At 41.3% G+C, this 71,652-nt stretch overlaps 1 protein-coding gene across 9 annotated transcripts; it reads right to left on the bottom strand.

Annotated features, from left to right (window-relative positions):
• Positions 1-32,400: 32,400 nt before the first annotated feature.
• LOC126963106 (zinc finger protein 717-like) lies at positions 32,401-70,655 on the bottom strand. Of its 9 annotated transcripts, none has more exons than XM_050805079.1 (6): positions 70,372-70,655; positions 68,125-68,183; positions 62,752-63,384; positions 46,257-46,383; positions 45,845-45,981; positions 32,401-43,908 (listed from the first exon to the last, which is right to left on the bottom strand). In XM_050805079.1, exon 6 carries the CDS (start codon positions 34,505-34,507, stop codon positions 33,221-33,223), a length of 1,287 nt encoding a protein of 428 aa, XP_050661036.1. In that variant the 5' UTR covers positions 34,508-43,908; positions 45,845-45,981; positions 46,257-46,383; positions 62,752-63,384; positions 68,125-68,183; positions 70,372-70,655; the 3' UTR covers positions 32,401-33,220. The 9 variants fall into 9 exon arrangements, with proteins under 9 accessions (XP_050661036.1, XP_050661035.1, XP_050661034.1 ...); XM_050805078.1 differs by lacking the exon at positions 62,752-63,384 and having other exon boundaries at positions 32,401-35,393; positions 42,422-43,908; positions 70,372-70,654; XM_050805077.1 differs by lacking the exon at positions 62,752-63,384 and having other exon boundaries at positions 32,401-35,393; positions 43,691-43,908; positions 70,372-70,649.
• Positions 70,656-71,652: the final 997 nt, after the last annotated feature.

Here is a 71,652-nt window from a genome sequence, read left to right as displayed (position 1 = left end):
GCAGAGACATAAATGAAAATCAGCCTTCAAATCACATGGAAGATTGTTGTAACCAAGTGAGTTGTAGAGAAACACCACGCTCTGAGACTAGTTGGGGGGTCCTTTATTGCCAGTGACTAAGAGACGGCTAGCGCTCAAAATTCTCTTGGCCCTGAAGAAGGGACTAGATTTCTTTTTATACCTTGGTCTAAATAGGGGAGGGAGAGTTTAACTGAAGCAATTTTTACAGAAGCAGAATAGACATAAAGTTAAAATATTAATGGTTACAGAGATAGTTGCGGAAAAATAAACAGTTCCAGGTGCAGGGGCTTAAACTATCACAAAGAGATAATGCAGGAGCTTTGGGTACCATCCACGGAGTACATCTCCAGGAGCTGCTGGTACAGCTTGCCTCAATATCTTATCAGCAAGTGCATTCCTGGATGTGCTTGGAGTCAGCTTGCACTCATTATGACTTTAAGGGAGGGGGGCTGTGAGTGAAGGAACTAAAATGGACTCTGTCGGGCTCTCTCAGCTAAGAGAAACAATCAGGTTAAAATAAGGTAGGGTATCACATTCCCCACTCATGTTTTGGGGAATCAAATCATTGATTCCTCAGCTATAACAAGGCGGTCATACTGAGTTCTAAGATACGTAAGTTTGGCAGAAGCTATGCACTGCTTTATAAAGTTAAGAAACCAATTTAATATACAAGGCCCAAAGACTAAACCAAACAAGAAGAGGAGAAGCGGTCCCGCCAATCCAGTAATTAGAGTAGTTAGCCATGGATTCCAGTTAAACATATTTTGGTACCAAGGGGTGTTATTTTCCCATTTCTGTTGGCGTCTATCTAGATTTTTTTCGAACTCTTTGGAGAGTATCTTTTATGACCCCAGATTGATTGGCATAGAAACAACTTTCTCCTAGAGCTGTGCATAACCCTCTTTGGGAGAGAAACAGCAGATCTAAGCCTTGGCAGTTTTGAAGTACTACTTCAGCTAGAGACTCTACCTGAGTATGCAGCTGCTGAGTATGCAGCCATATTTATGGCTGACTAGAGATTGCTTAAATCAATATCTACTTGCTGAGACAGGGACATCAGTCCAGTTTCTCCCTGAAACAGGGAAGCTGTGCCAGTGGCTACTGATCCAGCTATGCTAAGGCTGGCCAGAAGGGGTACGAGGAGTGGGGTGGCTTGGCGAAACCTGGAATGTAATTCAGGGGGAGCAATGAAAAGTCACCCTTCTGGCCCACTGTACACGTAGACCTGGGGCAGTACATGAACCAACATGCACAGCAGAGGTCCAGGTTCAGTTCCATTGATGCAGAGAGTGAGGCCTGAAGTGCAGGCCAGCCAGGTATTGTTGGGTGCCTGGTAGGAGACTGAGGCACTTGAGGAAGTAGAGACGGATTACAGGTAGCCTGAAAGGGAGAAGCAGATAAGTTATACCCTGCACTAACTATACAGGAGGCATTTCCTGACACATCTCCTAGTGTAAGGGCATGGGACCGTGTATGACAAGAAAGAGAGTTAATTTTGAACATGGCTTCTACTCCCAACCCAACATAATATGGGAGTTTGGCCTTTAGGCACAACCAGCAACCTTGGGCTAGTTTAGGCTGGGTGAGATTAAGGAGGTGATGTATCCCATCCAGAATGGACATCAGGCTGGGTTGGAGATGTTGTCATTGTAACTGACATCTGGGAACAAGGAGTGGTGGCGGGATAGTTAAACCGACCCTGTCTGAGTGTCTTTGGAACATAGGGTCACCTAAATCAGTTAAAGGTCTGATTGGCTTAGGAGGCCTCCATGGTACCAGGACCTTTTTCTGGATGATGAACATAGTCCCAACATCAAATCCTGAGATATAAAGCCTTAATCCCCATGACATGCTGTAATACCATTGAGCTGAGTTAGTGTTACAGACAGTTATAGTAAGAGGGTTGCAATTTTTTATAGTACACAGGCTAGGACAGGAGGTGCAAGTTATGGAAAGGGTTGAGGACCAGGTTGATCCTCCAGGGTAAGTGGCCAGGGTTACACACGACCATTGAGGACAGAAAAACTGATAAGAATCTCAACAACTAGAGTCAGGGTGATTTCCAGGACAGAGGTAAAAGTCAACACTCTGGAGTCCTTTTTCTGCGCCTTTAGAGTTTCCACATCTAGTTCGGCTTCCTGTGTGTCCGAACCCTGCAGCAAGGTCGATGTTTCCCGCTCCCATGATTGGCAGGTTGTATTGTTTTTCATGGGTTCGGGCAGGCTCTGGGAACAAAGCACATGAATCGACTGCAAAAGAGACTTCCTTAGAGGTTCCTGCCTTCCAGGTGGTGTTTGCAAACACACGTCCTGTCGTGAAGGAAGTGAGGAGAAAAGAGTAGAGAGGGGCAGACGGCATAATAGGTGGAAACAAACAAAAGGGTTAAATAAAAAGAATTAATCTGATGGCTTCACTTGACTTAGGCGCAGTTTTAAGGGGCCTGGCCCAGGCTTGGGGACCCATGTTTCTTGCTGGGCTTTCTTGGCCTTTCTGATGTGAGAGTGATGAATCCAAGCAGGAATGCCATCCACTTTCAGAGTTGTCGGCGTAGTGAGGATAACAGTATGAGGTCCTTTCCAGGTAGGAGTGAGTCCTTCCTTCTGGAACTTTTTAACCTGTACCAAGTCACCTGGCTGTAAAGAGTGGCAGTGCCTAGTCTGTTCAGGAATTGGATTGGAGTGTGTACCCCGGACAAGCGGCTGGATGTCTTGTACCTGTTGGAGAGATTGCAGGTACTGTAACAAATTAGCTTGTGAGATTTCTGCTAAATGGGTATCCCTTAGCTTAGGCAAGATAGGCGGAGCCCTTCCAAACATGATTTCAAAAGGTGAAAGTCCAGCCTGGTAAGGGGTGCATCCTACTATAAGAAGGGCTAAAGGAAGGAGATTTACCCAATTCTCATCAGTCTCTAGGATTAACTTAGTAAGAGTACTTTTTAGTGTGTGGTTCATGTGTTCTATCTGTCCAGAGCTCTGGGGTCAATAGGCGCAATGGAGTTTCCATTGAATGTTTAATGCCTTGCTGACCGAGTGAGCTATGGACAAGGTGAAGGCTGGTCCATTATCAGACCCTATGGCAACAGGCAGCCCATGTCACGAAGAGATGATTTTATTGAGTAAAAGCCTACCTACTATGGTGGTAGTTTCGTTTTTGGTAGCAAATGCCTCAGTCCATCCAGGAAAGGTGTCTATTAGCACTAGGAGGTATTTATACCTTGCCCAGTGCAGTTTTTTTTTTGTAATGTCAACTTTCCACCTTTCTCCTGGTGAGCCTCCCCGGAGGTGGTGGCCTCAGCTGGGCTTAGGACTTTGTTTGGCATTTACCTCAGCACAAGCCGTACACTGGAGAGCTGCTTGGTTAGTTAAGTCCTGAAGGTGGAGGATCTTGAAAGGGCTTCTTAGAAGCTGGGCCAGTTTTATTCCTCCCAAATGGGTGGTAGAATACGGAAGATTGATTAAAGTTTCCCTGAGGGCTTGGGGCATAAAGATTCTGGAATCAGGAAGAATCCACCAACCTTCCTGATATTTACTGGCCTGAAGATCTGAAGCTTGTTTTACTTCCTCTGGGGAGTATTGTGGGTTGTCTGGTAGGCCAGGTTGCGGAAAGGACACAGCAGGCAGCAGGGTCAAAGGCATGACTGGGAGCCGAGCTGCCTCTCGAGCTACCAAGTTTGCTCTTTGGTTACCATGGACAATGGCCGTGCCTTCTCTTTGATGATATTTGCAGTGAATTACAGCCACCTGCTGAGGAAGCCAAACAGCTTCAAGCAGAGCCAAAATTTCTTCTTTGTTTTTAATAGTCTTTCCTGCTGAGGTGAGTAGCCCTCGTTCTTGATAGATGGCTCCATGTACATGTACAGTAGGAAAAGCATACCTACTGTCAGTGTAGATGTTAATACGTTTGTCCTTACCCCATCAGACAGCCTGAGTGAGGGCGACCAATACAGCCAGCAGTGCCTGGGCCCACAGTACATCTGTCTCCATAGTAACGGCTGCACCAGCCTTTCATACTCCCTGCTCAAGGAGGCTGCTACCATCTGTAAACACGGTGGAGTCCACCTCCTTTCAAGGCACATCTTGGAGATTGGGTCGGCCAGTTTCCACAGTTTCCAACAGTTCTTAGCAGTCATGGACAGGTGTGGTAAGGTCTGGATGAGGGAGCAAGGTAGCTGGATTTAAACACCTTGTGGGACAGAAAGTTAAACGAGGCTGATCTAACAGTAAACTCTGATACTGCAGGATGCGAGCATTCAACATCTGTTTGCCAGAGGCCCTTCATAGCAAAGTCTCTATGGCATGAGGAGCCATAAGGGTTAAATTCTCGCTCAGAGTCAGTTTATCAGCCTCGTGAATGAGGCTTGCTTTTGCCGCTAAGGCTCGCAGACAACTTGGCCACCCAGAGGCCGCGGGGTCCAGTCTCTTAGACAAATAGGCCACTGTGCGTCACCAAGTTCCTAAACTTTGAGTGAGTACCCCTTTAGTGACTCCCTGGCTTTCATGAACAAAAAAGTGAAATAGTTTTGAGACATTTGGGAGGGCAAGACCAGGGGCCTCAGTTAACGCCTTCTTTAGATTTTGAAAATCCTGTTCTTCTTTGTCAGTCCAAACTAATGGGCCATTCCCTCCAGTAGCAGTGTACAGGGTCTTGGCAATTTCTGTGAACTCCAATATCCACAAATGACAGTATCCCATGACCCCCAGGAATTCCTGTGCCTGTCTCTTGGTGGTGGGAGTGGGGATTTGCAGGATAGCTTCCTTTCGAGCACTGGTGAGGGCCCTTTTTCCCTTGTTTATCTCGTATCCTAAGAAGAAAACTCTGGGAAGACAAAGCTGGGCCTTCTTGGCTAAGACCTGGTACCTGAGTTCCTGAAGGAGGTAAAAGTAGGTCACTAGTATGTTGCAGGCAGTTGTCAGTGGTTTCAGTAGCCAATAACAGGTCATCTACGTACTGGAGAAGAGTGCAGTTAGGATGACTGGCTCGGAACGGTATAAGATCTTGTTGGAGGGCTTCCTCAAAAAGGGTGTGGGAATTTTTAAAACCCTGGGGTAACAGAGTCCAGGTTAATTGGGTGGTGTCTCCTGAGCCAGGATCCATCCATTCAAGAGCAAAGATAGGTTGGTTTTTGGGGGCCAGAGGAATAGCAAGGAAAGCATCCTTTAAGTCAAAAATAATGTATACTGTATGTTCTGGTGGAAGCAGGCTGAGTAAAGTATAAAGGTTAGGGACAGTTGGATGGACAGTGACTGTCCACTTGTTAACTTCCTACGAGTCCTGTACAGGCTGGTAATCATTTGTCCCAGGTTTCTGGACTGGCGAAAATGGAGTATTCCAGGTGGTCTGACATGGTGTGAGTATACCAGCTTGTAATAGTCGCTGAATATGGGGATTGATTCCCTCTCTAGCCCACTGACTCAAGGACATTGTTTTACCTGGACTGGCAGGGCAGTGGCCAGGAGTTCTACAACTACTGGTGGATGGTGCCTTGCCCGTCCTGAGGGGTTTGACTCAGCCCAGACTCGAGGAAAGAGAGTCTGTAAATCCAGTAGGAGAGGATTAGTTTTATTCTCCTGTGGTTGTGAGGGGGAAACTAAGAAGTATTTCTCTGACAGAGGGGTGGTTAGCAGGAGCTTAGTGCTAGGGGGTGTTGGGTCCCCTAACATGAGGTGAGCTTGTTGGACTGAGAAGGAGATGGATGCCTGCAGCTTATGAAGCAGCTTATGAAGCTTATGAAGCCCCTTGCACAGCCACCTTTTTATTAGAGACACTGCCCGAGGGTGTTTGCAGTACCATGGGTGTTTGCAGTACTAAGTCTTCTGCCCTGGTGTCAATTAGGAAGCATACAGACTGGCCCCTCACTGTGGCAGTCACCATGGGCTCCTGGGGGCCAAGGGAGAGGGAGCCCCGGCCCCATCAATCATCAGATTCCTCCACAGTGGGGAGGGTGAGGACCTTTTTCTTCTCTGGTTTTTCCTCTGGTTTTAATGGGCATTCTTTTCTCCAGTGTCCAATTTGTTTGTAATAAGTGCATTGGCTTTTTTATAGGGGAGCCCACACACCTTTTTGGCCTTTCTTGAGGGTACCTGGGGTCCCCTGGTCGGTGCTCTGGGATGGGGGCCCTACCTTCTTGGATCCTTGGGTGGCAGCCACTAAAGTCTTTGCCTGTCTTTTTGGTGCTTTGTCAGCAGACTTTTCAGCTGCCTTAGCTGCCTGTTTTTGGCTTTCAAACTCTTCGATTGTCAAAAACTTTCTCTGCTATTTCTAAAAGTTGGCTGGTGTTCATTCCAGCAAATCCTTCCAGCTTTTGTAATTTCCTTTTAATATCAGGGGCTGCCCGAGTCACAAATGCCAAATTAATAGCACGGCTACTCTCAGGAGCCTCTGAGTCAAAAGGGGTGTAAATCCAATAGGCCTCCAGGAGGCATTCTAGAAATGCTCCTGGTGACTCATCAGGCCCCTGGACAACTTCAGTTGTCTTGGACAGATTCATGGGTTTTAGAGCAGCTCCCTTGATACCTGCAAGGAGATACCGGTGAAAATTATCCAAAGCTCTCTTCCCACCCAAGGAGTTTGGATCCCAGTCAGGCCGGGTAGAGGAAAAAGCCTCCTCAAGGAGGTCCCAGGCTTCCTCCTCTGGTCTACCAGCTGATGTGAGGAAATATTTCTGGCCTCTCTTCAGATATGGTCCCTCTCTTCAGAGGTGAAAAGGGTTAAAAGGAGTTGCTGAGAGTCATCCCAGGTGGGCCGGTGAGTCCAGAGCATGGACTCCATCAGTGAGGTCAAGACCTGGGGCTTTTCAGAAAAGGGGGAATTATGAGCCTTCCAGTTGTACAGGTCAGAAGTAGAGAAGAGGACATAAACTAAAAATGGAACAGAGCACTCACTGCCCAGAGGGATTTGGGCCTCTCTCAGTGGGAGGAGGGGGGCCACCTCCTCCGGCTGATGCCATAATCGGGTGGCTATAGGCAGAGAGGCCATAGGGGATGTAGTCGAGGAGACAAGGGAAGATTCTTGGGGAGCAGGAGGGTTATAGGGCGTGGAAATGGGCGAAGTGAACTTTCCTCTTCTTCAGAAGGAGGCAGTACAGGAGGAGCCAAGGGAGCTGAGGGTTGGGGCAAAAGTACGGTCTGGCTCAAAAGGACCTTGGAGGTGGGATCATGAATGGCACATGAGCAGAGTCATGGATGAGGGCTCTGGACCAAATCTAGCCATTGATCAATGTGAGGAGACTGATCAGGGTGTCTGGGAGTTCCAACCACGACCCACCACACAGCCCGAACAGTTGTGATGTTTAATAAACCTTCTGGGGGCCACCTGGTTCCAAACTGTGGCCATTCTACTTCACAGAGTGTCTGGAGTTTGCCTTTCTTAAGGCGGACTCTGTAATCCTCTGAGAAGCACAGAGAGAAATTCTGCAACGTACACTGGAGAGGACTCCAATCTCTACGGGGCCAGGAAGAAGTTTCCCATTCTGGAGGCAATTAACAAGGTTTAAGCAGAAATATTAAACCTAGCACGGACAGAGATATTCACAGCCTGGGGGGTGGCAGCATCGGAAGAACACAAGTATTATAACCAGAGGAAGTAGGAAAACAACTATAGTCAACACTTCTTGCCACATAAGTTCTGTCTCTTTAAGCTTTGACATCTACACAGAGGACAAGAGGCGGGTCTGAGGCCAGTGGGACCTACATGATCCCCCCCTCCTTTTTGACTTACAGCCCAAATATCTTTGGTGTCTCCATGACTCAAAGGCAAAAAGTTCAAGCTTGGCCCTTTCTTTTAAGGGTTTTAGGAGGGAGAGCAGAGCCAAGTCTTGGAGGTGCTGGACTTGCTGTGACACAGGAAAATGAGATGTGTGGGGTAAGGGATGGGGATGAGGAGGAAAGGGGCCACTTGGATCTTTCCTAAGGTAGGAGAGTAGCCATGGGGCCATAGAATAAGAGTCCAGACAGAGTAAAGCAGCATAGGCATAGGTTTCTCTGCATAGTGCCTTATTTAAGGGCACGGGAAAAGTTACGGGATGACAGAAAAGGTGAGCAAGGAGGTCTGCAGAGTGGCTATTTTGAATCCATCACTGGTCTAAGGAGGCGGTGGACCAGTCATTGGGACGTGGAGTATGGCAATCTAAATGCCAGCAATCTTTATGATGCCAGAAATCCCAAACAGGCAAATGTCTTCCACACCCCTCCCGCCTAACACCTGATTTGTTTCTGACAGAAGAGGCAGGACTGGTATGGCCAGCCGAAATGACTGATGAGAGATTTCACCCCCTGGGATAGAAAATCTGTGCTGAGGACCTTGAATAAGTCCTTGCCCAGTCCTCATGGGCAGTTTCAGTGAACAGACAAATGAAATTTAGACAGACGCAAAGCACGACAATAGACACTAGGGTATATAAACAATTATGCCAATTTTTACAGACAGGCAAGGGGAGGGGGTCCCGTGATGGGATAATCAGAATGCCTGCCTAGCCACTCCCGTTGCGGGGACTTAGGCTCCTCTTGGCATTGGCAGGCCGGTATAAATCCCCGGCTCAGATCAAGCTATGCCCGATGCTGCCCTAAGCCTTATGAGGTCACCACAGAACCGCAGGTGAGGGCCCACTTGAACTCCGTAGCTTTCGCCGTGGAGCTACTAGCTGGAAATTCAAGCACAAGCCCTTGAACTCCACATTCACTCACTCACTCACACAGAATTTATTACAATATTTTTTATTCCCATTCTAAAACAGAGGTCTCCTAGAGACCTGAAAGAGAGGAGAAGAGATAGAGAAAAAAAGAGAGAGAGACTCGACTTAACAGAGAAGCCTGACAGAAACCAGCATCCTGGAGTGTGGACAGAGTCTGAGGGAGGACCCTCATCAGGGGCGTTTCCCTCCCAGAGAAACAGAGTCAGATCTGACTTACCTTCCTGGGACCAGAGACTGAGGACTCAGGAGTTGAATTTGGTTGGGCACACCAGCAGTCGATCCACTCCCCTCAAGAAGACAGTGGACTACAGGGCCCTGGAACATCTTCAGGGGGCACCTCCCCCATAAGCCTGCCATCTGTCTGGTGGAGCCCGAATCGAGTCTGGTCTTCACCTAGTGGCGCATCTCGCTGGAGCGCATCTCGCTCCAAATGTTGTAACTGAGTGAGTTGTAGAGAAATGCCACACTCTGAGACTAATTCAGGGGTCCTTTATTGCCGGCGACCAAGAGATGGCTAGCGCTCACAGTTCTCTCGCCCAGAAGAAGGGACTCGATTTCTTTTTATACCTTGGTCTAAATAGGGGAAGGGGAGTTTAGCTGAAACAATTTTTACAGAAGCAGAATAGGCAAAAAGTTAAAAAAATAATGGTTACAGAGATAGTTGCAGAAAAATGAACAGTTCCAGGTGCAGGGGCTTAAACTATCACAAAGAGATAATGCAGGAGCTTTGGGTACCATCCACGGAGTACATCTCCAGGAGCTGCTGGTACAGCTTGCCTCAATATCTTATCAGCAAGTGCATTCCTGGATGTGCTTGGAGTCAGCTTGCACTCATTATGCCTTTAATGGAGGGGGGCTGTGAGTGAAGAAACTAAAATGGACTCTGTCGGGCTCTCTCAGCTAAGAGAAACAATCAGGTTAAAACAAGGTGGGATATCACAAGATGACCATTTCCTATATTTACATCCTTAATCACGAATAAATATATTACAAGAATAAAGCCATGGCTAAAAATTACCAGAATGTGTGGTCCATTATTTATTTTTTACTTTGGAACAAATGATAAAATAAGCTAAATTGTAAAGGCCCTTCAGATGAAAATAAATTCACTGGCTAAATTAATCCTAAAAAAATGAAATTGAGGACTGTATTGAGGTGAGGGTCAGATGACTCTAGTCATGGACATTTTAGAATGGTTTTACTACATAAGGGTAGAGGACTCCTGACTGACGTGTTACCCACAGGACCCAGAGGACACCAAAAGGATAAGGAGTGCACAAGTGCGGTGAGTGTCTTCTATTGGCCACAATTCACAGTGACATTAGATGCGTTGTGGAATGGTCTCCCAAATGCCAGTGGAGATGACAAAATTCTGTTAGGTAGTACTAACAGTCAAAAGCAAAGTGGGTAGAAATAGTATAAAGGACAGCAGGGCCAGAGTGGCAACTACAGGGACAGGCAGTAGCCAGCGAGGACATTGCTTATGTAACTGAAAAAGATCAACAATGCTTCACTTGGGTGAAGAGCAATATATACGTATTGTCTTGTCCCATGACTATGTTAACTCTCCTTTTCTCCATCACAAATTATCCTTCAAGGACCTTATCATGCAATTTTGCAGAGCATCAGGATCCAACTACTAATGACATTATATAAATCTGACCTGAGATACAGCAAGCGGCAAGTACTCTAGATGCTGCAGACAGAACAGGAGCAGCAGAGGGTGGGGAAGAGATGCTAAATATTGTCTGGGGCTTAGCACATCGGTGAAGCTTTCAGAGATACAGGGTTCTGGGACCTGCTGAGACATTCATCCAAGGCAAAAGACAAGTCACTGCACCTGCACTGTCTACTACTAAGAAAGAGGTAGGGCGATTGACAGGCTGCTTTGGACTTTGGAGACAGCATGCACCACTCTTGGCAATACTGTATCAGCCCATTTACTGCCTGCTATGAGGCAAAGAGGACTCTTTCAGAAAGGAACAGGCTGTGCTGTAAGCCACCCTACCACTCAGGCCACAGAAGACGACAGATCCAGTGGTTTTGTTAGGTAAGAATGCTGTCTGGAATCTCTGGAAACCACAATAGGGACAGTCACAGTGCAAACTCCTAGGTTTCTATGGCTAGTTCTTTCCTCAAATGGAAAAATCTCCTCCATTTGAAGAGCAGCTCTGGGAGTGCTAATGGCACTCTTAGCGTCTGACCAACACAAGAAGTCACTCTGCAATGACACTGCCATCATGCACTGGGTATTGTTAGAGGCATCCAGCCTTATGATAGGGCTCGTAGATAAAGCAGCAATTTATTGTATGATGGAAACGGTACATTCTGGAGGACATTACATTAAGCAAAAGACAAATATCACATGATATTACTTACATGCAGAATCTAAAAAGTTGAACTCATAAAGTAGGGAATAAAACAGTAGTCACCAGGGGCTGCAGTGGGGGTTGGAAGGTGGTTGGGGAGATGTTGGTCAAAGGGTACAAAATTTCAGTTAGTTTGGAAGAGTAAGTTCAAGAGATTGACTGTGGCTGGGCGCGGTGGCTCATGCCTGTACTTCCAGCACTTTGGGAGGCCGAGGCGGGTGGATTGCTTGAGATCAGAAGTTCGAGACCAGACTGACCAACGTGGTGAAACCCTGTCTCTACTAAAAATACAAAAATTAGCTGGGGAGGCTGAGGCAGAAGAATCGCTTGAACCTGGGAGGCAGAGGTTGTAGTGAGCCAAGATCGCGCCACTGCACTCCAGCCTGGGGGACAAAGTGAGACTTCATCTCAAAAAAAAAAAAAAAAGAGAGATTGATTGTAAAACACAATAACTACATTTAATAATATATTGTCTTCTTGACAAATGCTAAGAGAGTAGATTTTAAGTATTCTCGCCACAAAATAATATCTATGTGAAGCAATGCAAGTTAGTTTGATTTTGCCATTCTACAATGTGTATGGGTGTAAATGCACATATATAAACATATATGCACACATATGTAAGTGTATATGTATACACACACACACACACACACGTTTCAAAACATCATTTTGTACACTATAAATACATACAATTTTGGCCAGGTATGGTAGCTCATACCTGTAATCTCAGCACTTTGGGAGACTGATGTGGGTGGGTGGATCACTTGAGGTCAGGAGTTTGAGACCAACTTGGCCAACATGGTGAAACCCTGTCTTTACAACAAGTAAAACTAGCTGGGCTGGTGGCATGTGCCTGTAGTTCCAGCTAATTGGGAGGCTGAGATGGGAGGATCACTGGAGCCCAGGAGGGCAATCTTGCAGGGAGCCATGATCACACCACTAAACTCCAGCATGGGCAATAGAGTGAGACCCTATATTAAAAAGGAGGGCAGGCCAGGCAGGTTGCCTCATGCTTGTAATCCCAGCACTTTGGGAGGCTGAGGTGGGCAGATCACCTGGGGTTGGGAGTTTGAGACCAGCCTGACCAACATGGAGAAACCCTGTCTCTACTAAAAATACAAAAAAATTAGCTGGGCATGGTGGCGCATGCCTATAATCCCAGCTCCTCTGGAGGCTGAGGCAGGAGAATCACTTGAACACGGGAAGTGGAGGTTGCAGCGAGCCGAGATTGCACCATTGCACTCCAGCCTGGGCAACAAGAGCAAAACTCCATCTCAAAAAAAAAAAAAAAAAAAAAAGGGATGGGGGCGCCAGGTGCAGTGGCTCACGCCTGTAATCCTAGCACTTTGGGATGCTGAGGCGGGTGGATCACCTGAGTTCAGGAGTTAGAGGCCACCCTGGCCAACATGGTGAAATCCCATCTCTACCAAAAGTACAAAAATTAGCTGAGTGTAGTGGCAGACGCCTGTAATCCATTACTCAGGAGGCTGAGGCAGGAGAATTGCTTGAACCCAGGAGGTGAACGTTGCAGCTAGCGAAATCATGACATTGCACTCCAGCCTGGGCAACAAGAGTGAAACTCCATCTCAAGAAAAAAAAAAAAAAAAGGGTGGGGTGGTGCCATGGCTCATGCTTGTGATCCCAGCACTTTGGGAGGCTGAGGTAGGAGGACTGCTTGAGGCCAGGAGTTAGAGACAAGCCTGGGCAACATGGTGAAATGCCATCTCTACAAAAAATACAAAACTTAGCCAGGCAAAGTAGCATGTGCCTGTAATCTCAGCTACTTGGGAGGCTGAGGCATGAGAATTGCTTGAATGTGGGAGGCAGAGGTTGCAGTGAACTGAGATGGCACCACTGCACTCTACTCTGGGTCACAGAGTGAGACTGTCTCAAAAACAAATAAATAATTTGAAAACAAAAAAATAAAAAAACAAAAACAGTGTTAAAAACAAAAGCAGAAAACAACTTTATACGCTTTGGCTGTGTCCCCACCAAAATGTCATCTTGAATTGTAACTCCCACAATTCCCACGTGTTGAGAGAGGGACCCAGTGGGAGGTAATTGAATCATGGGGGCGGGTCTTTCCCATGCTATTCTCATGAGAGTGAATAAGTCTCATGAGATCTGAATGGTTATAAGGGAGTTTCCCTGCATAAGCTCTCTTCTCTTGTCTGCTGCCATGTGAGACATGTTTTTCACCTTCTGCCATGATTGTGAGGCCTCCCTAGCCACGTGAAACCGTGAGTCCATTAAACCTTTTTGTTTGTTTGCTTGTTTGTGTTTTTTTTGTGTGTGTGTGTGTGTGTTTTATTATTTTTGTTTTTTTGTAAATTGCCCAGTCTCAGGTATGTCTTTATCAGCAGTGTGAAAATGGACTGATACAGAACTGATCCATGTCCACAGAGTGCATTAGGCAGAGGTGGCCCAGTCCACGTTACCTACTACTGCTGCCTCACCCCTACCTAACACTCACACATGTGGCATGTGGCCTGTAGGGGTTTCCTGTGACAGCTGATGGAGAAGGGAAAAACCCAGGCCTAATTTATGGATGGATGTATTCAATGGAATATTGAGGGTTAGATAATGAACTGTTGCTGTCCTACAGTCCTCAGAAGGCTACACCTGAGAGTGGTGAGGAGATGTCCTCTCAGTGTGCATATCTTTCAACAGTAAACTTTGTCATCAACACTAGGTGTAGGAAAAATTGCTGGGAGTATGAATACACACAAATTATTTGCTGACTCAGTGCCAAGAAAAATAAGATTGGAAAATTGAAACAGGGTAGCCTGGTTGACTCATAGAAGTGGGCACAGGTATATGGTTCTTTGTATCTTATGTCTATTGCCACCAGAAGGCACTCACAGGAGAGGAGACACTGAACAACTAGGACAACAGAATGGCTCACCCAGTAGGCATTAACCAGCTGTGTCATCAGCCACCCCAGGGTTTGCACAATGAGCCTGTTACAGGAATAGTAATGGTGGGAGAAATGGAGGCTGGACGTGGGCCTGACAACTTGCACTCTCCTTCACCAAGGCTGATCTAGCCATGGCTGCTGCCATATATCTGACCTAGCTAATAGCAGAAATCAAGCTCTCAGTATAGTACCATACCCCAAAGAGCCACTAGCTAGACAGTGGGTACCAAGCTGATTACAACAGACCCCTTCCATCCTACAGTAATTCATCATCCTTGGGACTACAAGTATTTGAGGTATCAGCTTCCTTTTCTATTTGCAGTTCCTTTACTGGTACCCCTATTGCAGGGCTCACAAAGTACCTTATAGACTGACCTGGGATCCCATTTATATTTTCTTTTTTCTTTTTTTTTTTTTTTCTTTTTTTTTTTAGACGGAGTCTCGCTCTGCCACCCAGGCTGGAGTGCAGTGGCCGGATCTCAGCTCACTGCAAGCTCCGCCTCCCGGGTTCACGCCATTCTCCTGCCTCAGCCTCCCAAGTAGCTGGGACTACAGGCGCCCACCACCTCGCCCGGCTAGTTTTTTGTATTTTTTAGTAGAGACGGGGTTTCACCGTGTCAGCCAGGATGGTCTCGATCTCCTGACCTCGTGATCCGCCCGTCTCGGCCTCCCAAAGTGCTGGGATTACAGGCTTAAGCCACCACGCCCGGCCTTCTTTTTTCTTTTTAACTATACTTCATGTTTTATGGTACATGTGCACAACGTGCAGGTTTGTTGCATATGTAAACATGTGCCATGTTGCTGTGTGGCACCCATTAACTCGTCATTTACATTAGGTATATCTCCTAATGCTATCCCTCCCCCATCTCCCCAGCCCACAACAGACCCTGGTGTGTGATGTTCCCCTTCCTGTGTCCAAGTGATCTCATTGTTCAGTTCCCACCTATGAGTGAGAACATGTGGTGTTTGGTTTTCTGTTCTTGCAATAGTTTGCTGAGAATGATGGTTTCCAGCTGCATCCATGTCCCTACAAAGGACATGAACTCATCCCTTTTTATGGCTGCATAGTATTCCATGGTGTATATGTGCCACATTTTCTTAATCCAGTCTGTCATTGATGGACATTTGGGTTGGTTCCAAGGCTTTGCTATTGTGAATAGTGCCGTAATAAACATACATGTGTATGTATCTTTATAGCAGCATGATTTATAATCCTTTGGGTATATACAAAGTAATGGGATGGCTGGGTCACATGGTATTTCTAGTTCTAGATCCTTGAGGAATTGCCACACTGTCTTCCACAATGGTTGAACTAGTTTACAGTCCCACCAACAGTGTAAAAGCATTCCTATTTCTCCACATCGTCTCCAGCACCTGTTGTTTCCTGACTTTTTAATGATTGCCATTCTAACTGGTGTGAGATGATATCTTCATTTGCATTTCTCTGATGGCCAGTGATGATGAGCATTTTTTCATGTGTCTGTTGGCTGCATAAATGTCTTCTTTTGAGAAGTGTCTGTTCATATCTTTTGCCCACTTTTTGATGGGGTTGTTTGTTTTTTTCTTGTAAATTTGTTTGGGTTCTTTGTAGGTTCTGGATACTAGCCCTTTGTCAGATGAGTAGATTGCAAAAATTTTCTCCCATTCTGTAGGTTGCCTTTTCACTCTGACAGTAATTTATTTTGCTGTGCAGAAACTCCTTAGTTTAATTAGATCCCATTTGTCAATTTTGACTTTTGTTGCCATTGCTTTTGGTGTTTTAGACATGAAGTCCTTGCACATGCCTATGTCCTGAATGGTATTGCCTAGGTTTTCTTCTAGGGTTTTTATGGTTTTAGGTAGAACATTTAAGTCTTTAATCCATCTTGAATTAATTTTTGTATAAGTTGTAAGGAAGGGATTCGGTTTCAGCTTTCTACTTGTGGCTAGCCAGTTTTCCAATCACCATTTATTAAACAGCGAATCCTTTCCCCATTTCTTGTTTTTGTCAGGTTTGTCAAAGATCAGATGGTTGTAGATGTGTGGTATTATTTCTGAGGGCTCTGTTCTGTTCCATTGGTCTATATGTCTGTTTTGGTACCAGTACCATGCTGTCTTGGTTACTGTAGCCTTGTAGTATAGTTTCAAGTCAGGTAGCGTGATGCCTCCATCTTTGTTCTTTTGACTTAGGATTGTCTTGGCAATGCGGGCTCTTTTTTGGTTCCATATGAACTTTAAAGTAGTTTTTTCCAATTCTGTGAAGAAAGTCATTGGTAGCTTAATGGGGATGGCATTGAATCTATAAATTACCTTGGGCAGTATGGCCATTTTCACGATGTTGATTCTTCCTATGCATGATCATGAAATGTTCTTCCATTTGTTTGCATCTTCTTTTAGTTCATTGAGCAGTGATTTGTAGTTCTCCTTGAAGAGGTCCCTCACATCCCTTGTAAGTTGGATTCCTAGGTATTTTATTCTCTTTGAAGCTATTGTGAATGGGAGTTCACTCATGATTTGGCTCTCTGCTTGTCTGTTATTGGTGTATAGGAATGCTTGTGATTTTTGCACATTGATTTTGTATCCTGAGACTTTGCTGAATTGGCTTATCAGCTAAATTTTGGGCTGAGACGATGGGATTTTCTTTTCTTTTTTTTTTTTTTTTTTTTTTTTTTTTGAGATGGAGTCTCGCTCTGTCGCCCAGGCTCACTGCAAGCTTCGCCTCCCGGGTTCACGCCATTCTCCTGCCTCAGCCTCCTGTGTAGCTGGGACTACAGGCGCCTGCCACCGCACCTGGCTAATTTTTTGTATTTTTAGTAGAGACGGGGTTTCACCGTGGTCTCAATCTCCTGACCTTGTGATCCACCTGCCTCGGCCTCCCAAAGTGCTGGGATTACAGGCGTGAGCCACCTTGCCCAGCTGACGATGGGGTTTTCTAAATAGACAACCATGTCATCTGCAAACAGGGACAATTTGACTTCCTCTTTTCCTAAATGAATACCCTTTATTTCTTTCTCTTACCTGATTACCGTGGCCAGAACTTCCAACACTATGTTGAATAGGAGTGGTGGGAGAGGGCATCCCTGTCTTGTGCCAGTTTTCTAGGGGAATGCTTCCAGTTTTTGCCCATTCAGTATGATATTGTCTGTGGGTTGGTCATAAATAGCTCTTATTATTTTGAGATATGTTCCATCAATACCGAATGTATTGAGAGTTTTTAGCATGAAGGGCTGTTGAATTTTGTCAAAGGCCTTTTCTGCATCTGTTGAGATAATCATGTGGTTTTTTTCTGTGGTTCTGTTTATATGCTGGATTACATTTATTGATTTGCATGTATTGAACCAGCCTTGCATCCCAGGGATGAAGCTCACTTGACCATGGTGGATAAGCTTTTTGATGTGCTGCTGGATTCAGTTTGCCAGTATTTTATTGAGGATTATTGCATTGATGTTCATCAGGGATATTGGTCTAAAATTCTCTTTTTTTGTTGTGTCTCTGCCAGGCTTTGGTATCAGGATGATGTTGGCCTCATAAAATGAATTAGGGAGGATTCCCTCTTTTTCTACTGATTGGAATAGTTTCAGAAGGAATGGTACCAGCTCCTCCTTGTACCTCTGGTAGAATTCAGCTGTGAATCCATCTGGTCCTGGACTTTTTTTGGTTGGTAGGCTATTAATTATTGCCTCAATTTCAGAGCCTGCTATTGGTCTATTCAGTGATTCAACTTCTCCCTGATTTAGTCTTGGGAGAGTGTATGTGTCCTGGAATTTATCCATTTCTTCTAGTTTTCTACTTTATTTGCATACAGGTGTTTATAGTAGTCTCTGATGGTAGTGTGTATTTCTGTGGGGTCAGTGGTAATATCCCCTTTATCATTTTTTACTGTGTCTATTTGATTCTTCTCTCTTTTCTTCTGTATTAGTCTTGCTAGCAGTCTATCAATTTTGTTGATCTTTTCAAAAAATCAACTCCTGGATTCATTGATTTTTTGAAGGGATTTTGTGTCTCTAGCTCCTTCAGTTCTGTTCAGATCTTAGTTATTTCTTGCCTTCTGCTAGCTTTTGAATGTGTTTGCTCTTGCTTTTCTAGTTCTTTTAATTGTGATGTTAGGATGTCAATTGTAGATCTTTTCTGCTTTCTCTTGTGGGCCTTTAGTGCTATAAATTCCCCTCTACACACTATAAATGTGTCCCAGAGATTCTGCTATGTTGTATCTTTGTTCTCATTGATTTCAAAGAACATCTTTATTTCTGCTTTCATTTCATTATGTATCCAGTAGTCATTCAGGAACAGGTTGTTCAGTTTCCATGTAGTTGAGTGGTTTTGAGTGAGTTTCCTAATCCTGAGTTCTAGTTTGATTGCACTGTGGTCTGAGAGACAGTTTGTTATAATTTCTGTTCTTTTTCATTTGTTGAGGAGTGTTTTACTTCCAAGTATGTGGTCAGTTTGGAAAAAGTGTGATGTGGTGCTGAGAAGAATGTATTTTCTGTTGATTTGGGGTGGAGAATTCTGTAGATGTCTATTAGGTCCGCTTGGTGCAGAGTTGAGTTCAATTCCTGGATATCCTCATTAACTTTCTGTCTCAGTGATCTATCTAATGTTGACAATGGGGTGTTAAAGTCTCCCATTATGATTATATGGGAGTGTAAGTCTCTTTGTAAGTCTCTAAGGACTTGCTTTATGAATCTGGGTGCTCCTGTATCGGGTGCATATATATTTAGTATAGTTAGATCATCTTGTTGAATTGATCCTTTTACCATTATGTAATAGCCTTCTTTATCTCTTTTGGTCTTTGTTAGTTTAAGTCTGTTTTATTAGATATTAGGATTGCATCTCCTGCCTTTTTTTGTTTTCCATTTGCTTGGTAGATCTTCCTCCATCCCTTTATTTTTAGCCTATGTGTGTCTCTGCATGTCAGATGGGTCTCCTGAATACAGCAAACTGATGGGTCTTGACTCTTTATCCAATTTGCTAGTTTGTATCTTTTAATTGAACCATTTAGGCCATTTACATTTAAGGTTAATATTGTTATGTGTGAACTTGATCCTGTCATTATGATGTTAGCTGATTATTTTGCTTGTTAGTTCATGCAGTTTCTTCCTAGCATCAATGGTCTTTACATTTTGGCATGTTTTTGCAGTGGCTGGTACCAGTTGTTCCTTTCCATATTTAGTGCTTCCTTCAGGATCTCTTGCAGGGCAGGCCTGGTGGTGACAAAATCTCTCAGCATTTGCTTGTCTTTAGAGGATTTTATTTCTCCTTCACTTATGAAACTTAGTTTGGCTGGATATGAAATTCTGGGTTGAAAATTCTTTTCTTTAAAAATGTTGAATATTGGCTCCCACTCTCTTCTGGCTTGTAGAGTTTCTTCCGAGAGATCCACTATTAGTCTGATGGGCTTCCCTTTGTGGGTAACCCGACCTTTCTCTCTGGCTGCCCTTAAGATTTTTTCCTTCATTTCAACTTTGGTGAATCTGACAATTATGTGTCTTGAAGTTGCTCTTCTCGAGGAGTATCTTTGTGGCATTCTCTGTATTTCCTGAATTTGAATGTTGGTCTGCCTTGCTAGGTTGGGGAAGTTCTCCTGGATAATATCCTGCAGAGTGTTTTCCTACTTGGTTCCATTCTCCCCATCACTTTCAGGTACACCAATCAGACATAGATTTGGTGTTTTCACATAATCCCATATTTCTTGGAGGCTTTGTTCATTTCTTATTACTCTTTTTTCTCTAAACTTCTCTTCTCACTTCATTTCATTCGTTTGATCTTTAATCAGTGATACTCTTTCTTCTAGTTGATCGAGTCAGTTACTGAAGCTTGTGCATTTGTCACATAGTTCTCATGTCATGTCTTTCAGCTCTGTCAGGCCATTTATGGACTTCTCTACGTTGTTTATTCTAGTTAGCCATTCATCAAATCTTTTTTCAAGGTTTTTAGCTTCTTTGCAATGGGTTCGAACTTCCTCCTTTAGATTAGAGAAGTTTGAACGTCTGAAGCATTCTTCTCTCAACTCATAAAAGTCATTCTCCATTCAGCTTTGTTCTGTTGCTGGTGAGGAGCTGCATTCCTTTTGAGGGGGAGAGGTGCTCTGATTTTTAGAATTTTCAGCTTTGCTGCAGTTTTTTCCCCATCTTTGTAGTTTTATCTACTTTTGGTGTTTGATGATGGTGACATACAGATGGGGTTTTGGTGTGGATGTCCTTTCTGTTTGTTAGTTTTCCTTCTAACAGTCGGGACTCTCAGCTGCAGGTCTGTTGGAGTTTGCTTGAGGTCCACCCCAGATCCTGTTTGCCTGGGTATCAGCAGCAGAGGCTGCAGAAGTGTGAATATTGCTGAACAGCAGTTGTTGCTGCCTGATCGTTCCTCTGGAAGCTTCATCTCAGAGGGGTACCCAGCTGTATGAGGTGTGAGGTGTCAGTCTGCCCCTAGTTGGGGGTGTCTCCCAGTTAGGCTACTCAGGGATCTGGGACCCACTTGAGCAGGCAGTCTGTCCATTCCCACATCTCAAACTCTGTGCTGGGAGAATCACTACTCTCTTCAAAGCTGTCAGACAGGGACATTTAAATCTGCAGAGGTTTCTGCTGCCTTTTGTTTGGCTATGCCCTGTCCCCAGAGGTGGAGTCTACAGAGGCAGCCTGGCCTCCTTGAGCTGCAGTGGGCTTCACCCAGTTCAAGCTTCCCTGCTGCTTTGTTTACCTACTGAAGCCTCAGCAATGGTGGGCGACCCTCCCCCAGCCTCACTGCAGCCTTTCAGTTAGATGTCAGACTGCTGTGCTAGCAATGAGGGATGCTCTGTGGGTGTGGGACTCTCTGAGTCAGGTGTGGGATATAATCTCCTGGTGTGCCATTTGCTAAGACCCTTGGAAAAGTGCAGTATTAGTGTGGGTGTGACCTGATTTTTCCTTGGCTAAGAAAGGGAATTCCCTTCATCCTTGTGCTTCCCAGGTCAGGTGATGCCTCGACCTGCTTTGGTGGGATGCACACAACCGTCCTGCCCCCGCTGTCCGACATGCCCCAGTGACATGAACCTGGTATCTCAGTTGGAAATGCAGAAATCACCTGTCTTCTCTGTCACTCACACTGGGAGCTGGAGGCTTGATGTGTTCCTATACAGCCATCTTGGAACCTCCCTCTTCCCATTTATATTTTCTTAACCATTGAGCCCATTTCAAAGCAAAAGAAGGACAACATTAAGCCCATGGCTCCATCATCCAAAAGATACTTTCATCATAGAAGATTAGAAAGACTTCTTCAAACCTTGGCCAAGTTACTAATTCCCAATTGATGGTATTTAGAGATGGAGTCTTTGGAAGGCAAAGTGTAGCCTTCACGAATGGGATTAGTGCTTTTATAACAGAGGGTCCAGAGAGCTCCCTTGCCCCTTCTACCATATGAGGTCACAGCAAGAAGGCCACCTATGAAGGCAGTGGACTCTCAGCAGACATCTGATCTACCAACACCTTGCTCTTGGACTTCCAAGCCTCCAGATCTGTGGGAAATAAATTGTTGTTTAAGCCACCCAGTCTATGGTAACTTGCTATAGCAGCCTGAGATGACTAAGATGCTCATCAGCAGGAGATGATATCCTGCAGGGTCTGTGTGCGCTCCTTCAGGATGCAGTATATACATTTAACCTCTGCAACCTTCAACTCCTTGAGCTCAAGAGATCCTCCCACCTCAGCCTCCCAAGTATGCGGGACTACAGGAACACACCACAGCTCCTGGCTAATTTTTTAAAAAATTTTTGTAGAGATGGGGTCTTGCTGGAAAGGCCTAGGCTAACCTTTCTAGATTCGGCTTGCCATTTTCTAGCATATTAACTGATCTAGGTAGCTTGCTTGTTATAATAACCTAGAGCTTCATTCCTGAGAGACAGAGGGCTGGTATCATATTGAGTGTCAGTGACTGTGTATTTTGCTGTCAGGCTGAGCATCTGGCAGTGGCAGTAGCTTTCTTTGTTTCTGGAAATTTGTTACAGACATATGGGAGCTCACAGTAACCTCTTTAGGGCAAAAACAGAGTCTGATGAATTAAAAGTAAACGGATCTGGTTAGGTGCAGTAGCTCTCGCCTGTAATCCCAGCACTTTGGGAGGCCGAGGTGGGTGGATCATGAGGTCAGGAGATCGAGACCATCCTGGCTAACATGGTGAAACCTCGTCTCTACTAAAAATACAAAAAATTAGCCGAGTGTGGTGGTAGGCGCCTGTAGTCCCAGCTACTTGGGAGGCTGAGGCAGGAGAATGGCATGAACCTGGGAGGTGGAGCTTGCAGTGAGCTGAGATCACACCACTGCACTCCAGTGACAGAGCGAGACTCTGTCTCAAAAAATAAATAAATAAATAAATAAATGGATCCAATGTTATTAGCAGCATTATTGATTATGGTCAAAAACTGAGACCAGTCCAAACATTCATCAGCTGTTGAGTGGATAAAGAAAATGTGGCATATTCATACAATAGAATATCATTCAGCAATAACACATAATGAAGTACTGACACACGCTACAACATGGGTAAGCCCTGAGGACATTAAGCTAGTGAAGAAGCCAGACATAAAGGCCCACATACTGTATGATTCATTTATATGAAATACTCAGAGTAGGCAAATCCATAGAGACAGAAAGTATAATCGATTAGTGGTTGCCAGGGTCCGGAGGCAGAGGGAATGAGGAGTAACTGTTAATAGGTAGGGGTTTCTTTTTTGGGCGGTGAAAATGTTCTGGAATCAGATAGTGGTCTGGTTGCACAACTCTGTAAATACCCTAAAAGCCACTGAATATCACACTTTAAATAGGTGGGCAAGACAGCCATATGTGTGTCATACTTAGGGTACTCAACTCTGCCCAGTTTGTCAAAACTTCTCCAGTTTTAGCACTGAAAGTCCTGAGTCTTAGGAAAGCTTTTAGTCCCAGTAAAAACGGGACAGTCATCCTAGGCTGGGACTTAGAAGACAATTCTAGAAAATCTACTTCTTGGGATGAGTTTTGTGGTCCCATTTGGAAATTTTAGAACAGAAAAATATAAAATATAGAATTCACTAAATAAATTTAATATTATAATAGAATTGGCAAAGCAAAGAGTAAGTAAATTTGAAGCACAATCAACAGAAAATGCCCAATGTAAAGAAGAGATAGAAATAAACAATTTAAAAAATAGAACATTTAACTCTGGAACCAACCAAAAGGTCTAAATTTATACGGAATTAGAGTTCTAGGAGAGAAAAAATTGTACAAAAATAATATTTAATCCCAAACAAGATGAATGAATATGAAGAAACCCAAAACTAAAAATATGAGAGTTAAACTGAAAAAAAAGGGGGGGGGGGGACATTTAAATTGTAGGTAGAAGACAGTGGAAAAACATATTTTTAGTTCTAAAAGAATAAAAGGTTGATCTAGAATTATATAACCAATAAACGTATCTCTAAAGAATGAAGGCTAAAAACAGACGTTTCAGATAAAGGAAAACAGAAAATTTATATCCAGCAGACCTTCACTATACGAAATGCTAAAGAAAGTTCTTATAGATGAAAAGAAATGATATTAGAAAGACTCAGATTTTAAAGAACTAATAAAGAGCATCAGAAACAGTACATGTTTGGGTAAATATAAAAGGGCTTTTTTCTTCTTGATTTATTTAAGATGTATACGACTTTAAAGCAAAGAATATAATATTATCTTTGGTTACTCCACATATTTTGATAGGTTGTATTTTCACTTAATTCAATATAGTTTTGAATTTCTCATAAGACATTTTTTAATCCATATATTATTTAGAAGTCTGTTGTTCTTACTTTTATTATTTTTTACTTCATGAATTATTCCTTTTTTTGCGATGGAGTTTTGCTCTTGTTGCCCAGGCTGGAGAGCAATGGCACAGTCTCAGCTCACTGCAACCTCTGCCTCCTGGGTTCGAGGGATTCTCCTGCCTCAGCCTCCTGAGTAGCTGGAATCACAGGTGCCTGCCACCACACCTGGCTAATTTTTTGTATTTTTAGTAGAGGCAGGGTTTCACCATGTTGGCCAGGCTGGTCTCGAACTTCAGACCTCAGCCTCCCAAAGTGCTGGAGTTACAGGCATGAACCACTGTGTCCAGCCGAAATTTTAATTTCAGTGGCATATATGAACTTAGTTATTGTAAGATACATGTAAGAGAATGTAAAGTATATTTCTTTTACACACCTTTTTATTGTGGTAAGAACATTTAACATGATCTATACCCTGTTAACATATTTGTTTTGTTTTGTTTTGTTTTGTTTTGAGATGAAGTCTTGCTCAGTCACCCAGGCTGGAGTGCAGTGGCGTGATCTCGGCTCACTGCAACCTCCGCCTCCTGGGTTCAAGCGATTCTCCTGTCTCAGCCTCCCAAGTAGCTAGGATTACAGGCAAGCACCACCACACCTGGGTCATTTTTGTAGTTTTAGTAGAGGCGGGGATTCACCATGTTGGTCAGTCTGGTTTTGAACTCCTGACCTCATGATCTGCCCATCTCGGCCTCCCAAAGTGCTGGGATTACAGGCGTGAGCCGCCGTGCCCAGCCAACAATTTTTTAAGTGTACAATATGGTATTGCTAACTGTAGACACAATGTTGCATAGGAGAGCTCTAGGATTTAATCGTCTTGCATACCTGGAACCTGCTGCATAGCATCTCCTCATTCCTCCGTATCCCCAAACCCTGACAAAAAACATTCAACTCTTTTGATTCTATAAATTTGACTATTTTAGATACAGTAAGTCTTCAATGTCATTGATAGGTTCTTGGAACTGTGACTTTAAGTGAACCGAGGTACAGAAGGTTCTTGAATAGTTGTTCCCCTACAATGTTGATGGGGGAAAAAAAAACTGGCTTTGTTATATGTCCTTTAGCTTAATGTTACATTTTCCAAGTACCTGTCAATGATGTTAAGGGAAGACTTCCTGTACCTCAATATAACTGAAATCATGCCCTATTTGTCCTCCTGTAACTGTCTTATTTCACTTAGTGTAAAGTCCTTACAATTCATCCATGTTGTTGCATATAGCAGAATACCTTTCTTTAAGGCTCAATAGCATTCCATTTTATGTATATACCATATTTTAAAAATTTATCTGTCAATGGACATTTAGGCTGATTCTACTTCTTGGCTATTGTGAATAATGCTGCAATGAACATGGGAGTGCAAATATCTCTTTGAGATCTTAATTTCAATTTTTAGGATACATACCCAGAAGTGGAACTGCCGAATCATATAGTAGTTCTATTTTAAATTGTTTTAGTAACCTCCATATTGTTTTCCATAGTAGCTGCACCATTTTACAGTCCCACCAACAGTGAAAAACAGTTACAGTTTCTCCACATCCTTGCCAAAACATGTTCCTTTTTTAAATCTTAGTAATCCTAAAAGGTGTGAGACAATATCTAATTATGGTTTCAATTTGTACTTCTTTGATGATTAGCGATACTGACCCGAAGTGTCTTACTTAATCACCAAATACTTTAGGATTTCCTCTCTTTTTGCTATTGACTTTTAGTTTAATTCCATTGTGTTGTGAAACCATATTTGGATGTTTATCCTTTTAAGTTTGTTGTATATTTTACGGTCCAGAATGTGATCTATCCTGGTGAATATGCCATGTGAGCTTGAGAAGAATGTGTATTTTGCTGTTGTTATATGAAATATCCTGTAAATGTAAATTGGTTAGTTCAACTATATTCTTACTGTTTTTCTGTCTCCTGGATCAATTACTGATGAAAGAGTGCTGAAGTCTCCAATTATAATAGTGAATTTGTCTTTCTCCTTGCAGTTCTTAACAGTTTTTGCCTCATGTATTTTGACACTCTCTTGTTAGGTGCATACACATTCAAGATTGTTATATCTTCTTGGACAGTTGAACGCTTTATCATTGTGTAATGCCCCTCCTTTATCCCTGATAATTTTTCTTGTTCTAAAGTCTACTCTGACTGAAATTAATATACTTACTCTAGCTTTCTTATGATTAATATTGGCATGGTATATCTTGCTCTGTCTCTTTACTTTCAATTTATCTGTCTTTCTATATAATGTGGGCTTCTTATAGTTGTTTTATGGTCCACTCTGATAGTTCCTTAAATTGCTGTATTTAGACGATTCACATTTAAAGTGATTATTGATATAATTGGATTACTATATACCACGTTTCTTTCTTAACCTTTTATTTTAGGTCAGAGGTACAGGTACAGGTTTGTTACATAGGTAAATTTCATGTTATAGGGGTTTGCTGTACAGATTATTTTCTCACCCAGGTAATAAGTACTTCACAGGTAGTTTTTCTTTCTTTTTTTTTTTTTTTTTTTTTTTTAGATAGAGTCTCACTCTGTCACCCCAGACTGGAGTGCAGTGGCACAATCTTCACTCACTGCAACCTCCACCTCCCAGTTCAAGTGATTCTCAGGCCTCAGCCTCCTGAGTAGATGGGATTACAGGCATGTGCCACCACACCAGGCTAAGTTTTGTATTTTTAGTAGAGATGGGGTTTCACCATGTTGGCCAGGCTGATCTCCGACTCCTGACTTCAAGTGATTCGCCTGCCTCAGCCTCCCAAAGCGCTGGGATTACAGGTGTGAGCCACTGCGCCAGGCTATAGGTAGTTTTTCTACCCTCACCCTCATCGCATCCTCCACCCTCAAGTAGTCCCTGGTGCTGATACTTACCTTTTGTGTCCACATGTACTCAATGTTTAGCTCCCACTTATCAGAGCATGTGGTATTTGCTTTTCTGTTTCTGCATTAGTTTGCTTAGAATAATGGCCTCCAGTTCCATCCATGTTGCTACAAAGGATATCTTTTTCTTCTTTGTGGTTGTGTAATATTCCATAGTGTATATTGCCACATTTTCTTTATCCAGTCTACCATACATGGGAGTTTGATTCCACATCTTTGCTATTGTGAATAGTGCTGCAATGAACATATGCATGCATGTATTTTCTTTAAGTTTTAAAAAATTTCTTTAATTTTTGTGGGTGCTTAGTAGGTGTGTATATTTATGGTGTACACGAGATGTTTTGATACAGGTATGCAATGTGAAATAAGAACATCGGGAGAAATGAGGGATCCATCCCCTCAAGCATTTATCTGTTGAGTTGCAAACAATCCAATTACACTCTAAGTTATTTTAAAATGTACAATTTATTATTGACTATAGTCACCCAATTGTACTATCAAATAGTAGGGCTTATTTATTCTATTCTTTTTTTTTTTTTTTTTTTGAGACAGAGTCTTACTCTGTTGCACAGGCTGGAGTGCAGTGGCCTGATCTCGGCTCACTGCAACCTCCGCCTACCACGTTCAAGTGATTCTTCTGCCTCAGCCTCCTGAATAGCTGGGACTATAGGCGCATGCCCCACTCCCCGCTAATTTTTGTATTTTTAGTAGAGATGGGATTTCGCTATATTGGCCAGGCTGGTCTCGAACTCCTGACCTCGTGATCTGCCCACCTCAGCCTCCTGAAGTGCTGGGATTACAGGCGTGAGCCACCGGGCCTGGCCTCATTCTATTTTTTGGGCCCATTGACTATCCCCACCTCCCTCACCCCCTAATCCCCCACCACTGCCCTTCCAAGCCTCTGGTAAGCATCCTTCTACTCTCTATCTCCATGAGATCAATTGTTTTGACTTTTAGAGCCCATAAATAAGTGAGAACATGTGATGTTTGTCTTTCTGTGCATGGCTTATTTCACTTAACATAATGATCTCCAGTTACATCCACGTTGTTGCAAATGACTGGGCCTCATTTTTTTAACGGATAAATAGTACTTCATTGGGTATATATGTAACACACTTTCTTTATCCATTCATCTGTTGAGGGACACTTAGGTTGTTTCCAAATCTTGGTTACTGTGAACAGTGCTGCAACAAACACAGGGGTGCAGATATCTCTCTGACATAATAATTTCCTTTCTTTTGAGTATATATCCAGAAGTGCAATTGCTGGATCATGTGGTAGGTCCATTTTTAGTTTTTTAAGGAACATCCAGACTGTTCTCCATAGTGGTACTAATTTACATTCCCACCAAGAGTGTATGAGAGTTCTCTTCTCCACATTGTTGCCGGCATCTGTTATTGCCTGACTTTTGGATATAAGCCATTTTAACTGGGGTGAGATATCTCATTGTAGTTTTGATTTGCATTTATTTGATGATCAATGATGTTGAGCACATTTTTGTAAGCCTGTTTGCCATTTGTATGTCTTCTTTTGATAAATGTCTATTCAACTCATTTGCCCATTTTTGATTGGATTATTAGATTTTTTTTTCTTATAGAGTTGAGATGCATATATTTTCTGGTTTTTTTTGTTTTTTTTTTTTTTTTTAGACAGAGTCTTGCTCTCTGGCCCAGGCTAGAGTGCAGTGCATGATCTCAGCTCACTGCAACCTCCACCTCCTGGGTTCAAGCAATTCTCCTGCCTTAGCCTCCCGAGTAGCTGGGACTACAGGCATCCACCACCATGCCAGGCTAATTTTTGCATTTTTAGTAGAGACAGGGTTTCACCATATTGGCCAGACTGGTCTTGAACTCCTGACCTTGTGATCCGCCTGCATCGGCCTCCCAAATTGCTGGGATTACAGGCATGAGCCACCGCGCCGGGCCTATTTTCTGGTTATTAATCCTGTGTCAGAGGGGTAGTTTGCAAATATTGTCTATAATTCTGTGGGTTGTCTTTTCACTTTGTTGATTGTATATTTTGCTATGCAGAAGCTTTTAAACTTGATGTGGTCCCATTTGTCCATGTTTGGTTTGGTTGCCTGTGCTTGTGGGGTATTGCTTAAGAAGTCTTTGCCCAGATTAACATCATGGAGATTTTCCCCAATGTTTTCTTGTAGTAGTTTCACAGTTTGAGGTGTTAGATTTAAGTCTTTTATCCACTTTGATCTGTTTTTGTATATGATGAGAGATAAGGGTCTAGTTTCATTATTTGCATATGAATATCCAGTTTACCCAGCACTATTTGTGAAGAGACTGTCTTTCCCCCAGTAAACATTCTTGGCATCTTTGTCAAAAATGAGTTCACTGTAGATGTGTGGATTTGCTTCTGGGTTCTCTATTCTGTTTTATTGGCTTAAGTGTTTTAATGCCAGTACCATGTTGTTTCAGTTGCTATACCTCTGTAATATAATTTGAAGTCAAGTAATGTGATTCCTCTGGTTTTATTCTTTTTGCTTAGAGTAGCTTTGGCTATTCCGGGTCTTTTGTGGTTCCATATAAATTTAAAGATTATTTTTTCTTTTCTTTTTTTTTTTTTCTTGAGACAGTCTCACTCTGTCTCCCAGGCTGGAGTGCAGTGGTGTGATCTTAGCTCACTGCAACCTCTGCCTCCTGGGTTCAAGTGATCCTCCTGCCTCAGCCTCCCCAGTAGCTGGGATTACAGGGGCCCACCATCACACCCAGCTAATTTTTGTATTTTTAATAGAGATGGTGTTTCACCATATTGGCCAGGCTGGTCTCGAACTCCTGACCTCAGGTGATCCACCCGCCTCGGCCTCCCAAAGTGCTGGGGTTACAGGCGTGAGCCACCGTGCCTGGCTGTTTTTCCTATTTCTACGAAGAAGGTAATTGGTATTTTGATAGGAATTGCACTGAATCTGTAGATTGCTTTAAGTAGTATGGACATTTTAACAATATTGATTCTTCTAATCCATGAACATGGGATATTTTTCCATTTTTTGGTGTCCTCTTCAACTTCATCAGTGTTTTATAGTTTTCATTACAGAGATTCTTCACTTCCTTTGATAATTCCTAGGTACTTAATTTTATCTGTGGCTATTGTAAATGGCATTACCTTTTAAATTTCTTTTGCAGATTGTTCACTGTTGGCATATAGAAATGCTACTGATTTTCTATCCTGCAACTTTACTGAATTTTTTAATCCTGTCAGTTTTTTGGTGGAGTCCTTAGGTTTTTCCAAATATAAGATCATATCACCTGCAAACAATGATAATTTCATTTCTTCTTTTCCAAGTGAGAGGCCCTTTATATTTTTCTCTTTTCTGATTGCCCTCGCTAGAATTTCCAATACTATATTTAATAACAGGGGTGATAGCCTGTGTCCTTAAGGTAGAATGATTTCTATTCCTTTGGGTAGACATCCAATAATGGGATTACTGGATCAAATGGTAATTCTGTTTTAATTTCTTTTAGAAATTGCCACACTGTTTTCCACAATAACTGAACTAATTTACATTCCCATCAGCAGTATATAGGTGTTCCCTTTTCTCCACAACCTTACTGGCATGTTCGCTTTTGACTTTTAATAACAGCCATTTAGACTATTGTGAGATGGTATTTCACTGTGGTTCTGATTTGTTTTCTCTAATGATTAGTGACATTGAGCATTTTTTCACATGCTTTTTGGCCACAAGTATGTCTTCTTCTGGAAAGTGTTCAAGTTAAGGAACAAAATAGAGAAAATATTTTGTTAAAAAAATAAGATTGTAGGAATTTTTAGGATTTCCAAAACTGCAAAAACACCTGATGGAACGTCCATCAAGAAGAAACCCAAAACTTTAGGAATGCAGGAGGCTTTAGACTGCCTGTGGGGTTCATTGATGAACATTTGGGTTGGTTCCAAATCTTTGCTATTGCGAATAGTGCCGCAATAAACATACATGTGCATGTGTCTTTATAGTAGCATGATTTATAATCCTTTGGGTATATACCCAGAAATGGGATCACTGGGTCAAATGGTATTTCCAGTACTAGATCCTTAAGGATTGCCACACTGTCTTCCACAGTAGTTGAGCTAGTTTATACTCCCATCAACAGTGTAAAAGCATTCCTATTTCTCCACATCCTCTCCAGCATCTGTTGTTTCCTGACTTTTTAATGATCGTCATTCTAACTGGTATGAGATAGTATCTCATTGTGGTTTTGATTTGCATTTCTCTGATGCCCAGTGATGATGAGCATTTTTTGATGTGTCTGTTGGCTGCATAAATATCTTCTTTTGAGAAGTGTCTGTTCATATCCTTCGCCCACTTTTTGATGGGTTGTTTTTTTCTTGTAAATTTAAGTTCTTTGTAGATTCTGCTCTGTATCTTAAGTGTGGTAGTTACTACATGAGGGTATACTGTTGTAAAAACTCATTGTATTAGTGTGTTCTCACTGCTATAAAGATACTACTTGAGACTGGGTAATTTATACACAAAAGAAATTTAATTACTCGCAGTTCAGAGTGACTGGGGAGGCCTCAGGAGACTTACAATCATGGTGGAAGGCGAAGTGGAAGCAGGCACCTTCTTAACAGGATGGCAGGAGACAGCAAGTGAGTGCAGGGGAAACTGATGTTTTTGAAAATATCAGATCTTGTGAGAACTCCCTCACTATCATGAGAACAGCATGGGGGAAACCACTCCCATGATGCAATCACCTCTTATCAGGTCCTTCCTTCAATACATGGGGATTACAATTCAAGATGAGATTTGGGTGGGGACACAGAGCCCCAAACCACATCACTCATAAAATTGGCAAAACAGGATGTCTTTTACCATGTTTAAATTATACTTAAGTTGATTTATAAAAATTATCATACATTGTTTTAATAATGAAACAAAATTTTGAAATTTCATAAACAGGAAAATAGACAATGTTTTATAGTTACACAAAGTTATTTATTATACTTTATTAAAATAAGTAAAGCTAAACATATCAGCAGGTAAAAAGGTCAAAACCATGCATTTGAAGACAAAAGCTGAATAACTTTAACTTTTGCAAATACTTGCAAAACAACAAAATATGTTATTGTACATCCACAATAGTATATGTGTATATATGGAAATAAAGAATGAAAGTAATGAGACATGGTATCAATAAAAACCAAGTTTAAAATAAGGCTTAAAGGTGGTAAAGGTTATAGGAAGTTAAAGAAATTTGGGAATGACATGCAGATACTTCAACTACTTTTGCAATACTTTACTTCCAAGCTGCAATATGTACACTGATGGTTATGTTATGAAATATTTCACTAAAACTACACCAGCCCACCTAAAAGGGTTCACTAAAATTCAGTCAATAGGCTTGGATTTAAAAAAGTAAGCTATACTGAGCTTCCTGTGGCTCTGAATTGGAGACCAAACTCACATGGGCTAAAGGTTCTAGGTGGTCCTCTAGCTTTGTACACACACTTAATGTGGTTTCCAGTCTCTGCACCTAGGAAGAGGGGCAGATGCAGCCTCAAGGACAACCTATATCCCACTGCCTCTGGCTGGTCCCAATGTATGTTCTGGTAAGAGGGTGGTCCATCCTGAGCTCCCTTAAGGGTAGGTCCATTAGGCAGAAAATGCAGAGGCAACAGTATAGTTGGAGGGCAGACTAATCAAGGACAGGAGATGCTCATGACAGAAAGGGCCATGGGGTAACACTCTTTCCCCAAAAGTGGACTCAGAGACTGAAAAGGTTATTCAATTTATTTGTGCTTACAGTTACATTTCTATTTAAAAATTTGGGATCAGAACAAAATATGACTAATTTTTTAAAAACATGACTTTCAGGATAATACTGTATCTAGAAGAAAATTTCTATTCATTATTTCCTAAACTGACACATTTCCTTTAACACAATCTTCAGATATAATAAAGTCTAGATATTTGTTAATGTCTTCACATTCAAAATATCTGTTATGACTTTAACTCAGTATGAATTATCTTGCTTAGTAAAATGACATTTCTTGATATAGACTCAACTACATTTGCTGCATTCTTTGAATACCTTCCCTATTATTTATTTAATATACAATGAGTAAAACTTGTACATAAAGTTGTCAAAAGAAACAGAATGTTGACAGTTTTCTCTAAATGTGGTTTATCTTATTTTTATTAATGGTCATTCTCTGGAAGAACATTTTCATATATCCATGTGAGTCATTAGATTATTTCCTATGGAAGTTCTTTGTTTAATAAATTCCAAATTATAGCAAAATATTTCCCCATATTCTCTACATGGATCAGTAGTGTTTCTTCTACATGTATTCAGTTACTTTGTAGTTGTCTCTTACAGCAGATTTTCAAACATTCATTACATTATTAGGAATTTCCCCTATGCTATTCTCTTATTTACTCTGGAAGATGACTTATGGTAAAAGGTTTGCCAAGTTCTTTACATTCACAGGGGTCATGTCCTATTTGATTTCTCCTAAGTATTTTGGGGTATGAATTGCTTGAGAAAGATTTCTCTCATTTCTACATTTATAAGCTTTTTCCCATGTGTATCCTTGGATGTGCTATGAGAGTTTATTTCTCAGAGGGTTTCCCCACACTGCTTACATCCATAGGGTTTCTCCCTTGTGTGTCTTCTCTGATATACTTTGAGACCTAAGCTGCAACTGAAGCTTTTCCCACACTGACTACATTCATAGGGTTTATCCCTTGTGTGTGTTCTCTGATGTTTAGTGAGATCTGACTTATGATAGTACTTCCCACATTCATTACATTTATAAGGTTTTTCCCCTGTGTGTATTCTCTGATGTACAGTAAGAACTGATTTCTCAGAGAAGGACTTCCCACACTCATTACACCCATAGGGCTTCTCCCCCATGTGTTTTCTCTGATGGGAGTTGAGGACTGAGTTGCAAATAAAGGTTTTCCCACATTCATTACAGTAATAAGACTTCTCCCCTCTGTGTGTTCTCTTATGTACTGTATAGTCTGCCTTATGGTATAAGGTTTTCCCACATTTTTTACACACAAAGGGTTTGTCTCCTGTATGCATTCTCTGGTGTATTGTAAGGTATGAATTCCTAGAGAAGAATTTCCCACATTCCTTACATCTATAGGGCTTCTTACCTGTGTGTGTTCTCTGATGTTTGGTTAGGTCTGATTTATTGTAGAAGGTTTTTCCACATTCATTACATTTATAAGGTTTTTCCCCTGTGTGTATTCTCTGATGTACTGTAAGGACTGATTTCTCAGAGAAGGATTTCCCGTACTCAGTATATTCATAGGGTTTCTCCTTTGTATGTGTTCTCTGATGTACTTTTAGGCCTGAGTTATGACTAAAAGTTTTCCCACACTGAATACATTCATAGGGTTTTCCCCCTATGTGAGTCTTCTGATGTTTAGTGACATCAGACTTGTGGCAAAAGGTTTTGCCACATATCTTACATTCATAGGGTTTCTCGCCTGTGTGAGTTCTCTGATGTATTATAAGATATGAACTCCTAGAGAAAGATTTCCCACATTCATTACATTCACAGGGTTTCTCACCTGTGTGTGTTTTATGATGTATTATGAGGACAGAGTTGCTTATGAAGGTTTTTCCACATTGATTACATTCGTAGGGTTTCTCCCATGTGAATTCTCTGATGTACTGTAAGATATGACTTATGAAAGAAACTTTTTCTACATTCCTTACATTTATAGGGTTTCTCTCCTGTGTGAGTTCTCTGATGTAATATGAGGTGTGAATTCCTAGAAAAGCATTTCCCACATTCCTTACATTTATAGGGTTTCTCTCTTGTGTGGACTCTCTGATGTAAAGTGAGGGGAGATTTCCTAGAAAAACATTTTTCACATTCATTACATTCATAGGGTTTCTCCCCTGTATGGATTCTTTGATGTTTGGTTAGCTTTGACTGTTCATAGAATGGTTTTCCACATTGCTCACATCCATAGACTTCCTCTCCTCTGTGTGTTCTGTGAGTTACATTAAGTACTGACTTCTCGTACAAAGGTTCCCCTGATTTGTTACTTTCAAATGTTTTCTCTCTTGTGTTAGGAAAGCTTGATCTGTTAAAATTACCTACACTTTCAATATATTTATAATGTTTCACCTCCAAATGAACTCTATGTTTCAAGAAAGTGGACTTCTCAAAGGTTTTTTCATATTCATTAAACTCATAAAAGTTTTCTCTTTTTTCTGACATTTTATGGACCGTGAGAGTTGGATTATTATAAAACACTTTATTACATTCATTATGTACACAAGGACTCTCTCCTGTGTAAGCTTGCTTATATGTAATGAAAACTGCCTTTCCATAGAAATCTTTCTCACATTCCTTATATTCAAGATTGCTCTAAATTTTGAATTTTCAGATATGAAATGAAGTCCTCCTTATGACTGAGGCATTTTCCAATTTGAATAAACTCATAACGTTTCTCTTCCATATGAGTTTTTTCATGGTTACTATTGAGGAATAGTTTTCTATATGCACTGAGGTCATGAGGCATCTTTCTTAAATAATTTTTCTTACTACTAAATAAATCTGAAATGTATTTTAAACTCATACCACATAAGTCACATTTACAAGGTATTTTTATGGAAGGAAGTGGGTCTATGCTGAAATCAAACACTTTTCCTAATATGTTACCTCTCTCTATAGTCAGTATTTGGTTGTTGATATATGGAGCTTGCCAGATATGTCTGTCCTGGATTTCCTGACAGCGCTCCAGTTGGTCATCAACTTTGCAGACTTCTAGAAATAAGAAAAAATAACCGTAACTTATAAGTCTTGTGATATTTGTGATGAACTTACACTTACATACAAACGCGCTTTTATATATAGTTGACTTAGTTTCCTGGAATAAAGTAATCCAAAAAGTGTTAATCTCCTCTAGCCCTTTGGCTAGAAGAAAATAAACAAGAAACCTTATAATGTGGAAAGTAGGGTGGAAATTTAGAACACACAATGGGCAACTTATAAATACGTACTTCAAAACAACACAGAGGTTACAAATAACCATAAAGCACAATGAATACAGAATAGACACAAATAATGACATAAAACATTAGATATAAAAATGATACTAAAGATATAAAATAAATAATATAAATATAAAAATGGCTAATCTAGAAATGGGACATGCAGAGAATGAGAGGGGCAAGGAAAACTAGTAGTTAAGAGTGTTCTAGAAAAATATCAGAGGAGGCTGGGCATGGTGGCTCACACCTGTAATCTCAGCACTTTGAGAGGACAAGGAGGGAGGATCACCTAAGGTTGGGAGTTCAAGACCAGCCTGACCAACATGAAGAAACCCCATCTCTACTGAAATTAGCTGGGCATGGTGGCACATGCCTGTAATCCCAGCTACTAGGGAGGCTGGACAGGAGAATTGCTGGAACCTGGGAGGCAGAGGCTGAGGTGAGCTGAGATCACGCCACTGCACTCCAGCCTGGGCAACAAGAGCGAACTCTGTCTCAAAAAGAAAAAAAAAAGAAAAAGAAAAAAGAGAAGAAAAATGTCAGAGGAATGGTTTATTTGAATGAAACATATCAAGCTTTAAATAGTGTTCTTCTATCACTTGAACCCAAAGGCAGGGGTTGTAGTGGTCAGTGTTTCAGGTGGTATGAGTGGAAAGTGAAAACATAAAATACAAAAATATTTGGAAGACAGTTTACAAAAGTAAAACAGTAATATACTTTTTTTTTTTTTTTTTTTTTTTGAGATGGAGTCTGGTTCTGTCACCCATGCTAGAGTGCAGTGGCACGATCTTAGCTCACTGCAACCTCTGCCTCCTGGGTTCAAGCAATTATCCTGCCTCAGCCTCCTGAGTAGCTGGGATTACAAGCACCTGCCACCATGCCCAGCTAATTTTTGTATTTTATTAGAGACAGGGTTTCACCATGTTGGCCAGGTGGGTCTTGAACTCCTGACCTCAGATGATCCACCCCCCTCAGCCTCCAAAAGTGCTGAGATTACAGGTGTGAGCCACTGTGCCTGGCCTTTTCTTTTTGAGATGGAGTTTCGCTCTGTCACCCAGACTGGAGTGCAGTGGCATGATCTCAGCTCACTGCAACCTCCATCTCCCCAGTTCAAGTGATTTTCCTGTATCAGCCTCCTGATTAGCTGGGATTACAGGCGTGTGCTACCACACCCGGCTAATTTTTTATATTTTTGGTAGACATGGGGTTTCACCATGTTGGTCAGGCTAGTCTCAAACTCCTGACCTCAAATGATCCACCCACCTCGGCCTCCCAAAGTGCTAGGACTACAGGTGTGAGCCACCACACCCATCCCAATAACAGACAGTTACTTAACATCATTAAGAAAGGATGACAGAAAGACAAAAATAAAATAACATTATGAGGGTCATCTGTGAGAGCAGCAGGCTTATAGAACGTAACAAAAAAGATAAGTGAGGAAGACTTATGATTTGTCAGTAATGATTTTAGTTTCAGTTCTTGCCAATTTGCAGGGATCAGAACATCCTCCCAGACTCCTGACTGCAGGTAAAACACTGCATGAATGGCCAAAGGCACTGGAAATAGAAAGGGGAAGGTCGTCAGACCAAAACTTTATATCATGGATATAGCAAGAGCTTATTATTTTTTGAAGATTCAATTTTATTGTTTTTCAACAGGTAATTTATGGTGATTACTGAAAACATATCAAGTTGTCTCCTAAATGTTAGTTGGTATCTTGTATTTGTCAGAGTTTTACTATGACATCTACTGCACCTTTCTTCTTTTTGTACTTTGTTTTTTTGATATTTTCCCATTTTTTCTTCTTTACATCTTTGGAAGTTATACTATACCAGTTTCTCAATGGTTGGCTACCCATTAAATTTTACCAAGCTCTCATTCATCAAGATTCAGTTAGTTAAGTAATGATACAATATCTATTATATGCTATATACCAAAGTGAGTTAATATCATAAACCTCTTTTCTGAATTACAGAAGGATTTTGAAACACAATTTGATTATCCCCACCTCATTTATATGTAATTATTATTTATTATATAATTGTGTCTTTTTTAGCACTACAAATTAAGTATCACTATTATTTTATACAAACATAATTTAAATTGACCTATGTTTCCTAATTTCCTATCACTTATTTACCAATACTCTCATCTCAAGCATTCTTTTAGGGTTCATTTTCTCTCTTCCTGTATTTGCTATTAGAATTTTACTAAAAAAATTATGCAAAAGGTATGGCTTTTATAATTTATTGCAGTATCGATCCAATTTTAATTTTTTTAAAAGTTAAATGTAGGGTTCAGTAATCTGCGATGACAGACATTCCTTCTTCCTTACTCCTTTTATTTCCTCTTTTACTACTCTGAATGTGTCTTACATGGTTGTTTTATACTTACTAATACATCCATGGTCTTAATTAATGGGTGTTTGAAAACATATTTTCCGTTACTTGTTTACTCTCACAAATGATTTATTTCCTCAGGTTTTGGTTTTAAGCTCATATTTCGTTTAACTGTAAGTGAGAATATTGGGGATGCTTATCCTTGAGAGGAATTCTTTTCCCTTCCTTAAAGCAAGCTACCAATCCGAGGTGACGGCCTAGAGTCTGGATCCTCTAGTGTGGGAGTATAGGAGAATAAGGGTACAAGAAAGCCCTCTATTACTACAGCAGGAGTGCAGAACTATATTGGGCTCAGGATCCTTTACTGACAGAAAAGTAGAGGTCTCATAACACTGAGGAAGAAGCAGGTACAGCTGTCCCTCAGGCTCTGCAGGGGATTGTTTCCAGAACTTCCCTCAGATACCAAAATCCACAGATGATCAAGTTGCACAGTTAGCCCTGACACACCTGCAGATACAGAGGGCTGACTGTACACGGTGAAAGCCCCATGCAGAGGCCCAGGCACACAGGGCCTGCCTATGACTAAGGCTGTGTTAGAACAACAGAGAACACCCCTGCCCCCACCACAAGCATGACATAGAGTAACAGGGAGCAGCAGCCTATTGCTGGCAGAGGGGCAAGAGCAGGGAGACACAGGCTTAAGAGGGATAGCTAACAGCCAACACAGAGAAGCATAGGGAAAATTCTCCTAATGCAAAATATCTAAAAACTATGGGATAACAAACATATACAAGCAACTGGAGATCCAGGGAAAAAATGATGACAAACATCAAACCACAAGCGAGAGAACAGCAAGAAAGAAAAATACCACACACACACAGATATTTGGCTATAAATATCATAGCCAAACAACTAAAAACCAAGGATAAAAAGAAAATCTTAAAGGCAGCCAGAGAAAACAGGATATTAAATGCAGAGAAACAAAGCTTTTTAAATTACAGCAGGAAATAATATCTAAGTCAGAAGACAACAGAATGAAATATTTAATGTATGGAGAAAAAAATGTCAATCTAGAATTCTATACCCAGAGGAAAAAAAAATCTTACAAATAAAGATAGTCTTTTTTGGACAAACAAAAGCTGAGAAAATTCACTGCCAACAGAGCTTTGCTTTAAGAAATACTAAAGGGAGTTATTTACACAAAAGGAGGAAGATACACAAAGATATTAAGAATGTCTAAAATGTTTTTTAAATGGGGGGCAAACATAAAAGACTTTTAAATCGTTATAAAAGACGACTGGCTTTACAGAGCAAAAATACCACGGATACATTGTGGGGTCTCTAAGTAAAAATATATGGCTACAATATCACATAGAAAGGGAGGAAGGCTTTAGCCCAGGAACTCAAAACCAGCCTGCGCAACATGGTGAGAGCTCATCACTACTAAAAAAACAACTAGACAGACATGGTGGTACGTCCTGTAGTTCAAAGTACTCAGGAGGCTGAGGTGGGAGGATCACCTGAGCCCAGGAAGTTGAGCCGTTATTGTGTGACTGCACTTTAGCCTGGGCGACAGAGCAAAACCGTATCAAAAAAAAAAAAAAAAAAAAAAAAAGAGAGAGGACGGAATGGAGCTATATCAAATCTTAAATTTTATATTGTTGTAAGATTCTATGGTTATATGTGAAATAGTATCATATCACTTGTAAGGAGACTGTGATAAACTGATAATGCTTATTGTATATCACGGGGCAACCACTTAAAACAAAATTTAAGAAAGAACTATAGACTGAGTATCCCTTACCTGAAATGCTTGGGACCAGAAGTGTTTTTGATTCCTGGTGTTTTTGGATTTTTTATTTTTTCAGATTGTGGAATATTTTTATATTGTCCTTTGAGGGAGTACATGTGTGAGTGAATCTAGGTGATATGGTTTGGATTCATGTCCTTGCCCAAATCTCATGTCGGATTGTAATCCCCAGTGCTGGAGGTGGGCCTGGTGGGAGGTGATTCGATCATGGGGGCGGATTTCCCCCCTTTGGTGCTGTTCTCATGACAGAGGTCTCAAGAAATATAGTTATTTAAATGTGTGTGGCACCTCCCACCTCTCTCTCTTCTTCCTGCTCTGGCCACATAAGATGTGCCTGTTTGCCCTTCACCTTCCACCATGACTACAAGTTTCCTGAGTCCTTCCAGTCATGTTTCCTATACAGCCTGCAGAACTGTGAGCCAATGAAACCTCTTCTCTTTATAAATTACCCAGTCTCAGGTAGTTCTTTATAGCAATGCAAGAACGCATATAGCAATGCAAGGACTAATATACTATGCATGCAAATGAAGAGATATCACAGCTAAAGGGGGTTGGGAGAGTCTTTTTTCCCTTAGGGACACTGAATAAACTATGTGTTGTGTCCCTACACTTTGACTGTGCCCCATCACATAAGGTGTGGAACTTTCCACTTGTGGTGTCCTGTTGGCACTCAAAAAGTTCTGGGTTTTTGAGCATTTCAGATATCAAATTTTCAGATTAGGGATGCTCAACCTGTAATACTAATAAGAATTCAGCGGAGATAAAACAAAATAAAAATTACCAATCCAAATGAGAGAAAACGAGGAAAAAAAGGAAAAAGAACAAAATGAGCAAGGAGGAAACACTCAGCAAAATTATGTGAATCCAAACATTAACAAATTACATGAAATATAAGTGGTTGAAACGTCACAATTAAGAAGTAGAAGTAAGACCAGGCGCTGTGGCTCACACCTGTAATCCTAGCACTTTGGAAGGCCGAGGCAGGCCGATCACTTGAGGTCAGGAGCTCGAAACCAGCCTGGTCAACATGGTGAAATCCTGTCTCTACTAAAAGTACAAAACTTAGCTGGAAATAGCTTGAACCCGGGAGGCAGAAGTTGCAGTGAGCTGAGATCGTGCTACTGCATTCCAGTCCAGGCAGCAGAGTGAGATGCCATCCCCCCGCCCAAAAAAAAAAGTAGAAGTTTTCACACAAGTTATAAAAGCAACACCCAACCACATGCTATTTTAAGAAATTCACGGCGAGGCACAGTGGCTCATGCCTGTAATCCCAGCACTCTGGGAAGCCAAAGCAGGTGGATCACAAGGTCAGGAGTTCAAGACCAGCCTGGCCAACATGGTGAACCCTCATCTCTACTAAAAATACAAAAAATTAGCCAGGTATGGTGGCATGCACCCTTAATCCCAGCTACTCGAGAGGCTGAGGCAGGAGAATCACTTGAACCCAGGAGGCGGAGGTTGCAGTGAGCCGAGATTGCGCCATTGCACTCCAGCCTGGGCGACAGAGCAAGACTCCATCTCAACAAAAAAAAAAAAAAAAAAGGAAATTCACTTTAAATATAAAGAGATTAAAAGTATGGAAAGAGGTAAATAAAATTAAAAGACAATTGGAAGAACTAAATTAATATCAAAGTAGCATTTAGAACAAAGAGTATTACTAGGTATAAAGAGAGACATTACATAATTATTAAGTGGTTAATTCATGAAGTGGACATAAGGATCCTAATATGTATACACTTAGTAATGCTCCAAAATTCATAAAGCAAAAACCAAAAGACTCAAAAGGAGAAATTAAATCCAAAATTGCAACTGAAGACTTCAGTGTTGTGTATCACTGACACAGTGAGAAAGTTTTTGAGTGTTAGACCTTGCATTTTCCCATTAGTCCTATGATTTTTATTGTACTCATTTGCATAGAGCAGTGATTCTTAGGAATGTATACACTGCATTTTAACAGAATTCACTTTATTAGAATACCGTCATTCTTCCCACTTGTTTTTAGCCTCCGCTTAATCAAATTAAATACAGTCAATAATGCCCATGTTTTCAACAACACACTCTCACATTTGCTTTAGAATTAGTTCCTCAATTAAATTCAGAGGCTACTACCAGTATTTTTACCATGCTTTTTGTGTCACTTCTTGGTTATCTGATATTCATCTTCTAATAAAAGGTCTTAGGGACAAAGGACCCAGAATTCTTGCCTATTCAAAAAAAGGTTTCCTCTTTTTTGTTAAAGAATCACTCTTTAACCTAGTATAAAGTTCTTAATTTGACCCTCCCTAAGGATTTTGTAGCAATTGCTCTACAGACTTTTAGCAGTTTTGTTTAGCAAATTTTGTTATGGAAAAGGTTGAGATCAGCTGGACGTTTTTCTTATATTGACTGGCTGTCAAAATGATTCTTTATCTTTGAAATCTAGTAATGCTATTAGGAATATAGCATGATGTTGATCATTTTTGGTCTGCCTTCCTTAGGGATGGTTTATCTTTTTTATGTAGATTCAATCGTATCTTCTTTTCCCCAAAAAATGTTACTGGAGTATTTTCAATATTGGTTCTATTTATTTGATTTTCTACTTTGGGGAATGAACTATATGTATAGTATATATGTGAAATATCTTTTATACTATCTTCTTTATGCAATATTCACCTTTTATTTTTTTCAGTTTCTTCTTGCTTGAAAGGCCTTCCACATTTATTTCTAATCTACATTTCAGCAATGCCTATTCTTCTTTGGGAATTCTCCAATTTGCTTTTCTTTCTTTCTTTCTTTCTTTTTTTTTTTGAGATGGAGTTTCATTCTGTTGCCCAGGCTGGAGTACAGTGGTGTGATCTTGACTCACTGCAGCCTCTGCCTGCTGGGTTCAAGCTATTCTCCTGCCTCAGCCTCCTAAGTAACTGGGATTACAGGTGTGCCACCATTCCCGGCTAATTTTTTGTATTTTTAGTAGAGATGGGGTTTCACTATGTTGGCCAGGCTGGTCTCAAATTCCCGACCTCAAGTGATCCACTGGCCTTGGCCTCCCAAAGTGTGGGGATTACAGATGTGAGCCACCGTGCCTGGCCCCAATTTGCTTTCTTTACTGTGATTCTTATTTTCTCTTACAATTCTTTTCTCAGTCTGACATCCCAGAATGCATTTTATTAAATGAATTAAAACATTATACTGTTGCCTTAACATATCATGCAGGCAATCAATTCAATTAGTCCTTTTTGAAATTCATGGTTTATTATTTGGCCCAATTATTTATGTACTTTATGTACACGTTGATCAGGTGACATTTTATCACCTACTTTTTTTTTCTAATCTTTTTCAACCCTTTATTCTTGCAGTAGTTTTGTGGGGCATTTTATGCTGGTTCCTTTTGGATTACTCAGCTTCAAAGGACATGAGCTTTTACACTGCATCAGTTTTACTAGGTAAAGGGAACAGAGGCATGTCTTAATCTAACGAGAGAGCTTCTTATGAAAAAGTGTTTTGCACATATACCAAACTCAGTTTATGCATCAACCCAGATTGTCACTCCTTTCTTGCCAGAGTAGCCTTAGTAATGGCTTGCTCTGTTATTACCCTCTTGTACTTTCTCTTCGTCCTAACCAGCCTTACTCCCCATTTCCTCACTTCTGTAGTAGGTCTGCCCATCCTGACAAGTTTTTACTTCAAACTGTTTACAGGAATACAAGCTAAGATAGCATGCAAGTTTATTTCCCCTCACACAGGTGTCTGTAACATTTTTTTCTGAAATGGAAAGTCTCATTTCTTGCATTGTCACAGAGTGTCACTGAAAAACATGACTTGTGTGTCTGTTTCCATACTTAACCCTACATCAGCTTCACAGAACCAAACTGCATTCAAAGGAGCTCCAGCTGTCCTGCGCACAGCACTGATGTTATTCCAAGAGAGATTTAAGCTTTGTACCTCAGAGTATGTACGTTGTCTCTCTAAAGTATTTTACCAGTTCCTTCAAGCACCAGAAATGTTTTTGTTTCTTTTCATCTGCTGGTACATATGGCCCTCCTTAATTTTTCAGTGATTCTGGTAGCATTTCCACTTGTATTGATTTGGGGTTTCAGATATCCTCTATTGTCATGAGATAAACTTTGTGTTGTTCTTTTTCCTTATTGTTTCTGGATGATCTGTAGACAGAGACAGAGAAAATGCTTACTTTACACATCCCACTTCAGAGAAGCTCACTTTCTCCTTGAAACATTGTCTTCCTTGGCTGCAGGATACTACATTCTTTGTTTTCCACTCATCCCCAAACTGCTTTTTCTTTCTTCTTTGCTCAGTCTCCTCACTTTCAAGACTTCTGAAAGCTAATGACCCAGGGGATAGCCTCCAGTCCTACCCCAAAAGAGAGGTTATCTAATCCCTCAGCTTTAAATACTAAACTTCAAAACTGTTAACTACTGCCATAAGCTGATAATTTCCAAATAAATATCTTCCACTTGGACTTGCACCAAACTACCTGCTTATGTGCCCAAACGCTTATTAGCCATGTAAACCTGGATATTTTATAATCACTTGAAACTTTATGTGTGCAAACCAAATGCGTAACAATCCCTCCAAAACTGTTTATCCTCAATATCCCCCAACTGGTACCCACTTATCCAACTGCTCTGGGTGAAATGTTTGGAGTCACTCTTGACTCCTTTCTTTCTTTCATGTTCCATATCCCACTCAATAGCAAATGTTACAGGTCCCACATTCAGAACATATCGAAAAGCCAACCACTTCTTAATTTTTTTTTTGAGATGCAGTCTTGCTCTGTCACCTAAGCTGGAGTGCAGTGGTGCAATCTCAACTCACCTCAGCCTCTGCTCCCCCAGGTTCCACAATTCTCCTGCCTCAGCCTCCTGGGTGGCTGGGATTACAGGCACATGCCACCACACCTGGCTAATTTTTGTATTTTTAATAGAGACGGGGTTTCACCATGTTGGCCAGGCTGGTCTTGAAGTCCTGACCTCAGGTGATCTGCCTGCCTTGGCCTCCCAAAGTGCTGGGATTATAGGCGTGAGCCACTGTGCCTGGCCAAAAGCCAATCACTTTTAATAATCTCCACCATTCCAAAGTGTAAGCTACTATTGCCTTTTTGCAGACTGAAATACTCTCCTGACTCATGTTCTTGCTTCATCCCTCTGTCCCCAATAGTATTTTCTTTGCTTAGCAGCCAGAGATATCCATTTAAAAGACAAATCAGCAAATGTTCCTTATTGGGTCAAATCATACCAATAGCTTCTCATTTTACTCAAAATAAAATAATAGTCCTTATCATGGCCCATATGGCCCTAGATAATTTGGGCTCCCATTACCTCTCCAACATCAACTCATACCACTCTTGCCTCACTCATTCTTTTCAATCCACACTTATATTTGTGTGTCCTCAAAGACCACATGCGCACTCCTGTATCAGTGCCTTGCACTTGATTCTTCCCCTGCTATCAGGACTACCCCCAACTCCCACCCTCATATCATTCAATTTCACAGCATCCAAAAGTCCTTCCTGATCCACTTTTCTAAAGTTTAACACTCCATCATTCTTAACCTTCTTTAATTTCCTTACTATTTTACATGACCACTTGGCATATCTGTGCATGTGTGGTAGTGTTGTCATTTTTGTTCCTTATCTTTTTCTCCCAATCAGAAGGTAAGCTCCATAAGGTCATGGATAAAATTCAGTTCACTACTCTATTTCCAGCACCTAAAACTTGAGTGATACATAGTAGGAATGAACATATGAGCAAACTCTTTTTTTTTTGAGACAGAGTCTCGCTCTGTTGCCCAGGCTGGAGTGCAGTGGCGCAGTCTCAGGTCACTGCAACCTCCACCTTCCTGGTTCAAGCGATTCTCCTGCCTCTGCCTCCCGAGCAGCTGGGATTACAGGCACCTGTCCTCATGCCCGGCTAATTTTTGTATTTTTGTAGACATGGGGTTTCACCATGTTGGCCAGGCTGGTCTCGAATGCTGACCTCAGATGATCCGCCCTTCTTGGCCTCCCAAAGTGATGGGATTACAGGCATTGAGCCACTGTGCCTGGCCATGCAAACTCTTCAGAATTAAAAGAATTCATACCATGTCACTGGCATCCTTCTGCTTAATACATGCTAACTCACCTGGGTATCTCTGGCCTGGGAGCTCTTCCTCTAATATCCATGGCTGCTCTCCTTGTTCCAATTTGAAGATCACTTCTTGTTTAGGGACGCAATATCCTGTGAATGGGAAATGACATGGAAACTGGGTGAGGCTAATGTACTTTAGGGCGTCTGAAAGAGGGAGAAAATGAAACTTCAGAAACCAATTTCAACCATTTGTGTAAAAAGTAAGAAAACAACAACATTCTTTATAGCACCCTAAACAGTTCTTCTGCTTAATACCCTGAATATCAAGTTTAGTATAATTAACCCCAACAAAACTTCCACAAGTTTTAGCAACCAAGAAAAGATGTACACACTAGGAGTCTACATGAAAAACAGTTCCTACCTACCCACTGAGACGAGGTGGCTGTAGTTCTCTATCATCACATCCCTGTACAGGGTCCTCTGAGCAGGGTCCAGATGCTGCCACTCCTCCTGGGTGAAGCCCACAGTCACATCCTCAAATGACAAGGATCCCTGAAACAGTACATTCCATTTGAATTTAAGCAATCAGAATTTAAAGACATAAGTGCTGTAAGAGAATTATTATAATGTTCACTATTCACAGTTAATCAGAAAATGCATTATAAGATGTCTACTTTTGCACTTAGTTGTACTTAGTTGAAAAGATAAATCATAACAGATATACTCTACCACCATGATAAGTAATTGGTGTCCCACCATGTGCCTATGTGTCACCAAGAATTCTCCTACTTTAGGGGAATATGAAGACAACTAAAACAATGTTACTATTCTCAAGGAAAATATAATCTGATAAACAGAGGCAAACATATAATCACATAACTACAATAAGGTACTATAGTAAAAAGATGTAAAAAGTTATCTAAGCTTACAAAGCGGGGTGGGGAACCTCTGTTCCTGCTATTTGGTTGGGTTTCATTGAGGAGGTAAAGATTTGAATTCTTAAACAACTACAGTGTTATTCATGAACCCAGGCAATAGCATAAGAATGGATACGGCTAACATATGTAGTTAAAGGAGTAACAATTAGCACATAGAATAGTATTGTTTGGGACTCTGATAAGATAAAGAGCTGTAGAGGTATTCAGGGAACATTATTGAGTAATTTTGGACTTGCTCCTATAGAATTAGGGGTATCTAAAATATTCGGCCATTTTTCAATCCTGGGTAACTTTTTTTTTTTAAGATGGAGTTTCATTTTTGTTGTCCAGGCTGGAGTGCAATGGCACAATCTCGAGTAGCTGGGATTACAGGCATGTGCCACCATGCCCTGCTAAGTTGGTATTTTTAGTAGAGACGGGGTTTCTCCATGTTGGTCAGGCTGGTCTTAAACTCCCGACCTCAGGTCATCTGCCCGCCTTGGCCTCCCAAAGTGCTGGGATTACAGGCATGAGCCACTGCGCCTAGCCCTATCCTGGGTAACCTTTTTATTAATTTATCAATTATAAACATATTGCCAATCTATGTATTAAATTTCACTCTTTTTCTTAGATTATAATACATGTAGGTAGGCATTTGAATATTTTCTTCTTTAATCCAATGGACTGTCTCATCTAGCTCAGAGATAACTGACTGCTGTGGGTAGTGGGGAGCCAGTAAGTAGACACAAACCAGCAGAGAGAGAAAGAAGTACCATTCCCAGGTTAGCAACACAAACAGCTGGTAAATGTTCATAGCATATACTGAGAACTGGAAAATAGGGGAAAAAAATAGGTCAGAGTGTAAAACTGTGTGGAATAAAGGCAAGAAAGAACATAAAAAGTTATAAGAATTAGAAGAGAATAAATAAAGCTATCAGTATCTGCAGATGTCATAATTCTGCATGAAGAACATGCAAGAGAATCTACAAATTATTTTAAGTAAGAAGTGAATTCAGTAAGTTTTTGGATACAAAATCAATGTATAAAAATCAAGTGGAGGCCGTGCGCAGTGGCTCATGCATGTAATCCCAGTACTTTGGGAGGCCCAGGAGGGCGGATCATGAGGTCAGGAGATGGAGACCATCCTGGCTAACACAATGAAACCCTGTCTCTACTAAAAATACAAAAAATTAGCCAGACTTGGTCGCATGCACCTGTGGCCCCAGCTACTCGGGAGGCTGAGGGAGGAGAATCACTTGAACCCAGAAGGCAGAGGTTGCAGCGAGCTGAGATCGCACCACTGCACTCCAGGGTAGATGACAGAGTGAGACTCTATCTCAAAAATAATAAATAAATTAAAAAAATCAAGTGGATTTTGGCTGGGCATAGTAGTTCACACCTGTAATCCCAGCACATTGGGACGCTGAGGTGGGCAGATCACGTTAGGTCAGGAATTTGAGACCAGCCTGACCAACATGGAGAAACCCCATCTCTACTAAAAATACAAAATTAGCTGAACGTGGTGGCACATGCCTGTAATCCCAGCTACTTGAGAGGCTGAGGGAGGAGAATCACTTGAACACAGGAGGCAGAGGTTGCGGTGAGCCAAGATCGTGCCATTGCACTCCAACCTGGGCAAAGCTCAAAAACAAACAAACAAAAAAATCAAGTGGATTTCTATATACCAGCAACTAATTGTTTCAAAGTACCACCTACAGTGCCATCAAAAACATGAAATACTGGCCAAGCGTGGTGGCTCACACCTGTAATCCCAGTGCTTTGGGAGGCGGAGGTGGGCGAATCACGAGGTCAGGAGATTGAGACCATCCTGGCTAACACGGTGAAACTCCGTCTCTACTAAAAATGCAAAAAATTAGCCAGGCATGGTGGCGGGCACCTGTGGTCCCAGCTACTTGGGAGGCTGAAGCAGGAGAATGGTGTGAACCCGGGAGGCGGAGTTTGCAGTGAACCGAGATCCCGCCACTGCACTGCAGCCTGGGTGACAGAGCGAGACACTGTCTCAAAAAAAAAAAACACCTCAGAACAAATGTAACAAATCATTTCTAAGACAATTACACATAAAATCATAAAGCATTCTCGAGAAAAACAAAAGAATATCTTTAAAAAAACAGAATATCGGGGGACGGAGCAAGATGGCCGAATAGGAACAGCTCCAGTCTCCAGCTCCCAGCGCGAGCCACACAAAAGACAGGTGATTTCTGCATTTTCAACTGAGATACTGGGTTCATCTCACTAGGGAGTGCTGGACAATCGGTACTGGTCAGCTGCTGCAGCCCGACCAGTGAGAGCTGAAGCAGGGTGAGACATCGCCTCACCTGGGAAGCTCAAGGGGGAAGGGAATCCCTTTTCCTAGCCAGGGGAACTGAGACACACAACACCTGGAAAATCCCACCCCAATACTGCGCTTTACCAAGGGTCTTAGCAAACGGGCACAGCAGGAGATTATATCCCACACCTGGCCGGGAGGGTCCCACGCCCACGGAACCTCCCTCATTGCTAGCACAGCAGTCTGTGATCTAAGGGCAAGGCAACAGCAAGGCTGGGGGAGGGGAGCCTGCTACTGCTGAGGCTTAAGTAGGTAAACAAAGCCACTGGGAAGCTCGAACTGGGTGGAGCTCACAGCAGCTCAAGGAGGCCAGTCTGTCTCTGTAGACTCCACCTCTGGGGACAGGGCACAGCTAAACAACAACAACAACAACAACAAAGCAGCTGAAACCTATGCAGACGCAAACGACTCTGTCTGACAGCTTTGAAGAGAGCAGTGGATCTCCCAACACGGAGGTTGAGATCTGAGAAGGGACAGATTGCCTACTCAAGTGGCTCCCATGAGTAGCCTAACTGGGAGACAGCCCCTACTAGGACCAGACCAACACCCCACACCTCACACGGTGGAGTACATCCCCTGAGAGGAAGCTTCCAAAGCAAGAATCAGACAGGTACACTCGCTGTTCAGAAACATTCTATCTTCTGCAGCTTCTACTGCTGACACACAGGCAAACAGAGTCTGGAGTGGACCTCAAGCAATCTCCAACAGACCTACAGCTGAGGGTCCTGACTGTTAGAAGGAAAACTAACAAAAAGGAAGGACACCCACACCAAAACCCCATCAGTACGTCACCATCATCAAAGACCAGAGGCAGATGAAACCACAAAGATGGGGAAAAAGCCGTGCAGAAAAACTGGAAATTCAAAAAAATAAGAGCACATCTCCCCTTCCAAAGGAACGCAGCTCATTGCCAGCAACGGATCATAGCTGGACGGAGAATGACTTTGACGAGATGAGAGAAGAAAGCTTCAGTCCATCAAACTTCTCAGAGCTAAAGGAGGAATTACGTACCCAGCGCAAAGAAACTAAAAATCTTGAAAAAAGAGTGGAAGAATTGATAACTAGAATAATTAATGCAGAGAAGGCCATAAACGAACTGACAGAGATGAAAACCATGACACAAGAAATATGTGACAAATGCACAAGCTTCTGTAACTGACTTGATCAACTGGAAGAAAGGGTATCAGCGATTGAGGATCAAATGAATGAAATGAAGCGAGAAGAGAAACCAAAAGAAAAAAGAAGAAAAAGAAACGAACAAAGCCTGCAAGAAGTATGGGATTATGTAAAGACCAAATCTACGTCTGATTGGGGTGCCTGAAAGTGAGGGGGAATATGGAACCAAGTTGGAAAACACTCTGCAGGATATCATCCAGGAGAACTTCCCTAACCTAGTAGGGCAGGCCAACATTCAAATTCAGGAAATACAGAGAACGCCACAAAGATACTCCTCGAGATGAGCAACTCCAAGACACATAATTGCCAGATTCACCAAAGTTGAAATGAAGGAAAATATCTTAAGGGCAGCCAGAGAGAAAGGTCGGGTTACCAACAAAGGTAAGCCCATCAGACTAACAGCAGATCTCTCGGCAGAAACTCTACAAGCCAGAAGAGTGGGGGCCAATATTCAACATTCTTAAAGAAAAGAATTTTCAACCCAGAATTTCATATCCAGCCAAACTAAGTTTCATAAGTGAAGGAGAAATAAAATCCTTTACAGATAAGCAAATGCTTAGAGATTTTGTCACCACCAGGCCTGCCCTACAAGAGACCCTGAAGGAAGCACTAATCATGGAAAGGAACAACCGGTACCAGCCATTGCAAAAACATGTCAAAATGTAAAGACCATCGAGGCTAAGAAGAAACTGCATCAACTAACGAGCAAAATAACCAGTTAATATCATAATGGCAGGATCAAGTTCACACATAACACATTAACCTTAAATGTAAATGGACTAAATGGTCCAATTAAAACACACAGACTGGCAAACTGGATAAAGAGTCAAGACCCATCAGTCTGCTGTATTCAGGAGACCCATCTCACATGCAGAGACATACATAGGCTCAAAATAAAGGGATGGAGGAAGATCTACCAAGAAAATGGAGAACAAAAAAAAGCAGGGGTGGCAATACTAGTGTCTGATAAAACAGACTTTAAACCATCAACGGTCAAAAGAGACAAAGAAGGCCATTACATAATGGTAAAGGGATCAATTCAACAGGAAGAGCTAACTATCCTAAATATATATGCACCCAATACAGGAGCACCCAGATTCATAAAGCAAGTCCTTAGAGACTTACAAAGAGACTTAGACTCCCATACAATAATAATGGGAGACTTCAACACCCCACTGTCAACATAAGACAGATCAACGAGACAGAAAGTTAACAAGGATATCCAGGAATTGAACTCACCTCTGCAGCAAGCGGATCTAATAGACATCTATAGAACTCTCCACTTGAAATCAACAGAATATACATTTTTCTCAGCATCACATCACACTGATTCCAAAATTGACCACATAATTGGAAGTAAAGCACTCCTCAGCAAATGTACAAGAACAGAAGTTATAACAAACTGTCTTTCAGACCACAGTGCAATCAAACTAGAACTCAGGACTAAGAAACTCAATCAAAACCACTCAGCTACATGGAAACTGAATAACCTGCTCCTGAATGACTACTGGGTACATAATGAAATGAAGGCAGAAATAAAGATGTTCTTTGAAACCAATGAGAACAAAGATACAACATACCAGAATCTCTGGGACACATTTAAAGCAGTGTGTAGAGGGAAATTTATAGCACTAAATGCCCACAAGAGAAAGCTGGAAAGATCTAAAATTGACACTCTAATATCACAATTAAAAGAACTAGAGAAGCAAGAGTAAACACATTCAAAAGCTAGCAGAAGGCAAGAAATAACTAAGATCAGAGCAGAACTGAAGGAGATAGAGACACAAAAAACCCTCCAAAAAATCAATGAATCCAGGAGTTGGTTTTTTGAAAAGATCAACAAAATTGATAGACCGCTAGCAAGACTAACAAAGAAGAAAAGAGAGAAGAATCAAATAGATGCAATAAAAAATAAAACAGGGGATATCACCACCGACCCCACAGAAATACAAACTACCATCAGGGAATACTATAAACACCTCTACGCAAATAAACTAGAAAATCTAGAAGAAATGGATAATTTCCTGGACACTTACACTCTCCCAAGAATAAACCAGGAAGAAGCTGAATCCCTGAATAGACCAATAGCAGGCTCTGAAATTGAGGCAATCATTAATAGCCTACCAACCAAAAAAAGTCCAGGACCAGATGGATTCACAGCTGAATTCTACCAGAGATACAAGGAGGAGCTGGTACCATTCCTTCTGAAACTATTCCAATCAATAGAAAAAGAGGGAATCCTCTCTAACTCATTTTATGAGGCCAACATCATCCTGATACCAAAGCCTGGCAGAGACACAACAAAAAAAGAGAATTTTAGGCCAATATCCCTGATGAACATCGATGCAAAAATCCTCAATTAAATACTGGCAAACCAGATCCAGCAGCACATCAAAAAGCTTATCCATCATGATCGAGTGGGCTTCATCCCTGGGATGCAAGGCTGGTTCAACATACACAAATCAATAAACGTAATCCAGCATATAAACAGAACCAAAGACAAGGAACACATGATCATCTCAATAGATGCAGAAAAAGCCTTTGACAAAATTCAACAGCCCTTCATGCTAAAAACTCTCAATAAATTCGGTATTGATGGAACGTATCTCAAAATAATAAGAGCTATTTATGATAAACCCACAGCCAACATCATACTGAATGGGCAAAAACTGGAAAAATTCCCTTTGAAAACTGGCACAAGACAGGGATGCCCTCTCTCACCACTCCTATTCAACATAGTGTTGGAAGTTCTGGCTAGGGCAATCAGGCAAGAGAAAGAAATAAAGGGTATTGAGTTAGGAAAAGAAGAAGTCAAATTGTCCCTCTTTGCAGATGACATGATTGTATATTTAGAAAACCCCATTGTCTCAGCCCAAAATCTCCTTAAGCTGATAAGAAACTTCAGCAAAGTCTCAGGATACAAAATTAATGTGCAAAAATCATAAGCATTCTTATACAGCAGTAACAGACAAACAGAGAGCCAAATCATGAATGAACTTTCATTCACAATTGCTTCAAAGAGAATAAAATACCTAGGAATCCAACTTACAAGGGATGTAAAGGACCTCTTCAAGGAGAACTACAAACCACTGCTCAGTGAAATAAAAGAGGACACAAACAAATAGAAGAACATACCATGCTCATGGATAGGAAGAATCAGTATCGTGAAAATGGCCATACTGCCCAAGGTAATTTATGGATTCAATGCCATCCCCATCAAGCTACCAATGAGTTTCTTCACAGAATTGGAAAAAACTGCTTTAAAGTTCATATGGAACCAAAAAAGAGCCCGCATCTCCAAGACAATCCTAAGTCAAAAGAACAAAGCTGGAGGCATCACGCTACCTGACTTCAAACTAGACTATACAAGGCTACAGTAACCAAAACAGCATGGTACTGGTATCAAAACAGAGATATAGACCAATGGAACAGAACAGAGCCCTCAGAAATAATACCACACATCTACAGCCATCTGATCTTTGACAAACCTGACAAAAACAAGAAATGGGGAAAGGATTCCCTATTTAATAAATGGTGCTGGGAAAATTAGCAAGCCATAAGTAGAAAGCTGAAACTGGATCCTTTCCTTACTGCTTATACGAAAATTAATTCAAGATGGATTAGAGACTTAAATGTTAGACCTAATACCATAAAAACCCTAGAAGAAAACCTAGGTAATACCATTCAGGACATAGGCATGGGCAAGGACTTCATGTCTAAAACACCAAAAGCAATGGCAACAAAAGCCAAAATTGACAAATGGTATCTAATTAAACTAAAGAGCCTCTGCATAGCAAAAGAAACTACCATCAGAGTGAACAGGCAACCTATAGAATGGGAGAAAATTTTTGCAATCTACTCATCTGACAAAGGGCTAATATCCAGAACCTACAAAGAACTCAAACAAATTTACAAGAAAAAAACAACCCCATCAAAAAGTGGGCAAAGGATATGAACAGACATTTCTCAAAAGAAGACATTCATACAGCCAACAGACACATCAAAAAATGCTCATCATCACTGGCCATCAGAGAAATGCAAATCAAAACCACAGTGAGATACCATCTCACACCAGTTAGAATGGCAATCATTAAAAAGTCAGGAAACAACAGGTGTTGGAGAGGATGTGGAGCAATAGGAATGCTTTTACATTGTTGGTGGGATTGTAAACTAGAACAACCATTATGGAAAACAATATGGCGATTCCTCAAGGATCTAGAACTAGAAGTACCATATGACCCAGCCATCCCATTACTGGGTATATACCCAAAGGATTATAAATCATGCTACTATAAAGACACATGCACACGTATGTTTATTGAGGCACTATTCACAATAGCAAAGACTTGGAATCAACCCAAATGTCCATCAGTGACAGACTGGATTAAGAAAATGTGGCACATATACACCATGGAATACTATGCAGCCATAAAAAAGGATGAGTTTGTGTCCTTTGTAGGGACATGGATGCAGCTGGAAACCATTATTCTCAGCAAACTATCGCAAGAACAGAAAACCAAACACCGCATGTTCACTCATAGGTAGGAACTGAACAATGAGATCACTTGGACTCGGGAAGGGGAACATCACACACCAGGGCCTATCATGGGGAGGGGGGAGGGGGGAGGGATTGCATTGGGATTTATACCTGATGTAAATGATGAGTTGATGGGTGCTGACGAGTTGATGGGTGCAGCACACCAACATGGCACAAGTATACATATGTAACAAACCTGCACGTTATGCACATGTACCCTAGAACTTAAAGTATAATAATAAAAAATAAATAAATAAAAAATAAAAAATAAAAAAACAGAATATCTTTAAAAATAAAGGAACTAATTATATACACGGATTGGACATCTCAATATTACAAAGTTCTCAGTTCTCCCTAAATTGGCCTATAAATTCAAGGTAATCCCAATCAAAAGCTTAGCAAATATTTTTGTGGAAACTGACAAGTTGATTCTGAAGCTTTATAGAAATTCAAAGAACCAGATGGGTGCGGTGGCTCATGCCAGCAATCCCAGCACTTTGGGAGGCCAAGGTGGGTGGATCACAAGGTCAGGAGTTCGAGATCAGCCTGGCCAACATGGTGAAACCCCATCTCTACCAAAAATACAAAAATTAGCTGGGCATGGTGGTGCGTGCCTGTAGTCCCAGCTACTCAGGAGGCTGAGGCAGAATCGCTTCAACCCAGGAGGCAGAGGCGGCAGTGTGCCGAGATCATGCACTGCACTCCAACCTGGCAACAGGTCTCAAAAAGAAAAAAAAAATTCAAAGAACTAAGAATGTTCTCATCATCATAAAATGAAGGCAAAAGGCCGAGAGTGGTGGCTTATGCCTGTCAATCACAGCACTTTGGGAGGCCGGGGCAGGAGAATCACTTGAACCTGGGAGGTGGAGGTTGCAGCGAGCCAAGGCTGCGCCACTGCATTCCAGCCTGGGCAATAGAGTTAGACTCTATCTCAAATAAATAAATAAATAAATAAAAATGGAAGCAATATTTTTAAAACTAAAAAAAAAATTTTTTTAAACCACCAAGAATGGCCAAGGCAGTCTTAGAGAAAAAAAAAATGTGTGAACTCACACTAATTGTGGTTGGCAGAATTCTAAGATGAGCCTCGATGACTTACATCTTTATATAATCTCCTCTCGTTAGTGTGGGAGAGATCTTGTGGCTCCAGTAAAGATTATATTACATTATATGGCAAATGGATTTTGCAGCTATAATTAAGATACCTTAATCAGTTTATTTTGAGTTGATCAAAAGAAAGATTGTCTTGCTGGGCCTTACCCAATCAGGCGAGTCCTTACAAAGAAGGTAAAGTGGCCGGTTGCGGTGGCTCACAACTGTAATCCCAGCACCTTGGGAGGCCGAGGCAGGCAGATCATGAGGTCAGGGGTTCAAGACTAGCCTGACCAACATGGTGAAACCCCGTCTCTACTAAAAATACAAAAATTAGCTGGGCAGAGTGGCACGTGCCTGTAATCCCAGCTACTCAGGAGGCTGAGGCACGGGAATCGCTTGAACCTGCGAGGCGGAGGTTGCAGTGAGCAGAGATCGTGCCACTGCACTCCAGCCTGGGTGACAGAGTGAGACTCTGTCTCAAAAAAGAAGGTAAAGTATCAGAGAAAAGTTCCTACTGGCCTCTAAGAAGAAGCAAACCATTATGGGTTCTCATTTATGGGAAATGAATTCTGCCACATATGTATGGTGGACTCTGAGCCTCCATTAAGATTAAGTGTCTCAGGCAATATCTTGGTTGCAGCCTTATGCCCCAGCACAGGACCTAACTAACCCATTCCCAGACTCCTGATCCATAGAATCTGAGGTAATAAATTTGTGTTGTTTTGTGGCAAACTTTGTGGTAACTTATAATGAAGCATTAGAAAACTAACACACTAGTGCATATAAGAATTTATTATAGAGTAATTTAAGACAGTGTGGTATTGGTGACAGAATACATTGAAAGACCAATAGAAAAAAATTATGGTCTAGAAACAGACCTACAAACATGGATACCTGATATATTTTTAAAAGTTTCATAGCCGAGCAGTGAGAAAAAGGACAGTCTCAATAAGCTATGCTGATTGGGGAAAACTTGACTTCAATCCCACACAATATGTGAGAATCAATTCCAGATGAATTGCAGGTTAAAATATGATGAGTAAAAACAACAGAACTTCAAGAAGATAACATGAAACTATATTCACAAGCAAAGTTTTTTTTAAAGCAAGATACAAAAGCACTAACCATAAAGAAGAAGACTGAAATAAACTGGACCACATTAAGAATGTCGATTAATCAAAAGATACTATTAATGCAAAAAAAATGCAAATCAGAGAGAAGAAAATATTGACAACATATCCAACTTTTAAAGGGACTATACCCAGAATATATAAAATACTTCTAAAATCAATACAAGCAAGACAACCTAATAGAAAAATGGGGGAAAATATCTGAACAGTCATTTCACAAAAGACAACACTAACATGGCCAATAAACATGCTGAGAAGTGCTCACCCTAAATAGTCAACCATTGGCAAAGATTATTGGGAAGAGGATGTTCACATAGTCTCCGTATTCCACCCAAAGATTATTAGTTTACAAAAAGGAAAAGAAAGTCTACTTTTCAAATGGAGATATTTGGTACCATTACAAATAGTGGTACAAACAGACCATATAAAAAGTACATAATAAACTGGCATAAGATAAATGTATATGCCAGGCGCGGTGGCTCACGCTTATAATCCTAGCACTTTGGGAGGCCGAGGCGGATGGATCACGAGGTAAGGAGTTTGAGGACAGCCTGGCCAACACAGTGAAACCCTATCTCTACTAAAAATACAAAAATTAGCTGGGCATGGTGACATCAGCTATTTGGGAGGCTGAGGCACGAGAATCACTTGAACCCGGGAGGTGGAGTTTGCAGTAACCCGAGATCGTGCCGCTGCACTCTAGCCTGGGCGACAGAGCTAGATTCATTCTCGAGAAAAAAAGAAAAAAAAAAGTATAATATGAATCTGATTGTGAGGAAAAATAAATCAGTCAAATACAGATGTGCAGGCAGTCTACAACAGTGCTTCTAAGCATGGTTGCATATCACCTAGGTATAGGAATAGTTAAAGAGCTCCAAATGATTCTGAAAAGCAGTTAAATTCAAGAATAACTGTTCAACAAGACTCCTGACCAGGACATATTTTAAATGTTCATTATGATGAAGGAATAAAAAAACATCATCTTTGATTGGCTCTTGGGCCCAGCAAAGCTACAGAGGACATTTTTGGGGAAAATGGAAATTTTGTTTTGTTTTTTGAGATGGTAGCTCACTCTGTCACTCAGGCTGGAGTGCAGTGGCACGATCATAGCTCACTGCAGCCTTGACCTCCCAGGTTCAAGTGATCCTTCTGCCTCAGCTTCTTGAGTAGCTGGGACTAAAGGTGTACACAGCCATGTCCAGCTAATTTTTTAAAATATTTTGTAACATGGGGTCCCATTATGTTACTCAGGGTGGTCTTGTACTCCTGGGCTCAAGCAATCCTCCCACCTTTGCCCCATAAAGTGTTGGGATTACAGGCATGAACCACTTTGTCTGGCCTGGAAAAATTACATATAGAGAGAGAAAATGTGGAAGAATACTTAAAACTGTTGAATCTAGGTAAACTGGTGTTTATTGTACTTATTTCTTTTCTTTTCTTTTGAGACAGAATCTCAAAAAAGAAAAAAAAAAAAAAAAGGACAAACTGGGAATAAGTACCTGTAACTTACATGACAAAGAAAAGGGCAAAGCTTTCCTAAAAATACAGAAGGAAAGGCTGGGCGCGGTGGCTCACACCTGTAATACCAGCGCTTTGGGAGGCCCAGACAGGCGGATCACCTGAGGTCAAGAGTTCGAGACCAGCCTGGTCAACATGGTGAACCCCTGTCTCCACTAAACATACAAAAATTGGCTGGGCACGGTGGCACACGCCTGTAATCCCAGCACTTTGGGAGGCTGAGGAGGGCGGATCATGAGGTCAGGAATTCAACACCATCCTGGCCAACATAGTGAAATCCCGTCTCTACTAAAAATACAAAAAAAATTAGCCGGGCGTGGTGACAGGCACCTGTAGTCCCAGCTACTCAGGAGGCTGAGGCAGAAGAATCACTTGAACCCGGGAGGCAGAGGTTGCAGTGAGCCAAGATCGCGCCACCGCACTCCAGTCTGGGCGACAGAACAAGACTCCATCTGAAAAAAAAAAAAAGATTACCCTTTAAAGTAAAAAAAAAATAAAAATAAAATGTAAGTAAAAATTGCATTGAACCATTCACTCCTATCAGACTGGCAGAAACCCAAAAGAATAACACATACACTTAGTTTGGTTTGCTATAGGCATAAAAGCATACTCATATCCTGCTCGTGAGAATACAAAATAAGCAGCCACTGTGAAGTGAAATATGGTAGTATTCAGTTACATTATATATGTATGAATTTACCAGTGGACCTAGAAATCCCACTTCTAAGAATCTACCACAAAGACACATTAGCCAAAAATTGAAAAGATGGGGCCAGGCGCGGCGGCTTACACCTGTAATCCTAGCACTTTGGGAGGCCAAGGCAGGCGGATCGCCTGAGGTCAGGAGTTCAAGACCAGCCTAACCAATATTGTGAAACCCCATCTCTACTAAAAACACACAAAAAAGTTACCCAGGCACGGTGGTGGGCACCTGTAATGCCAGCTACTTGGGGGCCTGAGATAGGGAGTATCTCTTGAACCCAGGAGGTGGAAGTTACAGGGAGCTGAGATCATGCCATTGCACTCCTGCCTGGGCAACAGAGCGAAAATCCGTCTCCCCCCACCAAAAAAAAAAAAAAAAAAAATTGAAAAGATGTAGGCACAAAGCTAGAGCAGTATTTATATTTGCAAAAGACTAGACACAACCCAAATGTTGATTAGTAAACAATTGGTTGAACGTATGTTGTACATTCACACTACAGAGTGCTAAGCGACTGAAATAAGACATAAGGAAGACCTGCATATCCCACTGCAGAGTGAACTCCAGGTTCTATTATATGATCAAAGGAAGTCTGAGAAAATCAAGTATAATGTGGCAGCTTTTATATACAAAAGGAAAATATGTGTATCTACATACAGATCTACTTATATTAAAAATAACGATAAAAAGATAAGTCATAAAACAAAATGAATCATTCTTCATAAGGTGAAAAAAGGAACAAGGAATCAGATGGAGGGAAAGGGATGAATCCCTGACTGATCTCTGAATATACTTTGCTTTACAGATCTGTCTTTGCAAACATTTAAATATTTTTCATAATTATAAAAAATTATTCTCAAAATAAAACCCTAAAAACAAACAGCAATGAAACAAATAAATATAATTATATCTAAAGTTGATGCCATACCACTCAGAGAATTATTTCTGCTAAATTTAAAACAAAGGAATCTAATTGTATGTCACAATGGGGCTGTGCCCTAAGGACAAAAGAACTGCAAAATAAATCTTAAACTGGTTTCAAAAATATTTTGTTAACAATAATATTGGTATTGTTAGTTTGGTATATCATGTTTTACAGGATAAAGCAAATAATCATGTTAATGCCCTTTGGAATACAGATTTTCAAATTAAGAAAAAAGGCCAGGTACGGAGGCTCACAACTGTAACCCTGGCACTTTGGAAGGCCAAGGCAGGTGGATCATCTGAGGTCAGGAGTTGCAGACCAGCCTGGCCAACATGGTGAAACCCCTCTCCTCTGAAAATACAAAAATTGGCTGTAATCCTAGCACTTTGGGAGGCCGAGGCGGGAGCATCACTTGAGGTCAGGAGATTGAAACCAGCCTGGCCAACATGGTGAAACCCCATCTCTACTTCAAAAAAAGAAAAAAAAGAAAAAATTAGCCGGGCGTGGTGGTGGGCACCTGTAACCCCAGCTACTTGTGAGGCTGAGGCAGGACAATCACCTGAACTCAGGAGGCAGAGGTTGCAGTGAGCCAAGATAGCACCATTGTACTCAAGCCTGGGCAACAAGAGCGAAACTCCGTCTTAGGGGAAAAAAAAAAGTAGCAGGGCGTGGTGGTGGGCGCCTGTAATCCCAGCTACTCAGGAGGCTGAGGCAGCAGAATTGCTTGAACCCAGGAGGCGGAGGTTGCTGTGAGCCAAGATGGCGCCACTGCACTCCAGGCTGGGTGACAGAGTGAGACTCCACCTCAGTAATAATAATAATAATAATAAGCCGGGCACAGTGGCTCACACCTGTAATCCTAGCACTTTTGGAGACCGAGGCAGGCAGATCACCTGAGGTCGGCAGTTCGAGACCAGCCTCACCAACATGGAGAAACCCCATCTCTACTAAAAATACAAAATTAGCTGGGCATGGTGGCGCATGCCTATAATCCCAGCTACTCGGGAGGCTGAGGTAGGAGAATCGCTTGAACCAGGGAGGTGGAGGTTGCAGTGAGCAGAGATTGTGCGATTGCAACTCCAGCCTAGGCAATAAGAGCGAAACTCTTTCTCAAAAAAAAAAAAAGAAAAATAACACAAAGATTACTATACACAATTTCAAATTTATAAATTAGTAAGAAATACAGAACCAAATCAATAGAAAAGTATGTAAGGGATATGAACAAAAGAAAACTGAAAGGCTCAACCCTACAATCAGAGAAATTCAAATCAAAACAATGAGGTTTTCTTTATCTACCAGATTGACCATAATTTTAAAATATGACTATATCGATTGCTAGGAAGAAGATAAAGAAAATGGTACTCTCATAAACGGCTGTGGTATGGTAACTTGGTAGACAAACTGGTAGCACCAAGTAACTCTGGAAATCCTTTCTCGCTCTGTTGCCCAGGCTAGAGTGCAGTGGCTTGATCACAACTCACCGCAGCCTTGAACTCCTGGGCTCAAGCAGTCCTCTTGCCTCAGACTCCTGATTAGCTGGGACTAGAAGCATGCACCACCATGCCCAGGTAATTAAATTTTTTTTTTTTTTGTAGAGACAGGGTCTCCCTATGTTACCCAGGCTGCTCAAAAACTCCTGGGCTCAAGCAATCCTCCCACTTTGGCCTCTCAAAGTGCTGGGATTACAGGTGTGAGCCACTGTGCCCAGTCTGGAAATCCTTTCTCTTTATGCAGACAAAGTAAAGAATGTTTACTGAAGTATTACACACAATAAGGAAAAATGGAAATGACCTAAATGCCTTTCAATGAAAAAATGGATAAAATGCAGTATGGTCTCAGAATATATGGAATAAAAAGGAATAAACTAATCAACTTGGATAGATCTTCAGTGCAATATTAATTTTTTTTACTAGCTGCAGTAACATATATACCAATTGAGATGGGCTATATAATTCTAAAAATCATATAAACAAAAATGTATACTCTTCCATGATACAAACATACATCTCCATGTACTTATACAAAGAGAGTAAGAAGCCAATGCATGTATGTAAATAGGATGGAACAGGGAGTCACAGATCAAAACCCAGATGTGGTGGGCTGAACAATGGCCCCACAGATATCCACGTCCTAATCCCTGGAACTTGTGACTATGACCGTAAATGGCAAAAAGGACTTTGCAGATGTGATTATGAAACTTGAAAAGTGGAGACTGTCCTGGATTATCCAAGTGGGCCATAAATGTAATCACATGTCTTTATAGGGAGTCAGAGGGACATCTGATTACAGATGAGAAGGCATTTTACAGGCAAAGGCTGACTGAAGTCATCACATGCTTTGAAAATCAAAGAAGGGGCCATGATAACCTGAAATAAGCAAGGAAAAGGATCCCCCTTCACAGTCTCCAGAAGGTACCAGTCCCACCACCACCTTGATTTTAGTCGTATAAGACTAATTTCAGCCTCCTGATTTCCAGAACTCTAAGATAATGAATGTGTGGTTTACACTACCACATTAGTGATAATTTGCTACATTCAGGAATAGGAAACCAATACATGGGGGATATGTTATTTACCATGAAGTTGAAAAGATTCCTTGAATGAGATGTCATTAGAAGGAAGGTAAGAGAAGAGGATGGTGTGATGCCACAGGAACCAGCAGCAAAGGCTGTGCAGAAAACAGGCAGTAGGGTCTGGTGCTGCAGAAAGGTCAACTAACTCAAAACCTGCAAAATACTGGTGACAGACCACAGTCTGGGAAAATGGCAGAGAGGGGAACTCCCAGGACCCATCCCTCCACAGAAATACGGGAAAAAAATGTCAGAGCAGCTTTATTAGAATTCTGGAATATAGACGAAGGTTTACAGCAACTAAGCAAATCTTAATCAGGAGAATGGCAGCTGAAACCTGGCAGGAAAGATCTACGTTGTTTTAACTCACCTTCGCCCCATTCCCCTCACAAGCTCTATGAGTTTGCTAGTGCTGTCATAATAAAGTACCACAGACTGGGCAGCTTGAATGACAGAAATGTATTTTCTCACAGTCTGGGGGCCAGAAGTCCAAAGTCAAGGTGTCAGGAGGGCTGCTTCCTTCTGAAAGCTCTGAAGGAAAGATCTGTTCTAGGATTCTCTCCTTGGCTTGCAAACAGTCACCTTCCTTATGTCTTTACATGGTCTTCCTTCTGTATGTCTCTCCGTGTCCAAATTTCCCTTTGAAAAGGACACCAATTGATATGGTTTGAATTTGTGTCCCCACACAAATCTCATGTCAAACTGTAATCCCCAATGTTGAAAGAAGGGGCTGGTGGGAGATGACTGGATCATGAAGGCGGATTTCCCGCTTGCTGTTCTCATGATAGTGAGTTCTCACAAGATCTGGCTGTTTTTAAAAGTATGTAGTACCTCCCCCTTCACTCTCTTCTTCCTGCTCTGGCCATGCAAGAAGTGCCTCTTTCCTCTTTGCCTTCCTCCATGGTTTTAAGTTTCCTGAGGCCTCCCCAGCCATGTTACCCATACAATCTGCAGAACCATGAGCCAATTAAATCTCTTTTCTTTATAAATTACCCATTTTCAGGTGTTTCTTTACAGCAGTGTGAAAATGGACTAATTAATACACCAGTCATATTAGATGAGGGCCCACCCTCATGACTTCACTTTAACTTTATTATCTCTGTAAAGAATCTATCTCCAAATAAGGCAACATTCTGAGGTACTGTGGGTGGAGACTGCAATGAATGAAATTTGCAGGAGACACAATTCAACCCATAACACTGACTCAGTAACAGTCTTTAAGATGAAATCCTGTATTCCTGGTGTGAGTTCCCAGTGCTTGAAGGAGCAGAATAGAGCTGGTTCTCAAACAACTGGGGTTGTCTGTTTTGCTCTGTCTGGTAGTGGCCGAAAGAGTAACGAACAGTGCTAAGAACTCTCAGACAGAGAAATGACTATGTAGCAGGCACCTATTGAAATCCTTTAAAGGTAAATCGTTTAAAGGCCAGCTGTGGCCTTTGGGGCAAAGGATATCAATTGGGGTCAACAACAGATACATAAAAATAAGCCTGGGTGGAAGAGTGAGATGCTTTTGGGCTTTGGAAAAGCTTCCATATACTCCTGGGAATCCCGATGATGACACATATATCTAGGACAAGGCCCATGTTCAGAAAAGACCTGAGAAGGCCCTAATCTTTCACCTCTGTTAAGTGGTAAAACTATCTCTACTTGTAGATGACACGGTCTTATGAACAGAAGATCCTTGAGAATCCACAAAGAAACCATTAGAGCTAATAAAGAAATTCAAGGTCCACGCGGTGGCTCGCACCTGTAATCCCAGAACGCTGGGAGGCAGAGGTGGGTAGATCACGAGGTCAAGAGATAGAGACCATCCCAGCCAACATGGTGAAACCCTGTGTCTACTAAAAATACAAAAATTAGTTGGGAGTGGTGGTGCACATCGGTAGTCCCAGCTACTCCAGAGGCTAAGGCAGGAGAATCACTTGAACCCAAGAGGTGGAGGTTGCAGCGAGCCGAGATTGCGCCACTGCACTCCAGCCTGGCGAAAGAGCAAGAGTCCATCTCAAAAAAAAAAAAAAGAAAAAAGAAAAAAAAGAAATTCAATAAGCTGTAAGACCAAGATTAACACTGAAAAATTAGCTGTCTTTCTATGCAATTAACAATCCAAGAAGTAAATTTTAAAAATAATTTATAATTTAAAAATAATAATTCTAATTACAATAGTATCAAAAGAATACTTAGGAATAGATTTAACCAAGGAGGTCTAAGACTTACATACTAAAAACCATAAAACTTTTGCTGAAAGAAATTAAAGACCTAAATAAAGGGAAAGATAGTCCTTGTTCATGAATAGAATACTTAATATGGTTAAGAAGGCAATACTTCCCAAAGTGTTCTACAGATTCGATACAAAATCAAATAACCTTTTTTGCAAAAACGGACATGACCATCAAACTCATGGAACTGCAAGAGACCCTGAAGAGCCAAAACAATCTTGACAAAGATAAACAAATCAGGACTCACACTTTATGGCTTCAAGACTTCTACAAAGCTACAGTAAACAAAACAGTATGGAACTGGCACAAAGACAGACATACAGATCAATTGAATGGAATTAAGAGTCCAAAAAGAAACGCATACATCTATGGTCAACTGATTCTCAACAGAGGTGCCAAGACAATACAATGGGAGAAAGAATAGTTTTTTCAAAATTGGTGTTGGGATAACTGGATATCCACAGGCAAATAAATGTGAAGTTGGACCACTTCCTTACACTATAAACAAAAATTAATTCAAAATAGGTCAAAGTCCTAAATGTAAGTGCTAAAACCATAACACTCTTAGGAGAAAATATAGAAGTAAACCTCATGACCTTAGGTTTGGCAATGGATCCTTAGATATGACATCAAAAGTGTGCAACAAAAGAAAATATAGATTAACCAGACTTCATCAAAATTAAAACCTTTTATGAATTAAAGGATACTATCAAGAAAATGAAAAGAAAACTCATAGAATGAAATATTTGAAAATCATATATCTAATAAAGGTCTAGTACACGAAAGTACTCTTACAATAAACCCAATTTAAAAATGGACAAAGGACTTGAATAGACACTTCTGCAAAAGAGATATACAAATGGCCAGAAAGCACATGAAAAGGTGCTCAAATGCATTAGTCACTAGGAAAAAGCGAATCAAAGCCACAATGAGATACCACTTTACAAACACTAGAATGGCTATAATTTAAAAAATAAACAATAACAGATGTTGTCAAGGATGTGCAGAAACTGTCATCCTCAAACATTGTTGGTGGAAATGTAAAATTATGCAGTGCTATGAAAAAGTTTGGTGATTCCTCAGTAAAAGACAAAATATATGATCCAGCAATTCTAATTCTAGGTATATATCCAGAAAACTGAAAACAGGTGTTCAAACAAAAATTTATACACATATATTCATAAATGTACTATTCACAATAGCTATTAGGTATAAACAACCCAAAAATCGATGAATAAACAAAATGAGGTGCATCAACGTAAGAGATTATTCAGCAATAAAAAGGAATGAGGCCAGATACATGCCATAACACAGATGAACTTTGAAAATATATACTAGGTGAAAGACAGATATATTGGCTAGGCATAGTGGCTCATTCCCGTAATCCCACCACTTTGGGAGGCGAAGGTGGGAGGACTTCTTGAGCCCAGGAGTTCAAGGTTACAGAGAGCAATGATTGACCCACTGCACTCCAGTCTGCCCTGTCTCTATTTAAAAAAAAAAAAAAAAAAAGCAAAACCCATAGTGTATGATTACCTTTATATAAAATATACAGAACAGGCAAGTCCATAGAGACAGAAAGTATATTAGTGGTTGCAAGGGAGTGCACTCAGGGGTGAATGGAAAGTGACTCTAAGGCGTATAGGTTTCCTTTTGGAATGATGAAAAGCTCTGGAACTAAATAGTGATGATAGTTGCATAACATTGGGACTATGCTAAATGCCACTGAATTGTGCACTTTAAATTGTTAATTTTATGTTATGTATATTTTACCACAATAAACAAATATATCATTAGTGATGTTCACAGATCAAATTCCAACAAATGGTAGGAAATAATCCATTCTGCATGAAGCATGGGTTGAAAATTTGATTAAGTGCAGAAACATTTGCCAGAAAATAATCTCTTAACTGAATATTCTACAGATGAAGCAAGACTAAGATTTTTGGAAAGTTATTTTAAAGACATACAGTCAATTTATTCTCTATATGTTTTAAGTTTTATCCAGAAAAAAACAAAAAACAAGCCTATCTGAAAGCGATTTACATGGGCTCTAGTAATGTGGTCCCTAAAAAACTTCATTAACTCAGTGTTGCTCAGTACCTTGTTTTTTGCATTCACTAAAGAATAATTACAGGTATTTATTTCATGGTTGCCACCAGAAGGCTGTCCATCACTGCATAAAAAGCAAAAAAAAAGGCGGCACGGTGGCTCACGCCTGTAATCCCAGCACTTTGGGAGGCCGAGGTGAACGGATCACGAGGTCAGGAGCTCAAGACCAGCCTGGCCAACATGGTAAAACCCCATCTCTACTAAAAATACAAAAAATTAGCCAGGCATTGTGGCACTCACCTGTAGTCCCAGCTACTCAGGAGGCTGAGGCAGGAGAATCGTTTGAACCCTGGAGGCGGAGGTTGCAGCGAGCCATGATCGCGCCACTGCACTCCAGCCTGGGTGACAGAGCGAGACTCTGTCTCAAAAAACAGGAAAAAAAAAAAAGAGCAGAAAAATATTTTTTTTTCAGCTTCCAGTATCAGGCTTCACATACGTACCAAAAGGAACCAGGTAGCTTCATTCTCATCAGCAGTGAAAGCCATTAACAGATCATCTCTCTTTGCCATAGTTACCAGGAAGGTCAGAAATATTTGCAACTCAAATCTGATAACTAACTCCACATGACATGTGTGTGTGTATATACATCAATATATACACACACATATATACACACATATATACAGATATCAATACCTCTGTATGTGTATATACATTGCATACATATACACAAATACATACAGATACGTGTATATATACACATATATACATACAGTTATGTGTATATATACACATATACATACACATATATGTGACATATATAAGCCAACTTTGCCCTTCTGATCTACTGTTCCAATGCTATTTATTGGCCTATAGACCTGAACCCTAGCATCATCGCCTGCAATCTTGTTAAAAATGAAAATTCTCGGGCCCTGTTCTGTTTTAACAAACTTTCCAGGTTACTTTTATGCACTAAAGTTTGAGAATCATTGTGTTAACCCTGTTTATTTGAAGTTCATTGTATCTATTTCGACTTTTCCAATTTAAGTGTAAGAGTCAACCTGCTAAGATCCACTGTAAAACAAAGTACAGAATTACTTCATCAACTCACATAGGATTTCTTCATTTTCTGCTGATCCTGGAAAAATGTAGAAATCTCTGAAGATTTACCTGGGATTAAAAAAAAAAAATGAAGCAAGTCACTAGAAATATGAAATGTTTTGGATCTGCCTACTTAAAAAACTGCAAGCATCACCGGCAGGGGGTCGGCGGTAAAACGTCTCTCTGTGGGAGAACATCGCTTTCAACCTGGAAAAGAGGCAGGAAGAAACCCATGAAGATGCATCCATGTGTGTCTATTGGTGACAGTTATATGATCACATGGAGCTTGGATGTGTCCTTTTTTTTTTACTGAGTGGATATAACTGTTTTCAGCTGATTTTTAAAAACATATGTACCATTTTGTGTTCTTAAATAAAACAATTATAACAAAAATGATTAAACAAATTACAACACACTAAATGAAGTAAAGCTATGTCAGCCTTCATCAGAAGTTTCATCGAACATAGATTTCTTTTTCCTCATTTTACTCCTTAAGTTAAAAGAACTCACCCAAAGCTATGAAAAAAGGATTGGAGGCACTTTTAAGATAAGGTCACTTAAGCTGTTTTTCTACAGTATATGTAGTTTCTCAAAAGGCTGCCTTTTAAAGATGTCTGTTTTAACAGTGATAATGTGATTAGCACTGGCCTGGGTGTCAGGAGACTCAACGTCTACTCTCAGCTCTGCCACTAACACAAAGCCAGGGAAATTCACTTACACTCTCAGGTCAATTTTTCCCAACCTCGATCAAGACAAACAGAAAACCTTTCTAGTACTACTGTTGTACAATATCAGAAGAAAGGAATTCATCAGCCTATCTTTTGATGCCAGATTCATGGAGTGCAAAGATCTTGGGATCTGGGAAGAGGGAGTGAAATAACAGTGGAGGCTACACTGGGATTGGTGAAGATGGCATTTACTCAGCTCTAGCTCTAAAACCACTTTACCCACAGCATGTCTCCCAAACCCTTCCAGTGAAGCTATATTTCCTGCATGGCCTAACCCCTCCTTCATTCTTCTAAGTCCATTTTCCTACTCTCTTTTGAAATCTGGTGCAGACCTTCCCTGTGGCGTGGCTTCTGATGTGGCGACATCATCCAAATCTTACTTATTCTGAGCATTGTATGCAAAACTAGTATCTGCTCCTTTCTGGGAGCTAGTGCCTCTGCTCAGAAACTCCGATTTGGAGTGGTTCTTTTCCACGTGGATCTTGTTCCTCAAGATGTCTTATTTCACAAGAGGTGCTTTGCTCCAAGGAAGATAAGAAATGCACCTAAAGGACAAATTCATGTTAACTTAAATCCTCACTCAAGGCCACAGTTTAACTCTGAATTTTCCTGTTCCATAGACTCTCAGATGAGACCTTCAATAAACACAAAACAAAGTTACTGAGAACATAGACCAGTCTGGACTGCGCAGACCCAACTCGGGAATACGCTGTCTGTCCCAAGGGCTCCGAAGACACATTCGGGGAAATCAGTTCTGAAAAACAGAACTGCTACGTGGTAAGAGTCAACCCTTCAAATTATTTCTGCTAACTGCTGCGAAGGATGCAACGCTGGCTTTTATAAGCAGGACAGTAAATCAGACCACGGCATCTAGAGAAAGAAATGTCTGAGTTCATCCTCTAGCGTGTTTACCTGCTACCTAGCTGTGTGACTCTAGGCATAACACTTTCCTCTCGGTCTCCTTTCCTTATTTGTTAGAGCAGGAGTTATACTGACCTGAGAACGAGGTTATGAGCATAAACTACTAAGAAACATGTTTCCATTAACAGCAGCCGCTGTGACTGACTGCGGGCACAGTCACCACGTTCCCGAATCCTCCGCACAACCCCCTGAGGAGGTATTAATTCCCCGGTTTCACACGTGAGGAAATCAAGTCTCACCTTGATTTCACTCATCTCTCTCACTGGACAGTTCTTTCACACCCGGTGCCGCCTGGCACCAAGGCTCCCCCGACCCCTCCCGCGGCCGCCTGGTCCACACTGCCCGCTCCGCCAGGAGTAGGACACTCGGACCCCGCGGCCTCCCGCATCCCCGGGTTCCCGCGCCCCCGCGTTCCCCACGCCTGACCTCCGACCCCTCCCTCGACCATGCCGCCCCCACCCCGCCGTTCCTCCCGGGCTCAGGCGCAGGCGCTGGTGTTCCCACCGCCGGGCGCCCACCGCCTCCTGCCTGCCCTGCCACCCGCTGCCCAAGCTGCGCAGCACTTCCCATCCCGCCGGCTCGCCCGCCGCTCCCAATCCAAGCCGTACCTGAGCGGCGGATAGACTTGGGGGTTTGGGGTCTGTCTCCCACTTGAAGCCGAAGAATCTTCCCAGAAGGAACGCCTACGCCATTTGCACCTGCACAGAAGGAGCCTCAGAGACCTGTCCCATGAGCATGCGCGCTGAGCCCAAGAACTTGCGACTCAGTTTCCCAGAAGCCTGCTGGTCCACGACCTTAGGGAAAGTCGGAACCTTCCCAGCCAGCGTGCGGAAGGAAGCGAAGAGGTACATCAGTGTGAATTACGAATAAGAATGAGAAAGTTAATTTGAAGACTAGAAAATTAAAATACTAGTAATAAAATAAAAAGTGTTAAAAAGTAAACAATAAAAGAGAAATTATTTGGGCGATGGGTACACTAGAAGCCCAAACCCCACCAGTTCGCAACATATTTGTGTAACAAACTTGCACATGTACCCCTGAATAGAAAAATAAATATTGAAAAACAAAAACAACATAAAAGGAAAAATCATAGCATGTCTCTCAGCAGTGAAAAATGTAAGCAAGTTGGCGCTTCAAATGTCAAATAAAAATAAATCCAGAGGTAGGTAAGAAGAAACTCTTTGAAAAGTCTATTGCCCCTTGTTGTGGTGGCTCATGCTTGTAACCCCAGCACTTTGGAAGGCAGAGAGGGGAGAATCTCTTGAGCTCAGGAGCTGGAGACTGCAGTGAGCTATGATAACGTCACTGCACGTCAGCCTGGGAGAGAGTGAGACCCTGATTCAAAAAAAAAAAAAAAAAGAAAAAGAAAATAAGGAAATTCTGCAATATGTGACAAATGGATGAATTATAAGGCCATTATGATGTATTATAAGTGAAATAAGCTAATCACAGAAAGGCAAATATTGCATGATTTCATTTATATGATGTATCTATGATGTATCTAAAGTAGTCAAATTCATAGAAACAAAGAGCTGAATGGTGGTTGCCAGGGTCAAGGGAGTGGGGAACATGGGGAGTTACTAATCAACAAGCATAAAGTGTCAGTGAAGCAAGATTAATAAGCCCTAAAGATTTGCTATACAACATAATATCTGCGTTCAACAACAATGTATTGTACACAGATAAATTGCTAAGAGTAGATTTCATGTTAAATGTCCTTACCACAGAAAAAATTTTAAAAACTCAACAATTAGGAAACAACCCAATTGTATTAGTCTGTTCTCACATTGCTATAAAGAAATCCCTGAGACTGGGTAATTTTAAAGAAAAGAGGTTTAATTAGCTCATGGTTCCACAGGCTGTACAGGAAGTATGATGCTGGCATCTGG

This window comes from Macaca thibetana, chromosome 9 (genome assembly GCF_024542745.1).
Source record: "Macaca thibetana thibetana isolate TM-01 chromosome 9, ASM2454274v1, whole genome shotgun sequence".
NCBI classification, from domain to species: domain Eukaryota; kingdom Metazoa; phylum Chordata; class Mammalia; order Primates; family Cercopithecidae; genus Macaca; species Macaca thibetana.
This window is presented reverse-complemented; position numbering and strand designations above follow the sequence as displayed.

Excerpts from the sequence above, each read along its gene's own strand:
- LOC126963106 (XM_050805079.1), bottom strand. The coding sequence starts at position 34,507 with ATGAATGTAATGAATGTGAAAAATGTTTTTCTAGGAAATCTCCCCTCA.